Raw genomic sequence first — 72,089 nt, 5'->3', positions numbered from 1 at the left:
CTGTACACGTACTACGTCAAGGCGCTTAACTTACACGTTAAGTACCAGTTGCTAGTGTTGTTACCTTGGTTGCCAAGTACGGCGCTGAAGGCTTTGCTCAGGAGAACTACATCCCTTACCTCTGAAACTGCATACATTCAAATAAAGAGTGACTTGATCTGCAAAAGTTTCTACTGTGTTCTGCATCTGTGGGTTTGAGTAATCGTATACAGTGACACAAACCAGTGCAAAAACCCATGAAAATAATCTTTGTTTATTAAAAGTGCTTTACAGAGAAAGGAAATTAAAATACATAAAAACCAATAAAATATACAGAAAGCTAAGGTAAGATCAGGATATGCTTTCGGATTAAAAATGTGTTTTTACAGGAAGAAGAGACTTAAAAGAAGACACACACTCAGACAACCTAATTTCCTCAGGCAAGTTGTTCCAGAGCCTCGGGACCCTGATGGCAAAAGCTTTGTCCCCATTTGTTTTCATCCTGGACTCAGGAAGAGACAGAAGACCCCTGCCCGAAGATCTCAAACTACGTGAAGGTTCATAAGGGATTACAAGGTCTAAAATATAATCTGGAGCCAGGCCATGAAAAGCCTTAAAAGTGATCAATAAGATCTTCAAATCAATCCTAAAACAAACAGGGAGCCAATGTAAAGAGGCTAAAACAGGTGTGATGTGTTTGTACCTCTTGGTCCTGGTTAAAAGCCCAGCAGCTGAGTTCTGTTCAGTCTGCAGTCGTTTCAAAGTTTTTTTGATTGTCTGTCTCTGGACGAATGAGACCTCCAGAGATTCTCCTGATCACGGCCTCTTTCAGTAACTTGCGGCGAGAAGAGGAGGAAGACTTAACTGCTGGAAAATGGGAGAGCATAGAAATGTGTCTTCAAAACTAGATAAAATGTCAATTTATGATGGTTTAAACGAAGCCTCTGGTGGGCACACAGAATGCTGACGCATGCGCCAGCTCAGTTTTCAACAAATTACCCTTGATGTGTAACATATTCAAACCATATTCAAATTCACAACCAAACTTTAGGTTTAAGTCTATGTCTATTTAAAGGGGGGAAAAGTATCTTGTGTAAAAGTACCCTTAGTACCTTAAAATGTTTTTTGTTTTGTATTACCTTCGCCTCCAGACTGTTCAGAGACACATTGTCCTGTGACACAGCAGAGAAAATACATCATCATGGTCTGTGGCCTTGCTGTCCCTAAACGATAAGACTGGCGTTATTCTAGATTTTTGTTATTGTCAGCAAATCCCATGGAATGACCAAAACTATGTTTAGACAACTCAAAACAAATTGCACCAAAATCTGTTTTCCAACTTCCCTACCCTGTCTGAGGCACTCCGGCCCAAGCCCAGTGATTTCTACTGAAGACCTGAATCTTAAAAAAACAGGTTAAAAAAGGTGAAAAATACAGATTTTTAAAACAGTCTCCTTCCTAAAACAGCTGGTCAGTGTAGTTTTTCAAAAAAGTTTCTTAAAAAGTGCATATGTGGACTATTTTTGTTATGGCCGTGACTAGTGTTTCCAGTCATTATTCCTCTGCCCAGAGTCTCCTTACCTTCCCGTTTGTCCCTCTCTCTGTTTGTGTGTGTGTGTGTGGGCGTGGCTGCTCCTCCCTTCTCCCTCAACTGGCTCTCGGCTCCACTGCTCCCACTCACCTGACGCTCATCTCCCAATCACTCCACTCAGCCTACACACCTGCCTCCCATCAGCTCATCTCCTGCAGTATAGCTACTCCGGCTCTTCATTCACTCATTGCCAGATTGTTGTTTTAACCTCTGTGGTAGTTACTAGTAGGCCAAATCTTCCTCATGCAAACCTTTCTTTCTGTTTTGCTCCTTGTCTGCCTGCAGTCTGCTAACCTGTGTTTTTGTGCTTTAGGATCACTGCTCACCTGCCTGCCCTCTGCTTGCTTCTGTCGGCCAGCCACTGGAGATGTCTCAGCCACGACATCTCCACTGCCAATACCTTCACCGCTGCCTTGCCAGCTCTGGATCTCAAACCCCGGCTTCCATCCACCACCCTTTCATTATTATTTAATAAATCCTTATACATTTATACTCCTTGTCTGAGTACTGCATTTGAGTCCAGCCTTTTGGGTAAACATGACGATTTTCAGCTCCCTTGTGCCTTATTTTCAGAAGTTAGCCTATTTGTTGCCCCTTCAAAAGATTTTTTGGGGTATTTACTAAACTCTGGAAAAAAATTATAATGTAGTAATTATAATTTTTATAATTTTTGTCAAATAAACACTCAATTTGAATCAAAGATTTGTTTTATTTGAAAAAATAACAAGTGAGAACAGAAAAAAAAAAGTTTATGGGCTCTCACAGACACTTTGGTCCAAGTTCTGTTAATTTCTGACCCGGCCTTTGTCATGCTGCTGCCGCACTTTCTTTATCCCCCTGTCTGCTGTATCGAATATAGATAAATTGTTGAATTATTAAATTTTGATGGAGCGTTTCCATAACCAGTGCAGCTTTTCCAGACTTTACGGCACTAGTTTAGCGGCTTGCAAGTCGAGTCAGTGTGTGAGGTACGCACACACAGGGAGAGCAGGGACGAGTCGGAGAAATCATTTCACATGGCGTGCTCTACAAAGATAAAAGTAGACAGCGAAAACAGAGCTTTTAATCAAGAATGGACAGACTCTAAAATGTTCAATCTTCCCACAGGCAGTTCAAAACCAATATGTCTCAGGTTCCGAGATTGTGGCAATTATTAAAAGCGGCAATGTGAAGCACCACTACAATACAAAGCACAGAGTAGCAGGTTAACAAGGGGGACAGATTTTGGTCATTTTGCTAACAAGGGGGATGGCATCCCCCCTCCAATCGCCTACTGGATATATCAGGCTTCGCTCTGCAATGCTTGTTAGTAGAATCAATTCATTTTTGGTTTTAGATTTTTCATTGGATTTGTCCTTTAACAGCAGCTGCAATTGCAATAGAAAAAAAAATCAATATAGTAGATTTGTTTAAAACATTTGTCTAAACATCTTGAGTATTGCAAGCCTGCAACTATCTGAAGGTTTCACTTATGTTTTGAAACAACAGTAGTTCTGGATAGAGTTTTCCAAGCATTATGTTCAAGGAATAAGGTTAGAGTTAGTTAACAAGGCAGGCATGAATGATGAAATGGTAACTTGTAAGTGACAGATGAGCGGTTTCTAAATCAAATAAAGTTCAAAACTCTGAGGATGGTTACAATTGCTGGGCTCTGGGTCATAGGAATGCAGAGAAAACAGTGTCGTCAACTAATTCTACTGTGATCTCACTTTACAACAACAGTTCACCTAATGGCTCTTTTGTTTATGACTCTAACACTTTTGTATCCTACTGACAGAAGCAAGATCCTCAGTGAGGTTAGAAGCCTGATACTCCCTGTGGGTACAATGACGAGCACAGACACTGTATAGGAGATGAGGAAGGGGGGATAACAAGAAAACATCATGATCGAGTGAAAATCAAAAATATGTAGGCAGACAGGAATGGATATTTGGACAACATAGATACAAACTAACATGAGATAAGGCCCAATCTTTGTCACTGCCAAGCAGATGACAACACTGACATCCTTACACCACTGTTAGTCATAACAACTAGTAATGGAAACACTGAGTGGAAATATGTACTACAACATTCTCTGAAGAGTAATCACCCACCAGTGCTAAAGAGAAAAAAAAAACTGTGTTTTTCTTTATCACGGTAAATAAAGCTGACTGCTCCTCAGTATTGTTTTGGGAGAGCACTCGTCTGCATCCCGCCCATGCGGGGCAAGAAACCATGTTGTCGTTCCTTGAAGTCAAGTTGCATTCTCACATCTTCTCCCTTGGGAAAACTGCCTCAAAGAAATACAGCCAAGGCCCATCGTTTCCCCTTTGGAATTTATCAAATGTGCTTTAGTTCATTCTGCAGCAATCAGATTTCACAAAAAAACAAGGGCATATAACTGTAAGATGAATAAATCCTGGCAATAAAGAAGAGAAGACCTGTCATACCATGTCATTTTAGCCATTACTTCTCAAATGCTGGCAGGCACTTGAAATAGTTATATTGTCCGCGTAGGTCTGTGTTTGAACTCATGTAGAGCAGGCTGTGGCGAAGCATAAAAATTAAAATTTGTGAGTGGATTTGATGAGAATCACAGTGTGGTCACTTGAATTGATATTTTCATAACTAAAAGATGTTAAAAAAGGGAGTTGCACATAAAAGAAGCTTCCTACATTTTGCTTATTGTGACTCCAGGCCACAACACGGGCCATGTGTGCCAACATTTCTGCCATGGGGTCCCAGTGCAGTGTCTTGCTCCAGCTCACTTTGATCACCGTTCTGGGTATTCTCTGTGGCAAACATCTGGTCACAAGCCTATTTTGTAGACATTTAGGTTTACCACTATTCCTTTCTGTCTGAAGGATAGCTTCTGTGCAGTTGACACATATAGTGAAGATGTGAACATTTGACAAGACTTTAGTTTTCGTTAGGATAATTTATATGTAGGCTGCATGCTAATAAGTGTATGTACAGTATGACCAACTCACTCCTTCATTTCAGAGTGGACAGCTTATACATACTGCAATTCCTTGAAAAGAAACCAAAAAGGGATGGCCATGTGTCATTAGAATAACAAGAAGTAAATAAGTTTTAGAGTTCATCAAGTGCAAATTGCATTGTGCATACCAGACTGAGAGCAAATCAAGTGACGGAGCAAAGATAAACAGGTGGAGACAAGATCGCCATTATCAAGCAATGACAGAGGTTTCGGTATGCGTTGGGAGGGTAGCGTTGTGATGAGCTCAAATTGTAATGCAGACCTAATCTGAAATGTCAGCTTTTGTTAAAAAATGAACTGCCAAGGCCTAAATTCCTTGTACCTAAACAACGCCTCGAAGGACAAGAAAAAGCCACAGTGATTCATAGGTTTACAGTTATGGGGATGTGATTCAAAAAGGGCTATTGTTTGACTTTTATGCACACCACAATGTGGCAACGGAGCCTGACAAAGCACCTGGCTACAGTTTGGCCATTAAGGCAACGTCATAGCGTTGCTTTTCTTTAGAAACTACAATACATAACACTAATGAACAAAATTAGGCCTGGTTGTTAAAAGTTGTTGATAATTTGTAAATGCTGTTAAAAAGAGAGGGTACCAGACTGAGCTAGCTAACTAGCACTCACACAGACACCCTAAATGTCCCTTAGATTGAACAATGCCTTCCTGTTTTTGTGTTAGACTGATGGTGTGGCAATGTGGAACCAGCCTGCAAGAATTAACAAGCTGTCACTGAAGGAGGAGTTGGAAGACACAAAGCTTAGGGACAGCAGGGGAGCGACGAACTCAAATATTCAGCATGTCATCGACCACTGTTAACTGGGGACCATGTTAAGACTCACTGGACTCTTAAGGCTTTCCCCCCATTAGACTTCAGTGAAACATTGATGTGATGTTACAGCTGAAGTCTGAATTGCTGTCTGGTGAGAGCATGGCTATGTAGGCCCTCTGATCCACCCTTCTGTGTTAATATAAAGCTTCCCACTCATTTGGAATAATACTTAGACACACATGGGAAGCTTTTGAACGTTGCCAACTCAAGAAAACAAGGAAAAGTTTTTTGAATTCCTCCAATGAGGCATCCCTGTCTATAGCACAAACCAACCAGGAAAAAGTCATTGCCACCCCTATAACAACCCTATGTTTAAGGAGTGGTGACAGATTTCCATACAAATGTAGATAATGTTAAAAATGTGATTATTTTATTTATTTATTTTTTTTTTACTCTTGTTGTCTAATTGTCAAGTCATTTACGCTGAGGTTGAATTTCTTTAGTTGCTGGTTTGTTTTCCTTTCCCCCCCAGATGTTCATGTAACGCAATGCTGTCATAACAAAAAATACAGATGTGGCTCAGTTTATTGTGTTTTTTTTTGTTGCTTGTTTTTTCTAAGAATGAAGAACCTAAACGATATTTCCCAGACCACTTGTAAAATAAGTAGCATAGCATAGCATCAATCTCCACTGTAATTGTTTCCCATTTTTGCATATGTGTCAACCTGTCAGCTTTAGAGCCCAGGCCACTTCCTTCCATAGGTGTCACATGATTGATTGCTGGTTTTTGTGTGTTGAGTCACTTGACATAAGAGGAGAGGACACGCTCATATAACTTTTACTAGAAACAGACTGCAACATGAGGCTTTTTGTCCATTTCTGCTGTTTGCTCCCATCCATCATCGGATCTTTCAGAAAGGCCTGCTGAATGTGACAGAACACAAAGAAGCCCACTGACAGATTATTGGCAGCAGATAATAACAAACAATTTTTGGTCTGTAAAAGCTACGTCCCAAGTTGATGAGAAATGAGAGTAAATCGAATTAAATGAGACAGTAAATCTAACTTTTCTAATCTCTCCAAACCAAAGAAAGATTCCACTTTATATGAACTGTAACAGACATGTATTGCCCCATTAAGCATATTATCTCTCTAGTGGAGGCATAACTGTATCTTTTTTCCTACAGAAGTTTGATGCAGAAACCGTAGTGTCATGAGTGCAACGCCTCTGAGATCAGCTTCATGCTAGATTAATTATGAGATGTTTGTTAGGAGTCACAGTACAAATTTAAACTCCTAAACTAAATTCTATCCATCTTGCTAAGTGCAGAAAGAGAACTGGGTTTCAAAGATACAAATAGAGACAAATGATATAATTTGTTCTTCAGGCCAAGTATATGGCACTTTTCAACCCACAGTTTGAGGTCCCTAATGATCCAAATTACTCTATGCATCTATTTGTATTTACTCTAATTGCTATGTTACAACTCGCTTATCTAAAAGCCAAAGTTGCACAAGTAAGAACTGGTATTCTTCCTCTAGCTATTGAGGTTGGCAGGAGCAAAATAGTATGTGTGAGTGGTGTGATTTGGCAGAGGTGGAAAGTGAGTCGCATTTTGTGTATTATATTGTACAAACTATGATGACTTAAGCACGGCCGGATTAACCTGTTAGGGTCTCTGGGGCAAAAATGCAGGCTTTTCTCATTCACTTTTCGTAGTTAAAGCTACGAAAAGTAATGCACTATAATTTGTATATAACCCACATTTATTACTAGGCAGTGAACTCTAGTGGCCTCAGTAATTATAATGGGATCAAAGGAGGAAGTCAAATGAGGAAACATAAAGAGTGTCAAAGTCCATGTAGGGAGGTGGACGGGGTGGGTGGACGTGAGATGGGTCAAATACAGGTCTTTCACCTGGGAGACCCCGGTTTGTGTCCTGTGTGAAACCAAAAGTCAATGTTGACTTATTTAAAGTTATGCTTGCTCATTTTAAGTCATGTGATTTATTTCACATGACTTACGTGTTTACGCCACGTGACTTACTGTGAGTTACTAACGTAACTTACTTATTTTAAGCGTGACCATGAGCTTTTCCTAAACCTAACCAAGTAATTTGGTGCCTAAACGTAATCTAACTATGACCATTTCACAACATTAACTATGTGTTTATTATTACCATGATGACAAATGCCTGTTGCTGGTTGCTGGATATTTTTGGATTATGCACGAAAAACGGTGCATTACTTTTCGTAAAATATCTACGAACCGTTGTATGAGGATATATTGAAAAATTAGCTGCTGGGTCCCTATATTACATGGCTCCAGATTTGCTGTGTGATCATTTGATTAAACGCAAATTAATTTGCGAATAAGCACAGTATCAGCTGAAATAATAAAGACCTAAACTAGATTTTGGCACAGGGCCACAAGATCATGTAATAAACAGCCACCTGTCAGTTGACATTTTTACTTTAATAGTACATATTCCCAAAGTTTCAACTAATTGAATTAGTACAAACTAATCATTACACAGTGAAACCAAGGCTTTCTGCAACCCTAGAGGTCTGGGGCCATGGGGCAAGGCCCTGCTGTGCATGGTTGATCGTGCCTTTGACATAACAGTGTCAATTTTCATGAAATGGCTTGACAAAACCCTGAAATACTGGGGTGTGCACATGATCAAAAATTTTAATGGCGGTTTAATTTTGACATCTTTAAATCAATAAATTGACAATTTAGGAAATAGGCTTGTTCACTTTGCCAAACATTAGATGAGAAGCTTAGCATAAAGACAGGAAACAGGGAAACAGCTAGCCTGACTCTGTCTGATGGTAACAAAATCAGCCCACCAGCACCGCTAAAGCTCACTAAGATGATTTTTGGACTTTTGGACAGAGCCAGGCTAGCTATTTACCTCTGTTTCCAGGGTTTATGCTAAACTAAGCTAACCAGGCTGCTGGCTTCACAATTAATGGACCAACATGAGAGTGGTGTTGATCTTCTCACTTAACTCTCGCCAAGAAAGCAAATAAGCACATTTTCCAAAATGTTTAACTATTGCTTTAAGCTAGCAAACTGTTTTAAAAAGTGTGGAAAAGAAAACAATATTGACAGTTCTATATTATTTATCAATAATCTAAAAATTTTTTGGAGACATAAAGATGCTGATGATCATTAACCAAAGCTGCAAAACTTTGGTTTTCAAGATACAAACAATATACTGTTTACTCTTCTGCACTGAGTATGATTTTGCAGCCCTTGTGTGTCAAACACATTGCACTCCTCTATTTATCTCACTCTGATTTAAAGAGACCACCTGGTGTATGTAATAAAGTGCTGCAAACCCAGATTTGACTTTCTCATATTGTTCACATTAGGGAGGTACTGTGTGTGTGTGTGTGTGTGTGTGTTTTTTAAATGGATGCTGTTTTTATGATGTTATGTCTTTGGCAAAATCAGCAGCAATTACTTATCTGTACGAGTCACATTTTAACAGGCTTTTCAGCCCTCCCTTCACTGCCTTGTAAACCATGTCCTATCCTTTTCAGCATATCATGCGGTTTTGCTGGCATTAATGAGTTACTTCCTTTAGCTTGTTATATAATGATGTCACCCTTATAAACAGTGTTGATTGTTGCAGGTTTGAGAAAGTAGAGATCACAAACTTTTATTTAAAGGAGACCTCCAACACAGTGTCCCATAACAAATATTTTCTGTTGGTTAATTAGTTCAGAGTCATGAGTTCAAACGAAAATGTAGCTCTCTCTTTAAATATATCATCAAATTATTTAGAATTAGGTGGTTAAGAAACATTTTAATAAACAGCCATGGAAACAAAGTAAAAGAAAAACAGCAGCAATGCTGCAGTATGTTAACTTCACAACATGAATCAGCTACATACCTGTATTTAGCCTAACAATCAGACTGAATTGCCATTTTGTTATACTTTATTCATTCAGTCAGACATCATGTTCATGTTAGCTGATTTGTGATTGGGAGTTGGGTATTTTGTTTTCCTGACCAAACAGTGGTAAGCGGCATATCCGTTTCAATGTCATTTTCAGTTGACACAGAAGAGTTGTTATTTCTGTAAGTCGTCTTACAACAACCTGTAGCTACAGCTTTATTAATCTCATCTACACTTGCCAACATTTTTGTGGACATTGTCACTGTTTTGTGTGGATGTAGCCAGGTAGCAAGCAGGTAGCTAGCTGTGTAGGAAGACGGCAACATGATTCTTCACACACATGAATGGGATAAAACAATTCAGTCACATTGCTCTTTTTGACTTTCCAAACCAAATGGATCAAATTCAGAGAAATGTATTCACTGTTCTATAGCCGCTCCTTTTCCAATGATTGTGTATGGGAAAAATGCTTTTTGGACGTGTGTGTTACATGATGCTGCCGGAAGTTGTAATGCCGAATGTAGCCACTACGCCAAAATCATTTTACAGCCCAGCTCTGTTTTGGGGGCTTGATGTAGCTAGGTAGCTTTCTAGCTATGTAGGAAGATAACGTCCCCCATTGTTAATCCTGCCTAGCCTTTGAAACTCTAATTGGTCAACTGAAAGAGCTGCCAAGCCAATGAGCACATCAAACTTCCTCAGGCTTTCGCATTTTTGGGCCCATACAGTATTAGAGTCCTTTTTTGGCTGAGCGGACAGACTTGCTTACTCTCTGAACACACAAATGGCACAAAAAACAAAGAGTAATTTTGGAATGTCTGTGATGCTCAAAAAAAAGAATTTGGCCTTGCACATTCGTTTTTCTTTTAATGGTGTTAGGGGAAACGTCGTTTTTGTGCCAAGGGGCATCATGTGACCTGCAATTCAGACTGTGTCCACTACACCAAAATTGTCTCACAGCCAATCACTGTTCCTGAGAAACTGGTATCTGCAACCGTGCCATTCACAAGGTAACCATGTTGAGATGCTTGACACCTACAGGTACAGGTAAGAAATTTCCAAGCTGTAGAAACATTGTTATTTCATTGTTGTGTTTTTTTCAGTTTTTGTTTTACTTTTAATATTTATAAGTGATGGAAACTCATCTACATTTCCAACATTCGTGTTTTCATTATGAATTTGCTGATTGTTGAACCAGGACCAAGGTCTTTGTGATTGCAAGTTCTAACATTTTGAGTACTGTTCTTCGAAGCCTGATTTCTGATGTTACAGTCAACCTTTCTTTGGCAGAATGTGCACAGGGAGAAAGGTATTTGTTTTTTGAAATCAGAATTTTTCCAAGAACACAGTGCACCTTTTCTCTTGTGAGCTCTTAGCTACATTGTATGCACATCATTATTTGACATGTCATGAAATATTGCTAGATTGCTCAAATATTTTCCCAAGAAGGAGCCCAATGCTGTGCTTGAGAAGAACCTGTTACTTGCGCCTCTATTCTGCTTGTTTTCCAGGAGCATAGTATTTACAACGTTATAGATTTGGTCCTATTTGGAGCAGGCAGCAATGAAAATAGGCCTTGGAGTTCACATGCATGCATTCCTACATGAACTTTTTATCAAGGATGTCAGAAGGTTGTCGGAAGATTACACGGGGGAGGCAAGGTCATGAAATTTTAGTGCAAACACATGGGGAGAGGACTTATGCACTCACTTATGCACTCATCAGAGACACAGAATACTTTATTGCCAGGCTGGTGTTGCACAAGCAGACAATTAATTCCCTGTCTGGTTTGTTGAAGTTCAAGGAGTATCTGAATGTGTGTAATATTTATTGAGCTGACCTCCAGATATAAATGTGGTTTGTCAGACAAAACAAAAGGCCCTTGAACAGTTGAAGTCAACCAGTTCATGTTGTCGGGGTCAGTTTATGTGCATGTTCTACTTGAAAAATAATCAGGCAAACCTCAACAATAATCCAAAGTGGTTAAATCAAGTTTAAAAAAGCAAACATGCAGAACACTTTATTCACATCTTTTTAGTTCTCAGTTAAACACACAATGCAGATGGTTGCTTGGGTTTTGCTATGACCCTTTAGTGGCTGTACTATACCAGGAATCAGACTTTGCATGTGGACAGATAGACAAAGATTGTTCCAAGAAATTGTCATTTGGAGGTTCAAACTGGTTTGAAAAAACAAATACAACAGAATTACATATTGCGCTATGTGCAGTTTTTCTTGCAGCGGTAAGAAATGGAATAAGCTGAAACCGCTCAGATTGTTATTTCATCAGTGGTCTTTAAGGGGCTTTCTACTGGTGTTACAGAGTTGGAGATAATGGCTGTGTTCACCCTTTAGGAGCCTGTTTTTTATTTATGTTGATCAGTAGCATGGCTGTCAATCATGTAGCAGTTCAAGAGCTGTGGTTGTTGCTAGCAAGGAGAACATTTGGAATATTAGTGCCTTGACCCTGATGGTGAGCCCTGCTCTGCCCTGTTCACCATTTTGTGTTGGGTTACTGTGAGTTGTTACAAAGTAAAAATGTGTCTATGCTTTTACTGTATATATGTCCATTTCTTTCCCTGCTAATCTGTTTTGGTGTTCCTTAATTTGAGTGTGAAGTTTCTGGTTTAACATGCAACGGGGTAAGGTAACATGTAGGTGGTTGGTCTTGTTCAACGTTAACACAACACTTCTCTCATAGTGACAAACCCACAGAATTACCATTCAAATCTGCAGGTCCCCTCAGCTCTGTAGAGCGTTAGCATCTTTCAGCTCATTGTTTTGGTTTAATGGCCTGCAACTTAATTGTTTGGTTCAGTCTCATTGCTCTTATCAACCCTGTTTCCAGCAGCGGCAGGCAATTATTTTCAGTGAAAAAACTCATTCCTCTCCTTTCTTTGAGAAGACTCAGAGAAAGCCTGAATAAATAATTCACTGAAGTTTTCAGTGATATGTCGTTTTCTGATTAACTGAACATTTGAGTGCACTAACAGCCGCCTCTTCTGTAGATAATTTCAATTCTAAAATTACAAATGCTATTTATACCATTGCCCCCACTAAGGTAAAGGTAGTTCCCGGTAAGAAAAAAAGCAATGTGGAGAAATGCCACTGTAAAAATTCAAAAAAGTGACGAAAAGCAGTTGGCGAAAAAACAAATCTTCAGGTTCATTATGACATCTGTAAAGAGAGACTTTGCATCTATAATTCAGGTCTGAGAAATGCAGTCCTTTTCTGACATCATTTGTTACTGTTGACTGCGAAGGAAGTCCCTCCTGTGTCAGTGGACACTGAACTTCTATCCACGTTCTTTACCAACAAAATTCAGAAAATTAGACAAGCTGCCAGTTCCTCTATGTCAGCTATAGGGTCTGTATTGTCCTTATGTCCACTTAAAACCAATTCAGTTAGCATGACACCATTTGATCCTATCAACCTTATAACCTTGGCAGAAATTGTGCAACATCTGAAATCCTCTTGCTGCCTTGATATTCTCCACACCTCTCCTCAAAAATATTTTTCACCGCATGGCATCAGATCCTATGCAAGTAGTCAACACTACTCTTTGGCTTTCCCACAGGCCCTTAAAACTGCACTTATTAAGCCACTCTTAAAAAAAAAAATCTAGACCTCAGTAATGAACAATTACAGGCCCATATCAAACCTCCCATTCTTAAGTAAAATAAACGAACACCCCCTTGGCCCTAAACAATTGTTTTGATTTTTTCCAGTCAGAATTTCGACCACACTACAGCACCAAGACTGCTCTTGTTAAGGTCTTGAATAACATCCACTTACATAACATCCACAGTGTCAAAATTTCAGCCTTGGTATCATTAGATTGCAGTGCTGCATTCGACATGGTCGACCACAACATATTGCTAGACAGACTGGAAAACTGGGTTGGACTTTCTGGCACAACGCTAAACTGGTTTGAATCCTATTTGAAAGATAGACTATTTTGTTAGTTTTACATTTGACAAAATTGACATGGAGTTCTCCAAGGCTCCATTCTCAGACTTCTTCTGTTTAACATCTACATGCTTCCACTAGCACAGATTATGGAAAACAACAAAACATCTTACCACAATTATGTAGACGACAGATTTATGTAACAATATCACCAGGTGACTATGGACTATAGAAGCACTAAGTATGCCACTGAACAAATCAATGATTGGATGTGCCACAATTTCCTGCAGTTAAACAAAGATGAAACTGAAATAGTTGTCTTTGGACCCAAAGAAGAATGATTAAAAGTCAGTACTCACCTCCAATCACTAACGTTAAAGACCACAACCCAAGCCAGAAATCTTGTTATAGTCGTGGACTCAGACCTAAATTTTCACATCCACATCAAGACAATTACAAAATCACCTTAAGAATACCAAGAACTAAAGGACTTATGTCTGAGCTGGATTTAGAAAAATCCATCCATGTGTTTATCTTCAGTAGGCTTGACTACTGCAACGCTGTCTATACAGGTTTCTCTAAAAAGTCAATCAGACAGCTGCAGCTGATTCAGAACGCTGCTGCTATAGTCCTCACAAAGACCAGGAGAGTGGATTACATCACTCCAGTTCTCATATCTTTATACTGGCTTCCTGTTTGTCAAAAAATTTATTTGAAAATACTACTGTTGGTTTATATAGCATTGATTGGTTTAGGCCAAAATATATTTCTATTATGGACCATCCAGACCTCTCAGATGGTCTGGGACAGGTCTGCTTATTGTCCCCAGTGTCAAAACTAAACATGGAGAAGCAGCATTCAGTTTTTTTTGCACCACATATCTGGAATAAACTCTCAGAAAACTTGAGATCTGCCCCAACTCTCAGTTCTTTTAAATCAGGGCTTACAACTTTTCTGTTTGTCACTGCCTTTTATTAAATTAAAATTGGGATTATTCATTCATATCTTGCACTGCACTGTAGCTGCACTATATTATTAGTTTTAGCTTCTATTTTATTTTAGTCTATTTAAATCATTTTACTGTGCTATTTATATTGCCTTGTGTTTCTTGCGTATCATGTCTTAATGCCATATATTTGTTATGTAAGGAACTTCGTATTACCTTGTTGTTGAAATAAACTTGCCTTGCCTCCAAAAAATGTATTACAGCTGCTCATTTTCCAATGATTGTATGGGAAAAATGCATTTTGGACCAGTGTGTGTCACATGATGAAGTTGCAATACCCTGTGCGGCCACTACGCCAAAATCACTTCACAGCCCAGCACCGTTTCTGGGGACTTGTACACTACCAGCTGTGCACCAAATGACCATACGTAAACAAGACTCCAAATGAATTCTAATGTTTCTTTGTGTCTGCTGGATGTGTAAATAGGCAACTGTTTGCTAACATGCTAGGCCTAACAACTTTTTAAGGTGTTAATATATCAATGTTGTGTTTACAGCTTGTTTTGCTTCCCCCAAGTGGCCAAAAATATCAATTAATGCTGCTGTGTTTTAACATGCATCATGGTAATGTATCATGCAGCTTGTTGGCCTTGTTCAACATTAACCCAAACACACGCACAATTTTTACAGAATTGTCTTGTGGCCTTGTAGGTAACAGCTATAGATGCATATGAACTTCCTGCCAATGATGTTCTTTTAACCACAGGTTGGAAACATAAAAGCCAGAATGAAATGTTGGCATCTTTGAAGTTCATAATATTTCTAATATCCTGGCCATAGTCAAAGACTCATTTTTTTTTACCCACACATCCAAAAGTCGGCCTGATTCATGCTGCAAAAACACTGTTCAGTGCAGTCAACAGTACAAGGAATTCTGGTGGTGAGCAAAGCTCAGAAAATAGTTTCAGTGATAGAAAGTGAAGATAAAAATGTGGAAAAAATGAAAATGAGCTGCTGATTATGTGCCAGAGTCAGTCAGAGTAATCAAAAATGAAGAATAAATAATGCTGTTTATTCACCTGTATTTTTGTACTGTAAATTATTTTATACAATTTTACCCTTTTTAATATTCAAAATAAGTGATAAATTAGGTTATAAAAATAAAATAATCTGCCCTACAGATGTCATTTCACATCATATGCCTTTTGTGTTTAATCTTTAAAAGGCTATTTTATCATACAGTAACCTTGTCCCTGATGTGTAGTCTTTATTTATTATACTGTTCTGTGCTCAAAAGGGCTTGAGTCATCACTGTAGAAATGATATCTCTTGCACACACTACAATCACCCCAAAGAACCCTTTTTCTCCACATAGCTTCAAGATGCCTAGATAAAATCCTCCACCAAAGATCTGAGGAACATGGCCCACTTGGTTCAAACAGCCATGAAATTGTAGCAGAGCCAGATAAGACCTGATTAGACTTGTCAGGTTTGCTGCTTACCAGCACGTTCAGCAGCACCACCTGCATCTTCTAACTCTCAAACTGTCCAACCACTCATTCCCCTCCCTGGGAAAAGCTGAATGTGCACTTTCTCTCCTCACATCTGTGACCTCTTTTGCCTCTGTGAATGCTGTCTGCTCCCTCTATCTCCATCTCAAACACACACACACACACACACACACACACACACACACAAACATGCACACACATGCAGCCACACGCTTCTTTTTGCAGTTGCTTTCCTGAGTCTGTGTCTCACACACGCAAACATAGTTGCACACGCACACTTCTCTCCTCAACCTCAAAACTTGGTCTTCCCTTCCCCCGCTCTACCACTCTGCGGTTTCAACTTGAACCTGTTACATATAAGTCTCAAGGGCTGTGTTCCAGCTCAAGAGCCATTTTCCAAATGCAGTGGCAAAAGCCTGGAAGTCAAGTCGTCCTGTTCCTGCCTGGAATTAAACATGACGATCATTTGTTAATGAAGTTAGATTTGGAAGCAAAGTTCATCATCTGCCATGTGTTAAGCTTCAATTTTGAATTTATGTGAGTTCTTATGTGTTTGGTCAGGCACAGCATACATGCAATTACAATTCCAGAGCTCCCCTCCCTTGTCTGGAAGAGGGTTTCATAGCCACAGTGTGTTTTCCACAACAGAGATTAATCCAGAATTGACCAAATATAAATCCTTAAATATACTGCTGCTTATCAAATAAATGGTTATAAATATCACCCGTATGCAAACAAATGCAGATGTTTCAACCACAAGTATTGCGGTTTGATTTGGCTCCTTTGAATTTTGCATTATTGCAGTTCTCGGCATGAAAACTCCACTTTAATTAGGGACCAGTCAGATATCCAACATTAAACCTTCATTTCCTAAAGCTCCTTTTGATTTCCCCTTTTGATAACAACTCGATTTTTGATTAAAATTGCCTTATATTCTCATTCCTTTAACAAAAGCAGTATTCATGTATTATTACAACCACTGCTAGGAATTCTGTATTCATTGGGATCTGCATAATACTGCATCTAATTATTAGGTTTTGGACATCAAGCTGATCTCCAATCAGCTTTGTAAGAAAATCAAACCCAGAAAATAAACACTAAGCACAGAAATTAATCAAAAATTTGGCTCATGACTGCTGTTCATGAGCCAAATGTCAAGTCTTGGATGTTGAAGGAACCGCAACAACATCAGTACAGCCTGCATCAAACCTAATCACTGAACATAGTACAGTGGAGGTAACAGCCTGATTAGGCCAGTGAAACAATGCAACTTGCAAACAAATGGAGATGCAAACCTGAAGGCACACTAGTTGCTCTCAGACCTCAGCTGTGCCTTGAAATTGTGTCCATGAGAATTACATACAGAACAGGTAACAAAACACCAGCAACCCCCATAGGACACTCCCCCCATGCGACACGGTCTTAAAGCTTTACCAAGACTACAACATGCATGTAAACTGGATGGGCAAACTCCCATAACGTCTCCGGTATACCGTCCCAGTTACTTCACCTGAATCCAATGAAAGGCAGGAGCCTCCTGCCCAGCACCCTGGCCAAGCTTTCCCAGGGAGAGTCAGGCTGAGCAGAGCGACTATCCGATCATTGGAGCACACAGAGTTCGTGGACACTGCCTCAGACATTCATTTAATATTGAAAAATTGCTTCAGCCATGACAGCTGACAACAACTGGGGCCTTCAGCACCTCAGGGCGAATTTCGTCCACCCCAACACTTTCCTATCTCAGTGATCTCCTGCAGGGAAATGGGCAATCTCTTCCCCAAGCTCTCGGTCAGTGTCTTTGGCCCATTGTGAGTCATGTCACAGATTATGGAACATGCTAGTAAGGGGCCTGGGTTCGTTTCCCAACACAGAAAGTGTATTTGCAGTAAAGCAATAACATGACATTGAATATGCAATCCCATCGGCTATCATCTGACATTTAGCCTCTGGGGGCAACGGCCAATGTTTCGGGGCTTCCGGTGTAACCAGCGGATATCTGGATAACAAATAATGGATATCTTCAGTGCGGCAGTCATTATTTACAGTCCGAATAGCAATCTTGGAAACCACCAACTATCGTCTGACGACAATTTGAATCCAGATAATTAAAAAAAAAGATGATAAAAAGCTAATCTCTAGGGTTCCAAAATTGATGAAAAGCTAAATTGTTGTCAGGAGAAAGCCGATGGCTTCTGAGATTGCATTTCGGACAATGTGTTCCGCCTCTTTTGCTCTACACACGGACTGTACCTGCAAGCAACCAAAGCCCACTCAAACGTGATTAGTCAATACTACTCTGACTACAAAAAGAAACCAGAACGCTTCTGATACCAAAGTCTTGTCCCTTGCCTACACATTCTGCATTCATATGCAGATATCTGTTTATAGAGATTACTGATTATGAGATAGGTTATGAGGTTCAGACAGAGTAACATCACATTACCACATAGAATCCAAATAATGCAGATTTATTGCACATGCAAAGAAAGCTGCATTAAGGGATCTTTGATGACTAGATGGTGGAAAGATTTAGAAACATTCATAGCAAACAACCTTTAGCTTGTTCAGTCATTTTGGGTAACATGCTTGCAAATAATTGTCCACTTTAATCTTCTTCACATAAAAACAGTGGCATCCACTTTCTAATCACCTGTCGAATGTTAAGTCAAATTTTCACAGGCATTTTAAAAACCTGGGTTGGTATGCTAACCCCTAAACATGGCTTGGGCTCTCTGGCTTGCTATATTTTCAAATTACTACACCACTGTCTTGGTACAGAGCTGCCGACTGGGGGTCATTTTAATTATTCTTAATATAAAACATATTGTTTAATATAGCTTTAGATTTAGCCTAAGGGGTTATTACACTTTATTAGAATAGCTCTAGCTTCACTTCCGCTGTAGCTCCTTTGCTGTAAAATGTAATATGATGTAGTCAGAGACTTTTTTCTTCTAAAGAAAGATTAATTCTTTCACTTATTATATTATTATCCAAGACACTTAGAGCTTAAAAGCATTTTTACTTTACTACCTCGCATGTCCTGATCTACATGCAACTCTTTGCAGGTGCAGGTTTTTTACTGTTAACCAAATAAGATTTTATGGTGCATTACTGATAATATTAATGAATCCTATTAATAAGATTGTCTGGAGTGACCACAATGTCAACAACTACATCAGTTAGTGCAAGCATGCTACTGTTCTTTGTGATGTATAATGCCAACAAAACACAAAAGGATTCCATTAGAAACAGTGAAACTTAATAAAAGACCTCACTGATGTACTGTTGAAGTATAACCTTTCAGATGTCTGAAGAGAAAGTGCAGGCCTGGATAGTGATGTCATCTTCCCACTCTGGCTGCTTATGTAAAACACCTTTTTCTTCAGTCTTAGTCAAAGTCACTGCTTACTCTTTTAAAATGTGAACAATGATAATCTAATAAATTAAATAAATCAGAATAAAGATTAGAGGATGAATACTGCTGATTTTTGTTCGTTCCTCAATTTAATATTTGCTCCATGGCTTTGTGGCTGTACTGCATACTGTATTTGTTTCAGTAAAGCAGTAAAGATGAAGTATATGTATACATACTGAATAAAATATCAAATTCCTCAACTTTTGACAAAATGTGTATAAGGATCTCAGTGGATGTTTACAACTATACAGTAAGTTAAACATCACCAATCCTCTGAAAGGTTTTCTTGTTAAACACTGCTCCTTTGCTTCTCCTTACTGGAATAAAGCCATTATTTCAAGAAAAATCATGAAAAAACTTAAAATTCCTTCACTCAGGGAATAATCTGCCATCTATTAGAGTTTTTAGTTATTTGTTGAAGGGTCATACATGAAAGTCTGCAGTTAAATTTAAGGAGGATGTGCTTTTAAGATGCACTATAACATATCAAAATGCAACATTAAGGATTAGTTTACTTTTCTAGGGTCAGCTAGCAGCTTAGTATCAGCACAAAGTAATGCTGAAACTCTGAAATGATGTCATCTACACATAGCTTAAACTTAAGTCAAACTCTTGACTCAGTACCATCTGTAGGTTGGAAGTTCATTTCACAAGGGAGCGTAATCTCATTAGCTACTTCTTGCTACAGAAGTGTACCACACAAAGCTCTGCACAACTGGATTTCACTAACAGCTTAAAACTAATCCTGCAATTGCAGATAGCCTAATTTTGTTCTTCCTCTGGTAATATCCATGAGCTCCCTGAAGTGGGAAACCAGAAGTCAGTAGATCTGTGTCTGTTGGCTGTTAACAGTAAAATGATGTATTTGTACAGGGCAGCTCACAGGTGTAAATGTAAAGTAGGACATTGAATTATATGGAATGATATCAATGACAAAATTACATGTCTCTGATTAACGTTCTTTGTTTTTGTATATCTAACAAACCATGAATACCTGTAATTTTAACTCTTAAAGCAGTGGTGGTCCAAACAAAACTAAGTGGTTGTTTTATTCAGGCCTTGTAACAATCATCTTTAGGTTCACCATTGCCAGCTTTGAGTTTAATCTCAAAAGTTTTTAAATGCAACTTTTAAATGTAAGAACTAATCCTCTGGTAAATGAGAAATCCAGGTATATCTAAATTGTCACTACCATGAATAATGATAGGCTATAGAGAAGAAAACATCAGGAAACTCCTTTGGTTTCAGAAGTAGTCATTTGGGGAAAATAAATTAATATGCTTTTACAACCTGCTGGCCAGTCCCCCTATGATGTGGGCCCAAAGGAAAATTTGAGAGGTGGCATTCTCTGTTCCAGACTGATATTGTTTGTGGACTGCATGCATCCTTGCCAGAGCTCCCCCTTATCCAAGGGCAGCACAATGCTACATAGCAGGGCAAAGCCCCAGAAAATGATGTCATCCACTAAGATCCTAATCCATGACCAGGATGTTGAAGGATCTTCCCCTCCTCCTTCCTTTGCAATAGAATAAAACGAACAAGGGCCATCACCCATCAACCAACTTGAAAAAAAAGAGAGATTAAGTTTTTCTTCCGAACAGGATGAACTGAAATTAACTGCTTTAAGAAACCCTGACTCAAACAAGGATACTTCCAAGGACAGTAAGTAAGGATTGCATTCCATTTGTGCATACAAACAGAGCCATCACTCAAAGTTTGTTCAAACAATACAAGGTTATTGCTCACAAAGATCATCTTCATCTTTACTGCCACGAGCAATACTCAGCAGCAATATTTTATGTTCTGATTGGGTGGCGTAAGTACTTCCGAGTATTGTGGATTGAAAACATGAGTGTAAACTAGGCATTACCAAGAAGCTTGTATGCAATCTGGCATGAGAGACTGGCTTTTTATGGAAGAACAGGGGATTTTGTACACAGATAATGTGGTATTAAAATGTCACTACTACTATGTTTCAAGGATACAACCATGTCAAAAGATCAGGGTTCGGAACAGACTTGCTTGGACATATTACTTCCTGCATTGCACTGGATGTAAATCGTGAGGTGCGGAATTGTTCAGTATAGATGTAATTCCTAAGGATACTTTTTTCAGTTGTTGCGGTCTAAAAGCTATTATCCACATTTTATAATAGATATATTGGTCTTTCATCACAACTTTATGCTGCAGTATGGTACCCTAAAACCCTAAAGCTGGTACCGTTGAGCCATTCCTCATAATTGACGTTAATCGATTTGTCAGTTCATGCCTATTATTGTTTACAATGTCAGTAAAGTGAATAAAATATACATGTTTAGGTTACCTGAGACAACATAACTATGTCAACATAAGAGGTTCTGTCATCTTTGCCGCAACAGCATACGGAAAGTTACATAATTTAGCTTTAACTGACACATCTGAATTCTAATATGAATGAGTAAAACCTTGTTTCCCTCTGTGATCATTAAATCACCTTATCTTATTAACACCCAGTACAGTTTTTGACCCTGACCTGAACACAATCCAATTGCTTGACTCCGTCCTCACAGCACACTTGACACATCTTAATTTCAGATGCTTTGTATGCAGAGATGGGGTACTGTCCAGCAGTTTCCTGCCTTAGAGTGAGAGGGCTAAGAATACAGGAAGGTGAGACTAAGATAACAAAGCCATTAGGAATGATTAATGGTAGGAGGCGTTTGTGAGGCATCTGAGGCGCAAACCCATATACACAAGCTCGAAACAGGGTGAAGACGCTTTATAATTCTGTGAACCTGTTGCTGGGCTGGAAACTCTTTAATAACAATTATCAGTAAATCTGGAGTATGTGTGTATGAAAACAACAACTCCCTTTCCTAGAGTTACTATTTTCAGCATGACATTTTCCAAAACATTTTTATTAGATGCCTTGGTGTACTGACATCTACTTATGGAACATATGACATCTACTTATAAGACATGTCTACCCACATGTACTTCCAGTCTCTGTCTACGTTTGGGGCTTCAGTGTCTCAGTCTGTTTGTCATGTGTTTGTGCACGTAAAGAGAGGATGTATGCAAATTAGAGATTATGCCCAAGTTATGTGGGGTTGTGGGGTTGTGGGGTTAACCTCTGATTAATTGCACAGCTCCAGCTGGTTGTGGTGAGGGCACGCTACTGTAATTTTGCAGCTGCTTGATTTCAGCATATGATACATGCAGTCCAATTGGCCTTCCGGACGCATACCAAAGCATTAAAGATAGTGTTCGTTTCTCAGGGCTCTTTGCTGTCAACAAAATAATACGGGGAGTTATTAATAATGTGTTTTCCTCTCAATTGGTAGCATGTACAAACAATAAAAAATAACTCTCTGCTCTGGAGGTTGTTAATGTTTTGCTCCTGTTGTGTCTTTTCAAATTGTTTTTCCCTGTTGCATGTTAAGACTTGCTTTTAATGTTATCATTTTAAAGATGGGCTAAAGAGTGTGTGTATGTGTTTGTGTCTAGGAGTGAGTGGAAGGAAATATTTTCTAATGGCGCAACAAAGTATCAATGACTCATTAAGCAATAGGCCTTAATCCTGAGTCTACACAAGGTCTTGTGGATTTACCCCCATTCATTTCTCTTGTTTTCATACTGTCAGTATTTCGGCAGAATTGCCAGAAGACTTTGCCTCTACTACTATGTCAAACTGTGTAAGAGGCAACTCTCTTGAGGGAATTAATCCTGTACCCAGGAACAGTGTTGGATTGTGTTCAATGAACACGCTCATGTTTTTGGTGAACGTTAATCTGAACGTATCTGTTTGCAAGTAATGAACGTGAACTCTCGAGAACACTCTTTTGGCATGGATGTGGGTCACAGAATCTGATGGGTCACAGATTTTTGAAATGACACATCGAGCTGAAGCATCCGATATCTGCAAGTGAATGATGATCACAAGAAATCATTAACAAAGGATAAGACCATAGACTGTGTAAAAGAAGCTAACAGCCGCTAAGTTTCACTTTTTGCTATTGTGAACTGAACTTTGAGCTAGTTCTTGTGTGAACTTGCACAAAACTGACCAGGAATTTATTTTGTCACCTAGACTAAAGCCATAGACACATAAAAACACATAGACAACTTAGATTTACTCCTATGTAAGTGCATCTGCATAACTTTGCCCCAAGTCAGACATGTTTGCCCTGATAGAAGATGTTTTTAATCACCTACAGATTCTATAAAGTTGGAACTTGTGGTTTGCATAAAACACAACAGATGGAGTTGTCTGTTTCAAGTAGTTTGATAATAGACAGATATAGAGTAGTGTCGCAAGCCTGACTGACTGAACTGAATTTGTTGCCTAATGACCATGGCGCCCTGACAGTAGCACTGTGGTAAAAATGTCAAGTTAGATATCACATCATAAATCAACATACAAGTTTTACTCCAACATTCTTCTTTAAGAGCCCCAAAATGTCCATCCAACCAGAGGGAGCTGAGACACTCTTGTATAGCAAGAAAAATGGAAACTTTAGGAAAGACGCACCATTTAAAATGAGGATAAAATGTGATGCAAAACTGTTTCATAATCCTGAACTTTATGCAGACCAGGATGTCATGGAGAGAGCTTTGTGTGACTCATCCAAGGTGACCAAAGAGGAGGGTTAAGGGATAAAACCACCAGAAGGTTTTGATACCTTGCTCATGGACTTGTGCGTTTGTCTTGAGATAATTAAAAGTGAGCGGGTGGGCAGGGAGCCACTGCAGGCAAGGAGACTGGCTGTCAGGAGGCAGGAGACTGGCCAAGGATCCCGACCTGCCACACGACAACAGCTCCGTGACGTGGCAAGGCCCCTCCGTGCTGAGAGGTGCACAGTAATGGAAACCTCAGGCTGGTCTCTTCCCTTTCCTTCCTCGCTCAATCTCTCCATCTAATTCTCTCCCACAAATAGACTCACACAAAGTCACATGTAGATGTTCATACAAACATGTCCAAACCTGGATTCAATCACACATCATCCCTCATGTGTACTTGAGGTATGCAGTCTGGACACTGAGGAAGGATTAAGTGTTGAAAAGTTATAAAAATCCAAAATAGAAAAGTTTTTTGACTTAAGTAAGGCTAATCTTAAGTGTAGGATTCAGTATCATTCAAATTTTATCAATTCAGATTCCAATGCTGCTCATCACTCCCGATGAATATTGATTCTGCTTTGGATTTTTGGCATTTTAATGAAATGGAAAACAAAATACACCTTCATTTTCAGCAGATTTAGGCAGCCAGAAATGAAAGGTATATTGTGATACTTTTTGATAACTGAGTGCTCTCATTCTTGAAGGCTTCTCCTTGCTCTACTGTGGCTTTGATTGTACCTCATTTATATGTTACTTTGGACAAAAGTGTCCACCAAATGAATATGAAATGTAAAAAGGGTAAAACAAATAAAAATATAAGTATTCTTGCAGTGCACAAGTTTAATGTGTGCCTTTTGTTTTTACTTGAGATGGACACCTATTGTAAACACTACACAGGTGTGTTGATACATGCAAAACCATACCTTCATTGTTTGAAAATTGGAACTGGTTCCAATTTAGTTCTTGAAACTTATCCCTGTTTAGTGTGGATTATGTTTTGGTTAGACTTGATGGGTCACATAACATGCATTGCATCTGCATTTTACATACATATCAGGGTCAATTTACTAGTCACAGACAGTGTTACTATGACAGTGAAAACAGTTGTACATGTATAATGTCTTATGTGGCTCTGGCAGGAGCTTACTTTTGTCTTTCTGAGAACATTGCTCAAGTGATCTTGGGTTGGCCTCGGGACTAATGTTTAGCAGTCAGGGAGACAAAAGATGAAATTTGAGTTGCATTATGGGAAGTGTCATACATACTAGGGAATAAAAGTAAAGATATCTTGGCCTCTGCTTCTTTGATTTTGAATATAATTTGTTATATTCAGTATATAATAACAACCTGCTCAAATTTATACTGCCATACTAAATTGCTGAAGTACTCTTTAGATAAAAACAATGTCTGCAACGCACAACTGGACAGATGGGAGGAGCTTATTCCAAAGCAAATGACAGATCTTTTTTTTTTTTTACCTGAGAATTCAAAAATATACAGAAAGGTGAATGACCTGCCTGGTTTTACCAAGGGTCTTGTTTGAGATTCTTTGATTTTTATCAGCCACGGGTGCATATTAAAACTATTTTTGTATTATACAGTATAATTATAGTATTGTGTAGAAAGAATGAGCTCTATTTTTATTTTTTATTTTATTTTCCTGTTGTGACACTTAAATATCCCACAGAATTTAGAAGTCACAGGTGAAGGAATTGATTTCATGGTATCTCATGTGATGATAACAACCATTCAGAGATTAGCGCATCTGAAAAGGGGGCCTTGCCACAACTTGTCTTCAGTGAGACATCGTGGATCTGTTTTACAAATTCATCAAGGAGGACGTGGAAGGAACAGGGCTCTTTTTTGCAACACCCCCCTCTCTCCTCTTATTCCCATTGGTATTCCCCTGTAGAGATTCTTGCCACCCAGAGCTTGATGCAGAACTGTAAATGAGGTCCCCCTGACATTTCCAAAGAATCAGGGTGTGCCGAATGGTAGTGGCATGCGAAGTGAGTATAAAGCAGTGCCTGAACTTTTGAACCTGTCACCTCGTCTTTCTTCCCTGCAACTGCATGTGGACTCTGCCTGCCTTTGTGTTACAAGCTGAAGATGGAATCAGGGACGTTGGACTTTGTGTGAACTTTTCTCATTAACCTAATTCCCCCTTAATACACACACAATGCACACACACGTACATTTTACTACCTCCTTTATCCAACACATGACATATAACTAATTCCAAATTGAATGTATTATATATGAATTAGTAATTCATGCTCTGGAAATACTTAATTTGTCTGCATGAATTAATTAATTTATTTCTTTGCATTAATCAATTAGGGAGGGGCACAGTGTTACCTATTGACTGGCAGCTGTGTTTTAGTATAGTGATGTCTCCAAAATAATGATTTCATATCCTAATGAATATCATTAGGTTATTACATTTATCCCATGTCTCCTTAATAAGGGATAAATGTGTTAGCACAATACTTATATATATTCAATACATGAATATACATGAATAGGTTTTGACATTGTTATGTTTGACATCCCTTCAATGCACTTTACGGCCGTGAAAGTTTGCTATATAACTTGTCACAAGAAATCTCTAGGGTTAAAACGGTGTATGGGTGCAGGCGATGGCTTAACACCAGACATTAGTGGTCTCTCAGCTGGGTGTCAGCTTGGTGCTCAGATGTACTGCTCTCTGGCTGTTTTAAAGGTCCAGTTTGTAACATTTAGGTGGAGCTATTGGCAGAAATGTTTTCATTTGTGTATAATCACCTGCAAATACGATTCGTTGTGTTTTCGTTTCCTTAGAATAAGCCCTTTATATCTACAGAGGGAGCAGGTCCCCTTCCAGGAGGCCGCCATGTTGCACCACCATGTTTCAGTAGCCCAGAACGGACAAACCAAACACTGGCTCTAGATAGGGCCTTTCTCGTTTTTTGCGAGTTTCACAGCCACCGTAGTTTCACCTACACGCTCGGAAGGGGAGGGTGAGCCGAGTTGTATTCTGATGGTTGCAATCTGCAACTTCATGTTAAAATGCCCAACTTCACAGCATGTTTAACAGCCAGGTACACCCATTTGTGGTCACAGGTTTCAATTATATTAAGGCTTAAAGTTGTGCATAATTAAGGACATGGCCACTTTGAGTGACAGGTGGGTACCGTCACAGGTGGATGGGTTCAGCAACCAGGCTTCATTCAGCCCGCCTCAGCACCACCCACGCTCCACGTCTTTGTCCATTTTTGGATTATCCGGGAGCCAGCAGGGTCAGGCACTGCCAAGATGGCAACAGCCGGAGCCACCACACTGAGCTTCACACTGGCTCTCCAGAAACCTATGGGTGATATCATGGAGACTACGTCCATATTTAATACAGTCTATGGTATACACCTGTACTTACCTACCCTGACATGTCAAAATGGCTTATATGAAAAAGGTGTAACACTAACACAATGAAATAAGACTCAAAGTCAGTGAACTGATAATCTAAAGCTAGCTAACGTTAGCCACCATACTGGCTGTACCTATGAGTTTAGCTTTCTAAGAGGAAGACTGTGCTATTCTTCTTTCAAAAGTTACTTAGTCACACTTTAAATCTATTATTAAAATGTACTTGCAACATTTTCAAACTCTCACTCACTCACTCACTTTCTCACACACACACACACACACACACACACACACACAAGTTTGTTTCCCTATCCCCGTGGGGGACAGTCATTGCCATAATGCTTTTCCTAGCCCCTTACCCTAACCGTCACAACTAAATGCCTAACCTTAACCCTTACCCTGACCTTAACCTAATTGTAACCGCTACCATAAAACCAAGCCTTAACCCTCAAAAATCAGTCTCTACCCATTGGGACCTATATTTTTGTCCCCACAGTGACACAAGTCCCCATGGGGTGCATTCTGGCTAAAGTCCTCATCGGGATATAAGAACATGAAACATACACACACACACACACACACACACACACACACACACACATGGACACATATCAATGCCAGTGCGTCACTAAGTACTTCATTATCAAAGATAGAAGCAGCAAAAGATAATTATTATGATTAAATAAATTACAGGCACAACTGAAATGAAAAAAAATGAAAGAATGAAAAAATAAAACATGAAGAGAGTGTACACTGTATTGAGATGTGTAACAAATATATGCAATTCAATGACTACTTTGTCTGTGTCAGCCAGAAAAAAAGATATGGGGTAAGGAGCATTGTGGAGGGGTAAACAGAGGGAAGATATTGGACTGGGGGTTGTGGAACAGTTAAACTGCTGGGCTTGGGTTTCAAATCTTGCCTGAACACCTGGGTCTGCATATTGCTTGGTGGAAGCAGCTGGGGAAATTTTTGGCCTGGAGTCCAAAACCTGGCTCTTACTTGGCTGTGCTTTCCAGCCTGCTTCTATCTCGCTGGAAAGTCCTTTTCAGCTGGTGGAAATTGAGAGGGCTCCTAGAGCCCCACAAGCCTCAATAAATAGTCTCAAATGTCTTTGCAGAATGGGGGATGTCTCAATTAAGCATTTGTGACACACTAGTTGCCTTATGTAGTGTGTCAGTCAGAGAGTAATTACTTCCGTCAAGACCTGGTACCACAAACAAAAGAGAAGACATTGGTCTTACAAGGTAATCAGAATTCGTTATTGTGCTTATTACCCCCGTAATACACAAAACAGTGTCCGTGGAGTTTGGTTTTCAGTCATGTCTGGAATCAGCTTGCACCATTTGTGACCTCGGCATTCCTTACATTACTCCGTCATTTGGTCACATAGTGTTACCCACGCAAACCTTAGGTGAAAACATCTTTATCCTTCATCTAGCAACCTGTTGTATCTTCAGTGGTGTTTTGTGATCACACAGGTGTCTTCCATTTGTCTGGAAAAATGGTTGCGAAATCAACGTTTAAATCCAATTTTTCCACAGCCACTGCCAATGGCTTGTGCAGCAGACTTAATATAGGTTCCAGTGAAGAATAGCAGAGGAAATTGTGTAAATGTTATACTTTAAATTCACCCTAGGCAAACATTTCATCATCATTCTGGGCAGAAAGCACATATCTGTGAGATCACGAAAACACCAATGAAGATAAAATCTGCTGCTGGATAACACGTCATAAAATAGTTTTGAACACTATGTGACAGAATCAAAGAGCAGAAAATGGGGCAAGGAATCAGACAACAACTTTTGCCTCACTTAATTTGTGTGAATTTGGATTTGGAGCCTATGTTATCTGCCACAAAGAGCCAATGTACCAACTGTACAGAGTTGGTTTAAGTTAGCTAGGAATTTACAACCCTGTGTACAAAGAGTGAGCCTGTATATTTGTTTGTGTGACCGCTTAGAGAGTGACTGATTTCAAAATGTACCTGGAACTGCAGATTTTCAGAAATCAGAATCAGAAAAACTTTAATGATGCCCGAGGAGAAACTCTTTTTGTCTCTGTTCATTAAACTGAGTCATATAAGCTTTAGGATAAGTGGATTTCCTTTGTGTTAACGCATTTCAACTCGCATGGATGTAACTAGCCTTAATCTTTGCTTTCTAGAGCGATTTTGCATCTGTTGGGATCCACTTGTGTCTTTCATTTGACTTTGTATGCAATCGCTCTGCCTCCAAAATTTGCTTTGTATTCAGTCTTGAGTACTATGACTGCCAGGACTTAATGTGCCAGAGGTACACCCTTCATAAAGATTATCCTATCAAGTATACAGTAGTTTACTTTGGCTGTATTGCATTGCATGTACAGTACTTTATATCAAGATTCAGGCAGGCAACAGAGAAGAGAGAAAATTAAATTCCGGCCCCCCCTCCTTGCCTCCTTGGTTAACCATAAATCAATTAGGCTATTTGCTGGGTACAGAAGAACCAGGGCCAGCAATGGGGGTAGGGATTTCTACCCCCATTGCCAACCACCTCACAAATTGGTTTCAAGGCAGGCACTGGGATTGAGTTCCCAGTCCCAAACAGTTGCAGCCAGTAGTGACTGGGTTGCTTGGGTTAGACAGATGGGATAACTGGGCGGGTCAGTGGAAGCAGGACCAGCTCAGTCTGCTGCTGCTGCTGCTGCTGAAGCCATCTGGAAAAGTAAAATGGGCTTCCAAGGCCTGACAATGAGGTGAACTGAAGTGCTTTCCCCTCTGGGCCTGCCGGGCCAAGCAGTGATTTGTACCAGAGCAAATAGGCGCTTGGTGAGAGGAGCTGCTCTCTCTCCAAGCAGCCATCCTGAAATTTCTTTAGCGTTTGCCATTCCTCCTCATCTCTTTCTTCACTCTGCACCATCCATCCCTTTCTTCCTTTTCTATCTGGCTGCATCTGGCTTCCTCTCTGAGGTGCCTTTACTCTGCTTTTCTTGACTGCTCCTTCCTCTTTGTTTGTCTCTGAGAGTCTTTCCTTTCAGCTGCCAAACTAAATATACTCACAGTGGAAGAAGTCAAATTCTCTCTCAAAAAGGCTCATCAACTTTTTCTTGTGTTCTGAATTGCATTTCGAAGGTCAGATAGCTGCTGAATGTGGCAAATCCATCTAAGGCCAGGGGACCTGGGGGCTGGACAAAGGCACTGCAGGAGACCTCAGATGACAAGGTAGCTGGACTGGAGGCCAGCGAGAGAGAAACTGGCAGAGGTAGCCAGGTAACCAGGAGGCTGCAGCTCAGGTGGATCATGAGGCTGCTGTGGCTCAGGAGGATCAGGGGGCTGTGGTTCAGGAGGATCAGGAGGCTACTGTAGCTCAAGAACTGGTGATTGCTGCAGCTCAGGCTCAGGGGTTGCTGGACAGGAGATGGTTGCTGCGGCCCAACCCGGACAGGAGATGGTTGCAATGGCCCGACCAGGACAGGAAATGGTTGCGGCGGCCCAGGCTCAGCGGATTGCTGCTGCACAGGAACTGGGGACAGCTTATGCTCAGGAACAGGATTCAGCTGCTTCAGGAGAAAGCTGCAGAACTGGTGACTGTGGCGGACCAGCAGAGGCAGATGTCTCTGTGATGCTGGGCAGCTTAGTCTCTGAGACCCTGGGCAGTGGTGAGGATGAAGAGCTGGGCAGTGGTGAGGATTAGGAGCTGGGCAGGAGAGAGGCAGGAGAGAGGCACGATGTCGGCGGGAGCCACGCTGTCTTCTGGAAGGCTTCTCAGAGGGTGGCTCAGGGCAGGAACCGGGGGCTGGCGGCTAGCATGCTGGAGGCTAGTAGATGAGGGGTTAGCTGACTGATTGCTAGCAGGCTGGGATTCAGGTGGGGTAGGTTTGGTTATTAGCAAAAATATCAAAGATGTTTATGAATATTAATACAATTATTAATATTATCAATAATATTAATTTGAATTAATTATTACGGGGGAACCACCCTGGGATCAGGGACCAATAACCAAACATGAAAACAGTCTCAAAGGTGGCTACCCACCTAAAAATGGTGATATTTAAAGTACTATCTCACATTAATAAAAGGTGGAGCTGTCAGTGAGCACCATGAGTTTCCCACAGCGCTGGAGTTAAGTCTTAGATTAGGTTAAGGTTAGGTGTAGCAAAGGTAATTGGTTGGGTTAAGGTAAGGGAAATCACAATCAATGGGGAAACAGATTTCAAGACAACACAGAGGTTTTTTCCTGGCAACAAGCCGACACGCGACTATCAGGAAGTATCACTCAGCCACGGCTCGGCAAGGCTGTCCAGTGAAATACAAATAGGGAATTTTGGACTAAAAAGATGGTAGCTTTCGAAGATACCTGCTTGATTTGGCTAACTCAGACTACTAAATCCTCATATTAGCTTCGGTTGAACTTTGGAATGCATTTTTAGATGAAAGGAAGATTGATTTTGTTTCCTACTTCTTAATGGGTGGATATAGTCCAAAAACGGATGTGGACACAGTTCTTTTTATACTGCATTGAGTGTCTGTATACACAGAGATGTTTACACATTTGTCAGTCCACACAATCCGCACTTATAGACCACAGGGTCATTAATATTGGATGACAGATGACAAAATTTACGTAAAGCAGACACTTGGACTTGTGTACTCCACTTTGAGTAAATATCCAAGTTTCACAAATAGACCTAATTAGGAGCTTCTCTTACTAAAACGATAAGATCTCATGTAATACTCCCCGGCTAGATTAATGCAGCTGGCAGTGTTTCATGGCAGTTTAGTTAGACAAACCTCTGTTCCTGCTCCAACTTAATTAGAGGGAGTCAGAATTTTCTGATTAAAATAAAGCCTTTGCCAGGATTGCCGGTCTTACATCATGAAAGTATTATGCAGCAGATAAGTCTTTGGAGGGATTCGGATGGATTTAAAAGTATGAAATCCAAACTCAGTTTCACATCTTTGGCAAGACATTGATAATTAGAATGTATCTCTTTATCTTATGTTACTGTCTTCAGTGCTTCTGTTCCCATTCCAATCAAGTGGCTTCAACAACCACAAACCAAATAATATAATGTTGCTTTACCATAGCATACCATGTAATGTGCCATAGCCTGTTAGATTAGCAATATTAAATATGCTAAGTAGATTTAATTGTATTGACCTAAATGATGAATGAGAAGGGGGACTGCTCCTTTATTATTAAGTATTATTGTAATGTTTTTTTTAACAATTTAAAAATTTGCTTATTGTAAAAGAAAAAAATGTGACTGACTATTGAAAATTACTCAGATGTAGGTTCATGCACAACAATAATTTTAAGGTATTTCTATAGAATATGTGAGCTGTTAACATTACACACACACACACAACACAAAGTACATTGAATTTGCATAATATAGTTGCATTGCATTTGTTGGTTTCATACACAGCTAGTACCACATTAGCATTTCCCATGATGCCACACACAAGCATCCTTTCAGCGACAATGACAACAAGCAATACCTCAAACTGAATGCAGCCAAGTGAGACTAATACAGGAATACAATAGCACACCATCAACAGTAACAACTTTATAAAAGAAAGCACTGTGATTGGCTGCGCTAAATAGTAAGTGTTCTCCTATTTTATTATCGGAAATCACCCGCTGAGCATGAACATGTTCCACCAAGAAAAACAAAACAAATCAGAATAAAAGAAGACAAAAAACAAACTCACAAAAAAACCCTGTCACAATAACAGTCATTTTTGGATGTGTTCCCAAAAACTGTTAACAGCCTCCCAGTTTTCACACACTTAAGCCCCAGCCAGCCAGGCCCCGTCACTCGCCATCTTGTCCAGAAGCCTGTGCTTCTGGTTTCCAAAATAAGTCATCAACAGGAGCCTCTCTGTGGTACGAGACAAAGGGAGGCTGATAGGAGCCCAGAGCTCTCACATTATGGCCCCCAAACAGCTGAAGACAACCGCAACAGGCTGAAGCTCTGCTGGACTATAGCATTTGAATAGGGATACTGGACTCTTAAAGCGCTTCTAACCATGAAAAAGCCTTTAAATGCTTAGGCCAAAATATGTACAGTACATTTTGTTCCCATTTTGTTCTCATGCTTTCTTTTGTACCCCCCCCTCCAAAAAAAAAAAAACCACACACTCCTCCTGCTCGTGTCATTGGATAAAGTAAACTGGTATTACTGGTATACTCTATCTGAGGTCACTCATTTAACTATTACAGTGTTCTTTGTATGGCTGTCTTTATCACAAACATCCTGTGTGTTTTATCTACAAATACTGCCATACGTAACTTGCTGTCGATTGTTCAAAAAGGACACAGTCTACAGTTATATGTGGCAATGCCCACTCATCTTACAGTGTCCATAACTTTGAAAACCATACAAAGCTACTACTTCACTCATCTGAGATCTGATATTCACTGAATATCATATAGCTTTCCTGTTACGGCAGGGGGATAGTAACACATTAAGTCTGAAATTATTCTTATAAAAGGTATCAAACTACATGAAATGGATCGACACAATCAAAACTGAATCATCAAAACATCCATATCAAAGTCCCAGAGATGATTGTAATTCAACCAGTGGCGGAATGTAAGTACATTTACTCAAACACAGGACTTTCACCCAAGAGACTGGGGTTTGTGTAATGTGTGAAACCAAAAGTTAACCTTGAGTTATTTAAAGCTTTAAGTTATGTTACAAGTCATGTCATGTGAGGCTAAAGGGTGTGCGTCTGTATACAACGCCGAGGGTGACAAAACGTCTGTATTTGACGCCCTGGAAATGCGAACGGGTTACAATCTTCCATTAGAGCTTCCTACTACAAGTATTGTAAAAGTAAAAATGTGGGAATGAAATGGGAATTAATACATTTAGGGAAGTATATCTTATAATCTGGAGTCCACCTATATCCTGCTGATATAATACTTTCTGAGTGATATGACAATGTCAAACATTCAGTAGATGCTATACAGCTACAGTATGAATTGCTTATCCTTGCATGACTGTATGACTGTACAATGTAATGTTACAGTGAGGGAGTCTAAATAAAGTTACAGTAGAGTGCAAAAAATCAATGCAGTGCAACATAAATTTCATGTCAGTGCTCTACTAAGCAGTGGGGAAAATGTTGTGACATCCATAAACTTAGGTCTATGTTTAGTGTCACTGAAATTCTCAGCAGATGCATATTTAGGGAAATACTTGTGATAAATACAGTCTAAGTCTAAGTCCATCACAAGAATTCATTTCCACAGTATTATCACCCACCTGCTCGCTTCATCACTACAGCACTACTAAGCACTGGATATGGCTTTAATCAATAAATGTTCCACTCCTCATTCTGATACGTTCATCTGCCAGAGAAAAGTCAAACCAATTGCTATGTGACTCTTTGGAGACTTGTTCATTTTATGTTTTAATGGGAAGGAACCAGGTTGTTGTCAGGATATTTCAGCTTCTGCAAAAGTAATTCACTGGCTACACAAATGGCAGATGTCCCCAGCAACCTTTGAAAATACATTGTGAAAAAGTAAATACATATTGTAATGCCAGATTAATAGCTTGTTATGATTAGCTAACCAATTATCAACACAAACAACCAGTGACTCCTTTACGTGTGTTTGTGCCACCAGGGTCTCCTGCTTAGCGGAGGCTGCTTCCTCTGCTTCTATAGCAACCAGTAAGCAAAGCTATCTCTTGTTTCAGAGCTCCATTGTTTTGTTTCCCATTTTAATCGAGAGACCTTGTGTGACCTGCTCAATATATTTTAAAATAACACCATTAATGCCAGGCGAATTGTGAAGCAGTCATTTTGCTACCCCTTCTGTATTGCTGATTAGAACATTGAACTTAATCACACTTTCACAAGAAAAGTTAAACTGCAAAACACAACACTAGATTACAGATACCATCATATATGTATACATTCGAACTATACATTGAACCATTTCCCTTCCTTAATTTAATCATATGTCATGATCTCAGATACAGTTGTGTCTTTAGCTGTTTCACTGCTGAAAATTAATTCTGTTCCTCTGCTCAGCTGGAAAGTTGGAATGGAAACCACCTGTGTTTGTCTAACATTCCTCTTGCTCAACGATGAACTTTGTGGTTGGTTTGTGAGCTGATTACCTTGTGCTGTAAAGGATTATCTTGTCTGTTTATGAAATTATGAAATTGTTAAACAGCTTCACACCGCTCATTTTCCACTGATGTAAGCATCTCCGTCTTCTCTGCTCATCAAATTTCCTCCAGCTTCTTGCCCAAGTAGGACAAGAGCCGATCTGTTGCACATATGTACACTCTGAACATGTAAATTATGTCTACTTGACAATTAGCAAGAAAATTATTTTTAGTGAATGACATTGTCTATTTTAAAGTGTCACACATCATAGACAGCCTACATTAGGTTTGGAAATCACATCATTTTAACCGCATTTTGTTTAATACACAAATGGAACATGAATAAACCACAATGTTTATCATTTTAAAGCAAGTTTAAAAAAGTATGTAACACTAACTCTTGTGCAATAAGCTGAGAATGACATAAAAGGGGGACATAACCATCCAAGAGGAAACATTTTTTTTAATAAAACAGAACACAAGTTAAGATTTATAACACTCAGAGTTTGCATGTCCTGACCCACAATAAAAACCCAGTCACTTGGATTCCAAATCTTTGAGTGCAGTGCAACTAAGAGACCTTGCTCCGAGGACCACAGGGGCTTAATGGATTTCTAAAGGATCAGCAATTTGCTGATACAAGGTAGAGCCAAGTTGTGTAAAGCCTGTTAGGTAATGAGAAGGATTTTAAGTTCACTGCTAAATGTGATTGGAGGCCAGAGCAGTGAAGCCAGGACAGGAGTAAGATGGGAACACTGTGGAGTCTTGGTAATCTTCCTGCGGAAATTTGGACGAGTTGAGATACAACTTCTTCACTTCAGCAAGAATACTGAATTTCAACAGTTGAAAGGAGAGGAGAAAAGAGCGTGGATGTATTTATTTGCCATCTAAGCGCCATAGTTCTAGAAATGGCAATGGCAGTTAGGTGGTCACCACTTTCGTCCTGTTTAAAATATCTTAGCAGCTGTTGGATAGTTTGTCATGAAATTTTTTGCAGACATTCATGGTGCCCAGAGGATGAATCCTACTGACTTTTGTGATCCCCTGACCTTTTTCTCTGCTGCCATATTCAGGTTGATATTTTTGTTTTTTTAGTGAAATGTCTGACAACTATTGGATGGATTGCCCAGCAGGTCAAAATTTTCATTTAAGTAAAAAATGTTGACATCTACCAGATGGATTTTAGATACATTTTTTTTTGCCATTTTTGTTGTTATTTGACAGATAACAGCGACGAAGGAGACAAGAAAGGGAGAGGGGTATAACATACTGTAAGCCTACAATAAAGGTCCCAAGCCTTGTTAAACAGGGAACATTGCAGTTATGTGGTACAGTATATGCTTTGACCACTAGCTACCAAGAAGCACCCTACCAGATGGATTGGCACAACATTTGCCACATTTATCATTCCCAGAGGATGCATCCTAAAGACCTTAGTAACTCGCACACTTTTCCTTTATCATCACCTGCAGATTGATATTTTTGGTTTTGTGTGAAATGTCTCCACAACTACTGTCAGTTGGTATAAACGTGTCTGTGGGGGACCCACAGTGTGAATTGTAATCACCTTGTCCCTGACTTTGCATCTAGTGCCACCATCAGGTCAAGCTTTCTTGTGTAATACTTTTTTTATGACCAAAAACTTGCAAAACTAACATTCCTTCCTTAGTGTTTAGTGCCAATTAGCAAATGTAAGATGATGAAAATGGTAAACATTGCCTGATAAATATCAGCATGTTAGCGTTGTCATTGTGAGGATGTTAGCATGCTGTCATTAGCATTTAGTTCAAAGCAATATTGCGCCTAAATTCAGTCTCAGAGCCGCTAACATGGCTGGAGACTCTTATGTTTGTTATTTCTCAACGAGAACAAGACCACTTGCATTTATAGTGTGTTAATAACATAATACAATATAATCTGAAATACATTTCCAGATATAGAAATAAAATCTGTCTAAAAAAAGGCCAGTTCAGCATGATCAGTTCTAGGAAATATATGTTATTGTTGTCATGTAGAAATGTTCATTCAAACACTGTTGTGTAACTTGTGATTAATTATGTTAAAATCATGTTATCTTAAAAACATTTTAAAAATAATTCCTATTGTGGAAGTCTAATTCACTAACAATACTTATAGTATTAAACTGTATACCTAACCCAGTGTACTCAATATAATGGTCAACTGTGGAGGCATTCATACAATGCAGCCCAGTCTTCAGCTGCTTTTACACTATGTTGGGTTTGCAGGTGGAAGATATCACTTAAAGTAAATTTATATGCTCAACACATCTCAAGAGCAGAGGTCTTTGGTCAATCACTGTTTGTTTAAATTACCATTTCCATATATAAACTAGGAGATCTCTTTCCCATCAGAAAATACAGCCTGTTGATTAGGTTTCAAGGCAATAAGCCGGACGTATAATTGTACCGTTATATTGTTTATATGATGATTTAAACAAACCTAAGGAGGCTCTGTAGACTTGATTTGATTAACTACAGGGTGGAGGAGTTTGTAATTCAGTTTGCCCCCCCTCTCACATTTAGCACTATATCTTTCTTGATTACTCATTCACAGTCGCCATTTATGGCCATTGTTAGCTTGTGTAACACCTAACAACCTGACTCAAGTGACTTGGGGTCAAACTCCCAAGGCATTCCCAAAAAGAAGTAATGGGGTGATTTCGGTTTTCGATCTAGCAAGTGAATGACATCTGAAATGAGAAACAGCAGGTGCTATTTTCCTATTTTCAAGGAAACACAGAAGCAAGGCTTTTGTTGCACCCTGTGTAATGGCCATCGGCACAACAAGGCAGCTGGAAAGATTTCAGAGAGACTGTATCAGATCCCTGCTGGTTTCCTGTTCTCCCATCCTTTGTGAATGTTAAAGTATTTCTGATTCTGATTCTGACAGCTCCTGCTAGAGACACTGTTGAAGCTATACTGTAGCTGCCTTACTGCACTGCTGTTTCAGATATATGTGACTTGTATTGAACCTTCAGTATTAAGTTGACACCTTAAGTGAGAGCAATGCATGTTAAGTCATATGATTTAGTACATAATCAAATGTTGAGGAAATCAACAATCTTGCAGAGTGGTACACAGAGAACAACCTACTGCTCAATGTCACCGAGGAGTTGATCGTTGATTTTAGGAAAAAGGAGGCAAAGACACACACCCCTGTCTACATCAGTGGAGCTGAGGTGGAGCAGGTGAATAGTTTTAGGTTCCTGGGAATCAGCATCACAGAGAACCTGACATGGTCCTCTCACATCTCCACCCTGGTCAAGAAAGCTCAGAAACGGCTGTATTTCTTAAGGAAACTTAAGAAGGCAATATTCCTGTGCCAAGTTCCCACTTTTACAGAGGAGCACTAGAAAGCATCCTGACTGGAAACATCACAAACTGGCATGGGATGTGCACGGCCCAGGACCAGAGGGCTCTGCAGCGGGTGATTAAAACTGCTCAGAAGATCATTGGTACCAACCTACCTAGCATCAATGATATCAGAGAGGTGAGGTGCCTGTGCAGAGCCCAAAGGATATTAAAAGACAGTACCCACCCCAGCCACAGCCTGTTCACCCTGCTGCCTGCTACATTTCTTTTCTGATGGTATAACTTCACTAATTTTATGCCTTTGTTGGCCTTCCAACATCCATGCATGTTTATTTCTGTCTTACTTATATTTCTGAAAAATGGGCACTCAGACAATGTTCCTCACTACTGCAGTATTGCTGGGGCTGTTTCATAATGTAAGGTGGATTTAGAGATGTGCATCAAGCGGTTACAAAATAGCTAATAAGCCTACGCACATTAGTGGTATAGTCGTAGAAAAGGTTTCAGTCTTAGTCATCTGGACACTGTTTTCAGAATCAAGACGTTTCGGCTCCCATCCGGAAGTCATTCTCAATTGTGGAAATGGTCTGAGAACTCAGAAATGTAAGTTAATCTGTCTTGCTTAAGCCCTGCCCTCAGGGAAGAGTCTTCCTGAGTGTCTGCTGTTTACCCTGCCTAGTTTCACCTGAAACTGACCTTCTTTTGTTTCCATGATGGCCCAGTAATCAGGCCTATTGTTTTCTGGCTGCACCTCCCTCATCACTGTTAAGTACCTGATTAGCATATGATTAGCTTGACCATGGTGATAATACACTGTGGTAGATCGTTGGCAAGTTGAATCTCAGACCACCATTTCTGTTTAAACAGAATAATAGGTCAATAATAGGCCAGATGACTACTACTGAAACCTTTTCTACGATGGAACACTCCTGGACGAATGAGGGACTACACCGTCTTATTAGTGGTATAGCTACAACATAGTGGACTTGTGCCTCCTCGAAAATGTGTCATTTGTGTCATCAACATTGGGGCTAGGATGGCTGCAGATACACCACATGGAGTCCATAAGAACTGTGATTGTCAGCCTGGGCTGCTTGTGTGTTCTCCTACAAGTAGATATTGTTGATAGTGAAGACAACATTGAGAAAACTAAAGAAAAAATAGTTCCCTCCTTTTCAGTAACACTAGAAAAGACATCTCCACTGTAAACCTTGACTCTGACATTCAAATTAAATCCTACGCTGCCCGTATCTCTGGCGGGACTCATGTTAACCTGTTGTGTCAACTAGAAATCCAACTCCCATAATGCAACTCGATACCATATTTTTGTTACATCCTCACTGCCTGGTAAATACTGACATCTTTCAAGCTCCACATCTCCAGACAACCACACCAGTTGTCTGTTAAAAAGACAATTATTTTCAATCCCAAACAGAACCTGACCCTGACGACATCATCCAGAGTCAAAGAAGACATTATACAACAGGTTGAGTAGTACTCCCCATTACTTGCAAACTGATAAGAATGAGTAACATTGGTGGAGTGCCCCTTTTTAAGTTTTTTTGTTTTTCAATTGTATAACTTTGCTGTTACCTTTGCTGTATTTTGATCTCTGTCCTACTTACAGTGGACCCTTTGGTTCCTACAATAGTTCTGGCCTTTGTGCTTCCTGGTCTGTGTGTCGCCTGCCTCTCTGGTCATCTGGTAAACTGGCCCTGGCTGTAACTCACCTGTCCTCCAAAAAATAAACAGCCTCTGACGGTAACCAGGTGAGGAGATATGCCTTACGCAGCAACTCTACCTTACCCTCAGGACTAAGCACTTGTGTTGTAAAGAGCTCTATGTTTGTGTACATTATACACGATGGCAGATAGAGCCATGAAGTACACAGGCAGGTCTTGTAGTAGAGGATTTTGCGTGTCTTCTTCATCTCCCACATCTTTTGTGCTTCAGGGCCTCTCTGATTAATCAGCTGGGAAGTAAGAAAAAGTCCATCCTTTATCCCCATCTTCACCATCATTGCTGTCACTAAAACCCCTTTACAAGCTAGCTGCTCATGTTCACCTGTACACCTACCCTCCTGTGAGTAGTCAAGATAAGTGAACTTCCTTGCAGAACAAGAATATGTAAGAAGCTTCCTGGTAAACTGTGCCTGGGGCTCACACTTGGAGATTCTCAGAAAGGGATGATGCTTTTAGACATCTGATCTGTTTTCCCAGTTCTTGACGTAGATACTTGAACTTGGGTTCACCAAATATTGGTGAGATGACAGTTTAAGCAGATACCACATTCATTTATGGATGGCTGCACTTTGTGATTACTGGGGGGAGCAGTGGGAGGGCTAGGTAGGACAGTTATTTTCAGACCCATAAAGTCTGGAGTGCAGGTCTGTGGAATAATCCACCACCCCAAAGGCCTCGCTACCTCCAGCGCAATAACAGCCTGTCTCCAACCTTAAAAATAGCTGGACGCTGGAACTCTCATTATAACCATCCATCCCTGCAGTGGAAAACGTCTGACAGAGGGAGGGAAAATAACGTTTGTTTATAAACTAGGCACATGTGCCCTGCCAATGTTCTTTTACTGAGTGATTTCAGTATATTACATGTCCAAGTAGTGATAAGTGTAGGATGCTATATAACACAGTGGGAAAAATGATAAGGATTTGAATTTTTAGTGGTGATGAGTGATTTTTTTTGTGACTTCTCTTTTTGTTGATTTTCACAAATGTAGAGTACATTTTACTTGTGTAACAACTTAAAAACCCAGGGAACATTACCGGTGATAAAGAAGAAGTGGCATTCACCTACATCATTAGTTTGCAAATTTCAAATTGTGCAATTTCTTTTATTGCACAAGAGCTACAAAAAGTAATTCACAACCTTTCGCCTGCAGACACTGAAGTGTGTTGTTGACATTATTGGGATGAAACCACGTCTTTTCTCACATCAAATAGATCACAGTAGATCAGCCTCCACGCAAAGCTGTTGAGAGCTGTTCTAATCTGCTTAACTTTTAAGGGTCAAAAAAGAAAAAAGGCCAAATAGAGTGTGAGAGGGAGGTGGAACCCATACGGGGAGTTGCTGTGTGTAGGTGTTTGTCTGTGTGTGTGTGTGTGTGTATGTAGGGAAGGTGGGTTGCTGAGAGGCGGCCCTAGGCTGAGTTCTGCTAAATTCACACCAGCTGTAGTGATGTCAGTAGGCAGTGTTTCGAATATTCCAGCTCAGAATGCTCCGACCAGGCTTGTGTGTAAATCTGTGTATTCAGGTGCGTTATGTGAAGTCATCTCAAGCGAAGAGGCCAAACTTGGGGTCTGCAGGGAAGCTGGTGTTCCCAGGCCAAAACCTTCCTTCTTCCTTTACCATCCCCGTTCACCCATCATTTCTCGTACTGTCAGCCTCTCCAATACTCTCTTCCTCTGTCTGAGCTGTTCCTCCTGCAGGTCAAACTCTTCCACTCTCCCACAGTCCTCCTCTTGTCTGTCAATAACAGCAATTTGTTTCCAGCTCTAATGGTAACCTCTTCAATAGCAGCACAGGAAAATGAAGACGTGATATCTCTTGCCCCCAGTCTCCTACTCTGTTTTAGAACTTAAAACATTATACAAATACGTCATCAATTATATGATTGTCCAGTCTGTTGAGCTGTCTGATTTAGATGTGATTGATACTGCTCTCTAGTCTTACTGCCTTGATTTTGCTTGACACAACATCCAAGATGCGAAGGTGCACACACCAAAAAGTGGCGTCATCAGGCTTCTTCCACAAGGTATCACTGCGCGTGGCTGTGCACCTCCCAACTTTGGAACTAGGCACTGATTTGCTGTGAAAACGACTTTGTGAGCTTTATTGTAACAAAATATGTAAGCCCATTGTAACTGTCTCTTGTATCTTTTAACAGAAGAAATAACATGTTCAATCAATATAACGTAGTTTTCTGTATTTATTCAAAAGTTCAGGTGACAGTGTTTTTGTACTTTACAGTCTGTACAAATAAAAGGTGTGGTTTCTCCTCACAACACAGGTTGATCTGCAGCTAGTCGTCCTTAAATGATTTAAATGGAGACAGCAGCACAATCCTTAAAAGCACAGTGAAACTGAAGTTGTCTTTAGCATTTATAATGTGACATATTTCTGAGTGACACCAAATGAGTGGGTTGAGTTTAGTTACAAGGGATTTAAATCAAATTCTTCAGATTTGACTGGATCACTCAAAAGCAGATGGCGTAACAAATACTGCGACCTCCATCACCCTTGTTTTTGTTAGATCAGGAGGAGGAGGAAGAATTTACCCCCCCCCCAACCATGCTCTTCAGAAATGTAATAGTGTTTTTGCAGATCAACACCAAAAGACATGTCTCTACTCATGACATCGTCAATGCAAATTGTATTATCTTTTCCCTCTGTGTGAATGGTATCCTTGAACTTTGTGTGTGTGTCTGTAGTCTTCGTAGAGAGGATGTCATGTGGCTCCAGTCCTTCCAGTGTTTGGTGACACCTGAAGTTGCTCGACGTTTTCCTGGATCCATATTCTTCAGATATGTTTGCACTCTATTTAACTAATCTCTGTAATGTAATTTTACTTTCATTACTTCTGTCTACACTGTACACATGAACCATATTTTAAGAGGGTTCCCAGCTCTGTTGCTCTTCTTGAGGTTTCTTCCTTTTTTTCCCTGTCAAAGGGTTTTTTTGGGGAGTTTTTCCTTATTCGAATCGAGGTTCTAAGGATAGAGGGTGTCAAATGCGACTTGGGGCTACATAAATACAATTACTTGAAAATTGAATTGAAAACTTACAGGATTCATGTCATTGAGTTTAACAGTAAGTAGTAGTAATATAGTAGCAGTAAAATTCCTTGGTAACAGGATTTTGCCCTCCACTAACAACATCAGAAACATCTTGTATGGATGAGAATCTAGTAGTGTACCCCACTGCTCTGGTTGTTGCGGTTAGTCGCACCATCTGTATCTAAAGAGGATGGAGTTTTATAATGTAATTTCATGAACAATACAGATGCTCAGTTTCTCAGTTTATTGCAAGTGGACCTATCCATGTAGTTCTACACAGTAGGAGTCCTAGTTGAACCATGATTCAATTATTTTCTTGGTCTTTTTCACATTTGTTTTATTTAAAAAGCAATAGCAGCTATATAGTACATTTGGCTCACAGAAGTGTCCAGAGCCTTCTTTAGTGAAGGAAATGCTTAATAGGCTGTCCTTTTTCCGCCCACACTGGGAAACTGCTGAAATCACAGGCAAATCTCTGGTTAATTTAGTCATAGGACAGGAGCAGGAAGTGATTGTGTGGACGGGATGTTTACTTTACTAAAAGTTTGTTACTCTAACCTTGTGAATTGAGGTGCAGGAGTCCCACATGAGCAGAATAGGTGTGTGTATGTGTGTGGGTGTGTGAATGTGCAGAGGTGGAGAGGTGAGGGGCACACAAAGGTTGTGCACCACTGTAACAGATGAAAAGAAAATACCTCAGAGTATCGGGTTACAGTAAATCTAATTAGAGGATTACTGTTGTGATAAGGATTGAAAAGCTTGTTTAGCTGTTCGTATTCTAGTTCAGCTTCAATTACACACTGGGTTGGTCTTGATGTAATGCAATATAATTATCTTGTAATTATACCTTTTGAAGATGTTTAGCAATGCAATATGCCATTTTGCAACTGCAAGTTAAGGCCACAGTGTTAGAGGGAGCTAGATGAGTGCCAAATCAAAATGGTAACTTCAAACAATTCTGCTGCGTATATTACAACCAATATAAAGTGGATGGAGGCTTGCTACCAGTAACTGGGTTAAAATTGAACTGAAATTAAAATACGTTTTTGCTACGGAATCAGTATTTACACTATATCCTTTGTGTTTGTTTTGACTTCTGTACTTATTTGGTCAAAATTGCAATTACAAAAAATAAAGAAGAAATTGAAAAGTACAAAAAAAGTACATTTTTCTGTAGGGCTGCTACATGAGTGTTCTCCAGGGGACGTACATTTTTGGTTCCACAATGTCAATTTATTCGATAGATGTCGATAATTTCATTTGTGCAATATCTGTGTAGGCGGGCACAAAAAATTGTTTGGAATATCACTTAAATCCTAAGTGATTTAAGTGATAGAGGCCAATGTTGTTAGCCACTGCTTATCTCCATCTGTGGATTTAGCACCCTCTACATTTCTCGGTGATTACATTACTCCTTGTCGTGATTCAAATAACATACAGGTAACGTACAGAGGGCTGAGATAACAGGATGACCCACTGTGCAAGTTTTGACAGTCTGGTCATTTATTGCCACATCTGAATGAAAGACATTTAACACTCGCTAGACCCCCTCCTCTTTGTAATGCAGGACGAGCATGCAGGAGCAGCACAACACCAAAAAATGCATTTTTTTGTCTGCTCCAACATACATATCAGCTCTGTAAATCACTTGTCCTGTGTTCCCCTTTGAGAAATAATCAGAAATTAAAAAGGAAGAAATTTATGTTTTATATTTTTTGGTTTCATGATGGCGCCCCCTAGTTTTGCATTAATGCAACGGAATACTGTTGTACCAGTTTACGTAGATGGAGACTTTATTTCGATACAGTCAATCAAATCTTGCATAAAGCAGTAACGTCAGTGTTCTGTCATAGGCAGAGCAGACGGTCACACTGAGCCAGCAGCCTGCTACACAACACAAGAGCTACTGACTCTGAACAACAACCACATTAGCTTTCCTGCTAAAGTCTCCTTCTTGTCTAATTTACAAACATGAACACACGTCTTGTCCTGCACCATAGCTTGTTGAACGAGCGACCAAACAAACATTCACCAGGGAAAAGTGGACTGCTAATGTCAGTTTGCAGGCTAGATAGCTAATTAGCTGCTCAGCTGCAGCACATTAAACAGCATGTAAACGTACCTGCAAAATCACTTCGGTCCGGTTACATGCTGATGTGGTCCTTACTCTTCAATACTACTAACGACAGGCCGTCTGCCCGTGACATGTAGCTACAGCTTGTTTATTTTGTCTCTTGTTCCCTACGGTGTAACACCGGCACTGTGAATCAAACACAGAGACAAACACACCCCTCGAAAAGGAGCATTTCTGATATTTCCCCAAAGAAGAATCTTAAAGAAAGATTTTTGTAATAAAAAACTGTTAACAATAGCTAAATCAGCTAAATCTCTCATGGTTGACTTAGCGAACGCTGTGTGGACTTTTTCAGTAGCACACTACATAACAGAAGTTGACAGCGCGTCTCCTAGCAACACTGGCTCTCTGACGTCTGTCAACCGCTACCATAACTGCCACCCAAAGGCATGAAGCTTGCGGCTTGTCTACACAGGAGGAATTTCTGCTGCGTCTTTTAGTTGTCCATCTCAAGCATGTCTGACAGAACAGATACAGCTGTCTGTACAGGCTGTACATCGGCTCGCATTCACTCACGCTATACATGTATTTTTATGCATCAAGTCTATTTTCTTCTGTTTTACAAGTGTAACTACAGGGATTGTGTATTGGGCTTAGAGCGCTGCCAAAATGTGGGTGACCTACACTCAATAATGTGCCTGAATGCTTCCTGTGTAGACTATGACAGACGCAGATGAAGCTGCTGCTGCTGCTGCTCTGCTAACATGCTGCTCTGCTAACATGCTGCTTTGTTAAATGCTGTTTTAAAAAATATCCCCAAAAACAATTTTATCCTCTTTTGAAAAATGGAACAATATGCACAATAGCTGTAGTATCATTAGTTTTTATTTCCTTACACAGAAAGTAAGGAAATGTGTTTTGCCTTGATTCCTATTATCATTTGGCCAACACAGGGTTAAAGAAGCAAAACCAGCAGGATCCTCAAATGCTCAGATGTTCCAATCCATAATTTGGCTTTTAGAAACAATGATATCATCCAGCAATTACACTGTGTCCATGTGATAAAACATCTCATCGTTTGACTTATTTTGATAAGACTCAAAAGTCACCCAGGGATGTCCTGTGTTAGCGGAGGTGTGTTTGGATACACACACTCAGCCCATCCTGTGACGTATTTTCTGAATAGATCTCTGTGGAGACAGGATGACAGAAAGACCATATTATTCCTGTTCCTTATGACTCAAGTCCAGCTGAGGTCAGGATTAGAACTGCTGACCTACTGCACATAATCTCACGAGATAAAATAGATACCAACAGACCACCCTTCTCTCTTTAAATGTCAGTTGAAGTCTGTTTATTGTAGAGAGGCGTTAATGGTGATCTCAGAAGTCTATCGATATTGGCAAGGGAAATGTGGCTACATGATGTTGTCAAATTGAATACTGGGAAATTAGATCCCAGTTTTTCCTGGGAATTTTTGCAAATTTTCCAGGGACTTCATTTCCCAGAGCCTGCAGGAACCTGGAATTTTTAGCCCGCATGTTCTTGTGAAAGAGCTTCTCCAAACCTCTTTAATGCTACCAAATAACTGCCAGGTCAAATACTAAAGTCCAACCTTGAAATGCAATTAAAGTAACATTAGTATGTAACTCAGTAATCAATCACTGTTTATAATACTGTAATGTTCAGCCCTGATTCTGACTATCTTCAGTACAGTAGTCAGTTCAGCTGGTTCAAACTGTTACATTCACTTACGCATACAACTAGGACTATTCAAACACTGTTTATATAGTTATTAGCCCACATTGTCATTTATGTAGCTTTCTTTGTCTTTCAGTTAGCTTTTAACCAGAAAGTAAATTATTGTGTATCACTGCAAAACTGGCAATGGTGATCTTAGTCACCTGTGAGGGAAGCTACACTGCTAAAAGCTACTGATTTGGATAGTGATGATGATTCATTCAAATCAGTTCAGTTTGGTGTTGAAGATTCATTTGTGCTGAACACCTGTAGTCAGTACTATGCTCCCAAGCTCTCAACTATGCACTAAAACTGCTAAGGGGATATGGTGAAAAACAGAGGATTAAACTCTTCTGTATGGTTTGCATCATTTCATCATCCGTCACAAAGATTGTGTACTTTAAAGGGGGATTGGTATTTTACAAAAAATACACCACATAATCTCACATGAAGAATAAAATCAGAAACGTCAGAAAATTAGAATGCATTTTCTGAATAATTATCCACAGTTCTGTGTTTCAAAATCAAACATAATTTATGGGGAGAAATCCTGGCTTTATCAGGAAAATATAACCTGCAATAGCTGATTTTGTTGGCCACTTGGGGACAGCGGAAACAAGTAGTGAACACAGCATTGACATGTCATCACTGTTTAAGTTGTTATGGCAAACTTGTTTGCAAATTGTTGCTTATTTACACGTCCAGCAGTTACAGTTTTAGCTCTGTTTTTGGTCTCCACCAACTCTCGAGGGAAATATCTGACTCTTTAGCTGCTAAATGCTCCACTATGTTCAGCAGCTAGTTGCTAACTGTGTCTATCTGCTGTTTGTTGCCAGGCAGTTGGTGTACAGTAGGTTTTTAGAGCTTTTTAGCCGAAAACAGCTGCCTGCTGCGGCCAAAGATTATGCTATGAGAGCGGTGAGAGTGAACCAAAACAGTGTTATGGACCGAACAGCTAAACAATGAGCTGAAACTCACTATAAAGCCTTGCAAAGCCGAGGGGAGCTGCAGATTCAGCTGATAATTCCCCATTGGTTCATCACTATGAGCGACCCCTTTCACATTGTTTTCACATCATCATTTGACACATTTTTATTGTAAAAATACCGGTTAGAACTGATTTAAGGGGAAAACATTCACACCTTGTGATGACATTTAACTGTGTGTGATTTCAGAGTAACCTTGGAATCATTTCCTTCACACTGTATGTGTGTCTACGCATGCAAGATTATGTGAAAGTCTTAGATGCACATTGTGATACTATTACATTGCTGGTGTAATCACAATCTCAGAAACTGACAGATTCATTAATGTTCACAGCACCTCATGATGGACAGTTTTTGGCTTCAGAGGGCCACGCTCACCCCCAAGAGGCATATCTGTGTACATGCCTAGTGAGCTTTGCGGTGTGGAAACCTCGTCGCCACCGAGGCTCCTTGGCACAACCTCTGCATTCTTTTCTTGACCATCACCCTTGGATTCCTCAGGGGCACTGCCATTAAATAGTATACCGCTGTCCATCTTGCCAGTTTACTGACTTAAATTCCTGCATGGTTTCCACCCTCCGCCCTATGGTCAAAAGCAACATCCTTTTGCCAGTCCTTGAGTTGAATGACTCTTCCCAGTGGTTATGAGGCAGTTTATCCGCTCTGGCACCACTGCCAGTAATGCCAGCGTCCATGTTACTCCTGGTATTATATTACCATTGTCTGCAGACAGCGCCTTTAAACATTAGCAGAGCCCTTTTTTATTGGGTGTGTTGAGTTACGACTGATGTAGCAGTGAGACGGAGCAACTGTGCTGGTGTAGGGATTAGCTCACACAAAGGATGAAACTTTGTACTGCCTTGCACACTGTTATCACACCAACCCATCTTTTTTGGGATTGAAAAAAAAAAAAAATCTGTCTGCTTTTTGTTCGAGGCTACAAAAACAAGCCAGCTGACGTGGTGCCAAAGAAATTGTTACATGTCACTAATTGTCAAGAAAAACTGGATGCTGGACATGTCTATTTAATACGGACAGTATCCAAAACAAACACTGCCACTGCTGACACAGAGATATGTGGTGTCTACACTGAAGTGCCAACCTGACAAATACACCAACCCTTCCCTGCTTTAGAATACCAAGCTTAAGTTTCTTTTTCAGCTCTTTCAATGCATAGCTCAGTCCTCATATCCAAATGTAGTTTTATTGCACCCCTTTAAAGTAATATTATAAAACAATCCAGCCCTTTTCAGCCTTGTCTTTATACTTGTCATTTCAAGCATCTCATATGCGGATAAAATCCAGATGACACTTAGCTACATGTATGTTTTCCAGGCTACATGCAAATCATGACCAGCCCTACTCCAGTCCAGACGGTGGTGGTAATGTACCTGAAGCTGTTTGGTAACTGCCAAAAACGCCAGAATACGAGTAACATTAACACTTTGAAACATGGATGAATTGTATTCATGAACTACAAGCAAGATTAAAGTTTTATTGTCTTCATGTGCTGTCATTTACGTGCCTCTCTCACCCATACAGATCGACGTTCTCTCACCCACGCAGATCATTCACTGGTTACGTGATCATAATATGCTGGTTCAGATCTCAAAGATCAGATAGCTGTCCAGTCTGCCCAAGACTCGTAAGTAATTAACTTTCTCTGTCTATTTCTCAAAGTCTTTATAAATTAAGTGGGCTGGTGGTCTTGGCCATATTTCCTGACTAAGTAGTTAAATAAAAAATGAGTTTATGTCTGTCTTGTGAATATTTAACTCCCCTGAACAATCACTAAAATTTGGATGGCAGAGACATAATTTCACAATTACCTCATTTCAAGTCTGGGCATTCAGGCCTTACAGTATCAAAGCTCAGTGAAGTCCCAGCTGGGTCTTGGAGAGTCAAAGTCAGCGTGAGCAAAGAGATGACAGTCCAGATCTCTGTTGACCCAAACCCACTGGTGGACCACCCGCCAACACAGAGACTTTCAAAATGACGTGACAGGCGCTGTCTAAACCCTCCGCCAAGCACCACATCAGGGATTTGAGGGGAGGTGTAACACCCATGCAGTCATCCACATCTCCCAATTGCTTCCAACGTCTCATTAATGTGTTAAGTGTCAGTGATATGAAAATGGTGATTGCCTAAAGTGAAATTAAGTTGCACTGCTAACATGCATTTGCTCTTACACGAGACAGGCGGGGGCATGCATTTTTAATCTCTGCAGCTTCCAAGACTCCGATGTCAGTTCCAAAAAAATAACACAGAACAAGCAGGGGCCGCATGACAAAGCCTCTAGCTTAATAGAAGACGTGTCAGCGTGGAGACAGCACAGAGCCTGCTTAACTTTTTTTATCCGTCAAAATCTTGAGCTCGAGGTGAGTAGAGGTTGGAGGGATTCTAGTGTCTCATTTCTGTTAAGCACTTTACTCACTCAACTCACTCAACCTCACCTCTTCATTCAGCCTTCAGCTGTTGAGATGTGTTTCATTTGCCCAGAGTGGAAACCAAAACAAAACCAGCAACACGTGTTGAGGCTGATACACAAAACTGCAGTTTCCATGGTTTCACATGTAAAATAATATAAATCAGAAGTTGGTGCTGCTGACATTATTCCACCAACTATGGGCTTTGAATAGCATATACATAAATATTTACTGTTGCCACCGCAACCCTTACCGGGATCACCTGCTCAAAAATGGATAGTTGAATGGATAGAAAATTAGTATGCCTATTCTACAGCTTCATTACATGCTGTAACTTGCTAGAAATACCAACAAAGCAAATACATTCAGTTTGATTTTTCTATTAATTTTATACAATCAGAGCAACCCATGCAGTCATCTCAGAGACAGGCAAAATGTAAAGATGACAAACCCTTTCTCCTAATTCCTTCAGTTAGAGAAAAGAGTCACAGCAAATAAACCACAGTAAAGACTTGACGAAATGTAATAGGCAGCCACAGGAAAAAAAAACACACCTATTACTCAGAGGCAGTGACTTTGCACTTCATTCAAGAACTACATGTGTTACCAAGTGTTTATGAGTCCCAGTGAGTGGCCTTGTGGGACATGGGAGTGGAGGACAAGGGCACAACAAAAGGGAGCAGTCTGCTTTAATACATGTGTGCTGGGATAGACGGGCAAGTTACAAGTCTAAGACTGGCCAGTGTGTCGCGTTGAAAATGAACTGGCAGCATAAATAGGCCAGACCAGTGATTACTGTATGGGCATCAAACAAGTTAACACAGTTTATTCAAAAACCATCGACTCCTTCAAACCATTGCTCTTTTGTGGAACAGTTTTTACTGCTGCAGAGGAGATTAAATGAATGGCTATGATAGCTTCCTCTATGTTGTTCACCAGAGTCCAAAAAGAACTGATGAAGAGAGGATCTTCTGATTGCAGCAATTCCATTGGAATTATTTGATTTTGCTGCGAAATTTCATCATTTTATATCCTGTTGTGTCCAATGCTTAGCTTACTGTAGCCTAGAACACACATATTTCTGGTCTAATAATGCCTATATGATTATTACACAGGCTATGGGCCGACTGTCATCACTGGTGAACTGGATAGTCAAGGTTAATATCCATCATGAACACAAATTCTCCTCAGAATTCATTAAAATGTCTGATAGTATTCCAGTCTGCACACTCCCGCCCGCGAGGTGCATTATGCATGCAGCTGTCACTTTCTGCGCATGTGCACGGTGAACAGCACGCGTACCATGTACTAAGGCTGAGTACTTACTGCAGCGGCCTGGGTTTGAGTCCAGCCCGGGGCCCTTTCCCCTCTTTCCTGTCTCTCTTCAGCTGTTCTTATCCAATAAAGGCAAAAAGCCCCCCAAAAAAATTTAAAAAAAGGAAAACCACAAACACACGTAAGACTTTTTTGGTTTTCTATATTGAATGAATGGATTATACACGGACCATAGGGGCTGTAGTAAGACTGATACTTCATATATAACAAGTTTGTCCATCAGAAATAAACGTCAATAAATCCACATATAAATCATAGAAAAGACACTCCTTATAACTCCAGAATTTGCCTGAGAATATTTATGTTTTCTTCTTACGTTATCAAAGCTGTCTGTACATACATGGGTACGCTGCAAACAAAAACTGCAAATTCGGCATACTTTGAATGTGACAGTCAGTGATTCTTGTTTTAATTTAGAGATGTAATTGTTTTGCAGGATTGTTCCCAACTGATATTGGGGAGGTGTATGGATATTTTAAGTTATTATGATCTGCTAATTGATGTTTTTAGGTAGTTTTATATATTTTAAAGGACTCTGTAATGGGGTTTTTGTTTCAATGGGATCAAATTTGTATTGTTGGCATTTTGTTTTTTTGGTTCATTTCAAATATTATTTGTAATTCTCACCTGAGCCATCACTATTTTCCTTTTATAATGTTGTCTGGGGTCAGCTGTTTTAAAAGATATAGTTATCAGTGAGTAGTGAATAGGCTTGAAATTCAGTTGTCTCTGTCAGCAGGTTGTGATAATTTCACTTTAAAGAGCGAAACCTTTGACGTCACTACCATGAGTAACAAACCCAAAATCCGCCATTATTTTAGTCTAAACCCAGTCCATAGTGTCTGTGCAGCATAGGGGGGATACATACTTCTACTTCTTAATTATTATTCTATATTGCACACTGATGTTTGTACTGTAGGAGACGAGTTCTGATTCACTCTGGTCCAGATCCAGAACCAACTGTAGTGAAAAACTCCCTGTAACAGGAAGAAACACAAAACACTTACAGTCAGTATAGAGTTGGTGGATTTTACAATCCTTGTTCTGTACAAGAAAATGTTTGTGGGCTCACCATATGGATGAACAGGTAAATTCAAACAACATGAGTCAGTTTGACTTCAGGTTGTGACAGAGTTGTCCTCATACCCATCTTTGGTAGAAAAGGATGTAGACTATTCGCTGACGCCCAGTTGTCTCTGAGACCGCTGAGCCAGAGGTCAGCAGGGGCCTAACATGTAGTGTTCTAACAGAAGAAAAATCAGCGTACTGTACAGTTATGTATCTATAATGTGTCTGAGAACCTGAGAGAGGACAGAAGGTGACAGTCTGACTTCAGTGTGTGATTATCTTATCTCTGTTCCCTCCAGAACCTCAATGGCAGATGATGCTCAACAGACCAACCATCAGCCTGAGAAGGAACACACTTAACAACAGATACACATACACAAAACACCAATACATACAGACCAAATGTTTCCTTTGTTTGTGAACTCAGGTGAGTTATTTGTTACCTGTCTGGAGGATAGCAGCAGCTCCCTGAACAGGTCGACTGGATCGTTCAGCTTCTCCAGTTGATGTACAGCGTGAAATGAAAACGCTTCAGATGCAACATCAGCACGATACTGTAGACAGGAAATAAACAGAAGAAGAAGAAAAAAAGAGCTAGATCCAGAAGATTGTTGGTGTTTTTGCTTAATGAATGACTTGAACAGTTAATTGATAATCAAAATTGTTGATGACTGTCAGTTAATGGACTACACCTTTCAGCACTAGTTGCAATCAGCTGAATTTAACACTGAACATACATTCTTCTCAAAGTTACATTATGTGGTAATTCAGTGCAAAATAAGCAAGTTTTAAGAGTTTGCAAACAGATTTTCACATTGTGTGGGACATTTCCTAACAAAGTTGCTCCTGATGATTCAACCGGGAGAATCATGTCCAGAACCAGGGGCGCCTGAAACAACTCCTCCCGCTTCACAAACCTCTATAGCAATGACTAAGAATTTGCAATATCTCACAATAATATTACATTGTGAGAAAATAAAGCAATCCACAGAAACAAATGAACAAGCAGCAATTATGGAGAAGTAGTACTTGGTGCTCTGCATCCCCCAAATGGAATCCCACATAACCATGTACTGTATTTCTTTAATTAAGGCCCTTACGGTGTGTTTAGGATTCCTTTCTCATGACACAATTGAGTTTTCAAAACAGTATCTAATTAAAGAGTTATTACATTTCCATTATCATTATCATCATTATAATAACAAGCTAATGATCAGGTCTCGTGAGTGTATCTCTGACTCTCACACACGCAGATACACCTACACAGACATAGACCAGGGGCAATCTGTGGAAACATGCCCCCGACTAGCTTGATCTCATGTGTGAACAGAGGTTTGGCTCCCCTCTGTTTGGGCTTGTATCACATGAAGTCCCAAAGAGAAATGGTTCGAACATGACCTCATCAGGCAGAACAAAAGACAAAGTGAAGCAGAAGAGATCGAGTGGGGCTGGGAGGAGCACAGCTGCCTCAAGGGAGCCATGGCTAAAGCATCTGCCGATGTTTTAGAGATTAGGATTTAGGAAGTAAATGTCTAATTGGGAGGGGAAGGGAGGAAGGAAGGAAGGGAGGTAATTGGGTGGGAGGGAAATACACAGTGGAGGGAAGGTAGCATTAGCAATATGAAGAGATAAAAATTAAAGCAGGTCAAGATAAACTTCAGCTGAGGATTAGTTGACGCTCAATAAATTGCTTCATGTTCTCTCTCTCTCTCTCTCGCTCTCTCTCTCTAAATATATATATATATATATATATATATATATATATATATATATATATATATATATATATATGGAGAGAGAGCTCTGAAAATAGCTCTTTTCTAGTTTATATGTGTGTAAAAACTATTCGAAAGGACTAAAGATCACAACTTTGGCAGCACTAAGGTCACTTCAGAAATTCCGGACTGCATCACCAATAATAGCTGTAATACACATTGTTATTTTTTGGTCTGAAATGAAGTGGAGTGATTCTTGCAGGACAAAACGAGACCAAGCCCCATTTATAGTATTGTGCTGTGCAGCTATTTTGGTAAGTTGAAACTGCAGGTCGTGAGATGCCATTGGGCCCAGAAAGGGCTGCAAATTTGCTGAGAATCACACACATATACACACTTTTACTGTAATGTAAATAGTCTAACATGTAAATTCAATTTACACAACATCATCATCTACCCACAGCAGTATATGTGTGGTATTTTGTCTGTGAACCTCCAGGACAACAACACTGAGGCTGGTTTGGTCCCTCCTCTCCTCTTCTTCATGCACAACTGTGTTTGGCACAGCTTTTATTAAGTAGTTAATGAGAAGTAAATGGTTAATCACCACACCACATTCAAGTTTACCCATCCCTTTTAGCATGTTTTTTAGCACCCTTTCAGCACACAACAGGTATGGTTGGATACTCCCTAATTTTCATTACTTGTGTTCCATTGGTCATAATCTTTTCATTAAAATAGGGATCTCAATAACTGATTCAGAACCCAGCAAATTGAGTAACTTGATGTTAGCCACTACATTTAATTTTTACCCCAGTTTTGTGAGTTGACAGATTTCATTTTCAAGCCCTCAGTACAATATGTTTTAATAAACTGTCCTCCCAAGAAGCACAGCAGCATCAGTCGCTTCAGCCATTGCCCCAAAACGACATGTGTTTACGCTCAAGTAACAGTGTTTGCTGCAGATCTGATGGTGCTGACTGAGACTCAACAAGAAAAAGGATTGTACAGCCTTCTGCGGCACAATCCACTGTCGCACCAGTCTCACTTGTAGTTTATAGATGTATGTCTCCCGACAGCCTGCAACCACATTCAAAAGAAAGTTCTAGCTAATGATACTGTCTACAGCAGGCAAGAGAAAATATTCAAGACCTTTGTAAATTAAATTTAGGCTTCAGGGAACTGAATTCAATGCTTTTTAAGACTTTTCGAGATCTGCAGATACCGTGGCAGGCAGGGGTTCCTGTCTCTTCCTGAATATGCAGGTTTGACAGGTTTGGCAAGATGTCATCTAATGGGGTCTGGCTTAGTCTCCATAGTCCATAAGACTTTCCTTTTCAAACCTCCTCATACTTAATCCATTCTGCCTTAAGGCCATGGCATTGCTTTAAATACAGATACATGTGCTACATACAAGAGTGCTTTAACAATAATGCTGGGGTCATGGAAAGGTTGTATATACAAGTACATCTATTTTTTGCATCTTCCTTTGGCACACCAGTTGATGCATTTAATATTTCAAATACCATATAGCATGATAGACTTTGGTAATTATTTGTGGTAATTGATATATAAAGTGGCTAAAAAAACGTATCTTGGCAGTCAGCATGCAAGTATTCACTTACGGTTCATGTGTTTGTTTTGATTACAGTTTCCAGATGTTGTGGTTTCTGTCCCTGCACTGCACTAGATAGTTGAGTTGTTGATATTAAAATCAAAGCTATTAAGGTTCTCCTTTACAGGCCAGAAAACAAATGGTGTGCCGTATTTCCCAGATGGCCGTGGACACAGTGAAGAAAGATATTTCTTTTTTGTGCATCATTGCAGATTTTTTACAATCATTAGCGTTTTACGATTAGGGGTTACCAGCTTTATAAATCATTAAAGTGTTGTGGACATTGATACAGGATTACACAGTATTTCTTACACTTTTTCTTGAAGTCTGAAAGTGTATACATATTCTCTTTTCCATCAGTTGCCAAGTGAGCAGGCTGGTGTTTGCAGTTCAAAACTTGTACAAAATCTTAGTCATATATTTCCAAATTTACTTATTAATATGAATTTGAAATGGCAATTTAAGGGCAAATGTGCATATTATAAAAGCAGAAAATGTAATGCGTTTGAGTTCAAACAAGAACAGTTCTTGAGTTTTTGTTTAAAGTATCCACATTCCTTGGCTTCTCGCTATTCTCTATACTCTCCTACAATAATGCTGGCTAATATAAATATGGCAGTGTCACTTTTAGCTTTATTGTCGACTCACACATTGTAAACAATGCGGACAATGCTAAAAGTATATTTTTAATAAAATAAAATAAAAAATAAATACATACATATATATAAATATATAGATATATATTTTTATATATATATATATATATATATATATATATATACATATATATATATATATATATATATATATATATATATATATATATATATATATATATATATGTTGTATTTATAAGGCCACTGTATTTTACTTATCTTATCTTTGACTGATGTTCAATCTATTAACTGCAAATAAAAATATTGCCCAAAAAAAGCACTGGCTGCTGCTGGTTAAGCGCACGATAATAACTGAAGGAGACTGTATCAACAGTTTCTTAAGCTCAGATCTTCTCTTGTCTGGACTATTGTGGCAGGACAGTAAGAGGACAATATTCAGAGAGATTTTGGTAAGAAACTCTTCAAGAAATATTAAAAGCAAGGGGAACAAATATAGGATTTTGAAAAGTGAGGGGGACATGTCCCCTTCTTCCTCAGTGTAAAGTACGCCCTTGCATAGTGGTGATGGGAACAGAACAGTTTGGAAATCCCCAAGCATGTACTTTCCTTGTTTACACTTAAATGTACCTAAAATGGACCTATTTTCAAGAGACAAAGAACAATGTCTGTGTTCACTGTCATGCTGAGTAATGCTGACCAGTTCGGTCAGCAGATTTTTTAGACAATAGTGGAGTTCAGTCACTTGCAAGATATAAACTGTGTCTGGCATTGATGGATGAATTGTACTTGGTAGAAGGAGAAATGCTATAAAATTATGCTACATTATAATTTAAATATAGTTTAAACGGTATGCACAAACATACTGAATAGTGGGCACACACTATGCACACTCGTTGCTGATCTGCAGGGCCTGTTGCAGATGTCTTCATGATAAACAGTGATTTCTGTTTTAGAGATCCTGAATGATGATGTTCTGGTGATATGTTAACCCCAGAATAAATATAAATTTAAATAAAACATATTTTGGCGTGTGTCGTGAAAAAAATGATATGGCCTGAATATGACTGAATAGGACGGTATTTTCATAACTTAATTGAACTCTTGTAAGAGTTATTATGTTACTAATGTGTGCTTCCCAGGTTAGCATCAGAATACTTGAGACAGTGGAGGTTTCAGTGGATACAAGGCTAAAATGGCCTTGGTTATGGGAATAAAACTGTACAAGGAATGAAAATGCAGGGAATAATAAACATTAGGTTTTTCATTTTTAGTTGGCAATCTTCAGTTTCCCTGGCTGACATTAAAACCATCCCTGAAAGATTTTATCAGCTGTAGTTAATAAAGTAATTGTGGTAAATGTGCTCTACACTGTCTGTATCCAGAGAGCCTAGAAAAAGACACACATTGTGTTTTCCGTAGTGAAGGATGAAAACCGCTGTGTGTTTTTGCTAAATAAAAAGACAAAGAGTGGTGTGTCTTTCTCTTGGAAAGCAATCAAACGTGCTAACACTTTTTATAAAAAATATGAACTTTAAACATAGTTAAGTAAATAACTCATTTTGATATACTATTATGTACAATATACATTTAAATGTATTATTTGAATACTCATTGAGTCTAAATTGGCACAATATCTAGTTTTGGAGAATACATCTAATTATACTTTAAGTGAACTAGTTTACTGTAAAAATTCACTTCTACGGGAAATTCAGAACAATTCAGAATGAACAATAACCTAATGGAAAAAAAACATTCAGTCATTATGTTACTTACTAATTAACTGTTTAAGTATCACCTTGATTTACTTGTCAATACTTAATATGTAACTAACATTATATAACTAAATGCTACAAATATGTACCAGGTAACAGGTGCTTTTCTGGTTTGGTTTGGTACCACCTGTGAACCAAATAATTACTGTCAACTTAGCCTTAGCTCTGATTAACATAAATATGACATAACATACATTGTAAAGTGTGAGATCCACCCAGACACCATTGAGAGTGGGACAGGTGCTGTCTACTATGTTGGTGTCCCATTTTGGAAATCAGATCTTCAGCCTTTGGTCTGGAACACTTCATGTACTGATCGATGTACAATTAAAAGCTCCAGAACTACTAAAGCTACTAAAGGATCACATGGTAAGATTGTTTAGTTAGCTCAGCTCAGCTCTCAATCTCAACTTTTAAGCCAACATAGACAAAAAGTCCTTAAAATGTTCAGAAACATGGAAATTTGAACATCTACAATTCAATCACAGCTGGGTAAAAAAAAACCCAGAAGAGCAACTAAATAGACCTTGTGGTGAGATTTTTTTTTTGTCAACTATTGTTTCCAAGTTCAAGAAGGAGCTTTGAATCTCAACTTCATGTACTGTGTTTATCCTTGAGGCAGAAGTATGAATCTAGGGGCTCATTGCACAGTGTGACTGTTTTAACAGCAATGTCAAACATTTAGAATATATCAGACCAAAAAGACAAAGGATAGACTTGTACTTTGCTTACAGTGATCAATATGTCATGACCTAAAAAATACCAAGGCACACTGCTTTGCAAAAATGAAAAAGCCTTTAATAAATGGGCTAAGTGTCTAGGCATTTCACAGTCTTCTTCAGGGCATGTAAAAACAAATGGCAGCTCACATATATACCAAGGCTGGTGTCAGCAGCTAGGCAATCAGAGTATCACTAGATAATTGTCTCAGGTACAGTCAAGTAGGTGGGTGTGTCTATTCTACTGTTTTTCGTAAGCAAACTGACAGAAACACATTGCTTTGGGAAGATAGTTTTCATTCCCCAACACTTAAAAAGAAAAGAACATCCAGTATAGACAATTTCAACGTCTTAAGAGGATCTGTCATCAAGAGCCAGATTTTGAAGCCAAGACTAAAGAAAAGCAAACACGGTTTCTAAATAGAGGCAGAAAAAAACATTACTTTTAAAAAGGCCTATACTAAAGCTAAGAAACTGAGAAGACAGGCCCTCCTGCAACAGAAACAAAATGAACCAGAAAACAACTAAATATATACTTTGTGACCCAGTACAACCCTAGAGCAAATAAAACAAAGCAAATCATCAAGAACAATTGGAAAATCATACAAAGTGATCCACTTCTCAAAGATGTGTTTCCATCTGCACCAGCTGTCAGTTTCAGAAGAGCACCTACTATAGGAGACAGTTAGGCCATAGCTATCTACCGGGAGACAAAAAGGGCACTTGGCTCGATTGCAGACCACCAGGCTTTTTCAAGTGTGGTAGATGTAACCACTGTGACACAATGCAACAACTTCAAGGATATACACTCAAATAAAACCTTTATTATAAAAGGATTCATTAACTGCAATACCACTCATGTAGGAAACGACCTACAATGCCCATGTGGTTATTTCTATGCGGGGAGAACAAAAAGAAAACTGAAAGAGAGAATTGCTGAGCACAAATATGCCATCAGCACAGGAAATGAAGACTACCCGATGAACACGCATTATAAACAGCACCATGGATGTAACCCAGACTGACTCAAAGCAGTCGGTATAGAGGCCACAGAATTGGGGAGGGGAGTCCCATGATATGTCCTTGGATCCAGAGAGCACCTGTTTTTTGACACCTGCATTTGTGAAGCAGCACTCCGCAGCCAATCTACTGGCATTTTGCTATTTGGAATACATAGTTTGACCATGGAAACTAACATGATCTGTAATAGTTACAACACAACACTTCAAATTAGAGATGACGGGATTCAGTATTGTTTCAACCACATTTCATAGAGCGTATGGAAACTGTACTGTGTCAAAACTTGGCTGGGATGGTAAAGACTTTTCTTGAATACATTTCAATTAAAAATAACTTGTTTACATTTTGTAATAGATAAGTCTAATTTAAATGAGCTCTGAAAAAGAAATAAACGTGGCCAAAAGCAAACAATCCTTAGTTCACATTTTGTTTAGTTATAACTGAAGCTCAGTTAAGGTTTTACTACTATGGATCAGCTGGATTCAGGCCAAAGGCACCATTCTGTACACTGTGTAATACTATTTCAGTGTACTTGAGCTCCCCTAAACTCCTGCACTCAGACATTGGAAGGAATGAGAAAATGACACCTAGGAAAACATTCCACAAGGGGACCCTGCTCATGCTCAGGCTGGTGTCCCCAGCATTCCCTGCATGTCCGATGAAGCTGTACGAGCATATTAGCATTCTACTGACATAGGAAGGTAACGGGACACGAGGGAATGCCTGTGGAGCAGCAACCAGAGCTGGTAAACATTTATTTCCAGGCATGCTGCTGCCAGAGATGGGCCTACATATATGTCTTTGGAGCCTCACTGAGGCAGTTGTGGTAAGGAAAACTGACAAATTGTGATACTTTTAAAGTCTACTTGAAGAGTATACAGTGGAGGAATGTTTTTTATAGTAGTAGTAATATTGTGAAAGAAATAGTTTGACATTTTGGAAAATGGGCTTATTTCCTTTCTTTCCAAGACTTAGATGTGAAGGTTGATACTACTCTCAAGTGAGGTGCCTTTAGACCCAGCTGGTTGCTCAGCCCGTTCTCATTCTCAGGGTGTCAGATACCGGCGTTTTGTCATGCCCCTCGCCGTTGTATACAGACGCACATGGTACCTTTTAGCGTCTGTATGGGACGCACAGGGCTGCCAGAAAGCCTTAAGGAAGTCAGGTGACATAGTATAACGAGCGACATAAAGAGCGAGAAAGTCTGTGGAGGTGGTGGGGTGGATTTGTCAAACAAACATAGGACTTTCACCCAGGAGCCTGGGGTTTGTGGCCCATGTGAAACCAAAAGTTAATGCTGAGTTATTAAAAGTTTTAAATTACATTACAAATCACGTCACATGACTTCCTACTACCTCACCAAGTAGTTTCTGAAGGCGTCTCCTACAGATGCTAAAGTTAATTCTGAAGTTAGTAGTTAGTTATTAGTAGTTTCTAATAATAAAAATGTCAAACTATTCCTTTAAGAATAAATAGCTTGTGAGTGCAGCTTAATAGCTCAGCAGTGTTTTGATAGTGTACAATATAAGCTTACGCTGTCTTTTGTATGATTATGTTATCAACATACACAGATTGTGCCACTGCAAGCTATAAATTTAAAAAGATACAGCAATAATACTTACGGATTTAAAAAAGGTTATATGTCAATTTGTCCATTTAGCATTTTTGGTAGTCATTTAGTTTATTGAATTATAAATATTCTTACACAACTATGTCTGTTCTGAGATATTGGAGTCAATTATGCCCCCCAGGGGTTTTTTCTCTTGGTGTCTATTTAAAGCAACGTCTTCAGCCTCTCAGACTGCATGACAATAAGCTCAGAGAGCTAGATTACCATGTGTATTTTGGCAAATTCATATTTGTGTACTTAGCTGTGTTATAAAAAAAATGTTCTCTGGCACAGAAAAAAAAACACGCATTTATATTTAGACACACAAGAATATGTTTAATGCACAGTGCTGCAAAGTTCACCTGGTCCTCTCTGTAAATGTATCATATTTTCCTCTCACATTTGGACCACAGTGGAGTAACTTTTAATAGGATAAGAAGGGATGCACTCCAAAATTCCTGTGTGGTGAAGTTTGAGAGACAGCTTGCACTGAATGTCAGACAGCTTCTGAGCTTGATGTAGAGGGGCCGTGATCCCGGGGCCCCACGTGTGACAGCTTTCTCATCAATCATTCCTGCATATTCTTTAAGTAAACTTTTGACTCATAATCTCCCTGGCCTGCTGTTGCTATCTCTTTGTGTTGAAACATGTTTGTTTTCCTCTTTTTAGGCACTTTGTCATGCCTGGTTATGAAGTTACAGACCCACCAGTGATGGAAGGCGGTCCTGGTTTTACGCAGCTGTGCTATTGTTCTTCTAAGGCTTAAGGTTTAAGTGGGTGGCCCTGCCTTTAGTTTCAGCAATAGAAATCAACATACACATAATTTACAATACTGTACATTTGGCTACAACAGGGTAAATTTACAACATGAGAAAGATATTTTGACCTTCAATTCTGACCCAATAACATCTCTGCAAGAAATGAAATCAATGGGACATTTTTCCCTTTACTGATGACCTCATGCCTGAGAGATGCCTGACATCATTATGGGGGCTCTCTCTTTTAGAGAAATCCCCACAGGTTTCTGATCAGGACTTGCCAGGTTTCGATAAAGGAGGATCCATCCCCACCCCAAGTCTCCATAGAGATTGAGCTGACTAATAAAAATAGCTTGGCTGCTTTGTTTACCCCAAGTGGGATGTTACTTTACTGTATTTTCCCATCTCTCCATCACTCTCTCAGTCCCTATGTTTAAGCCGTGGATATGACTGGACTTATTTCTTACCAACTTTTACGTAAATTCTTTGTTAAGAGACTTTTTTGCTGCTAAGAACATCATTTGCTAGGAGCTTTTAAATGATTTGCCTCCATCCACCTTATGTGTTTATGTACAGTATGTGTGCACATGCACATTACATGAGGGATCAGAGTCTAATGGTTAGACAAAGGGCTTCAGGCAGCAGAGAAATCAAAGCCAGATGGGTGCTTTCAGTGCCTGTCTATACTTTCAGAGTGAATGGGAAAGGGCCATAAACGTCAGGTTGAGGAGACAAATAATAGGTGACAGGTGAAGTTCATGGAGGTACAATGATCCTTTTCTTGTGGTAAAATGAAAAAGTACACATGAATAGAGGTAGCTTCCCATTTTTAGCCCTTTTCCCCTTTTATCACACTGTGAAATAGTTTATGGTGACGTGAATATCCCCAATAGTATGCCCCACATATACAGAGAGATAGGTGAAACAGTAATACCTTGACAGATGGAAGAAACAAGTTATTTTTCCAAACATGCATTTATTTTAAAGTTTCCAATTTCTGATTCACAAGTTGACAAAATGCAAAAAAATAAATAAATCATCGTATGGCTTCACACTGTCTCCTGATGTTCACGGAGAGACGATCATGTAGCACTCTTTAAGAAATGATGGGCATTGAGAATATAATATATAGAGAGAAAGTGCAACAAGTGTGAGGATAGAAAACTGTCCATTGGACTGAACACACATTAATGGAGAGAGCTCATTTTTGTGTTATTGTTAAATGTTTAAATCAGGATTTACTTTTAAAAAAAAAAAGAAATTGGCTTACACTAACAGTATTGCATCAGTGTCAGGAGCATGGCGTGAGAGACAACCATAACCCATCAGATACGTTATATAACACCAACAGTGTCATGTTTTTGATAAATGTATCACTTGTCAGTTGGTGATGTTGTGGTTACAAAAAATACTGGTGATTTAATGATGATCATAATCTCTCTGGAACTTGTTTCACAGGTAGCATGCTAAACCTGGCTCTGTGACTGCAGTGCGTGACAGAACCATGTACTGTAGTTCTGACAGTAGTGACCATGTCATTATTAATCATCCTCTTCACTTAACAAAAAAGATCTCATAGCAACAAAAAGAAAATATGACATAATGGAAAGAGACCTAATTTGACCTTTGATGTAACCTGATGATCAAGCGTGAACTTGAAAGATAAACTTTCAATGTAACAAGAAAGCATCTCGTTCTATAGAAAAAAAAGATGACAGTATAAGAAGGAATCCAGGACGTGTATTTATCAAGTACCTCAGAATCAACTAAGAAACTTTGAGAAAATTATGATTAAGAGTACTCGTACGTATACTAAAATGTGTTATTTTGGGCTATATAAACATAAATTGACTTCACTTGGCTATGTATATATATATTAACTTAGAGTAGGACTTACAGTTATTGATGAACTTCATGAACACATTTTTTTCAAAACAATACATCAACCCATTTGACAGGCACATCTTTATACAGTAATGCGATGCAGTAGAAACAACATTAAACTCAGAAAATAGTGTCACTTTTTTCTTGTATGACTGTGTGGTTCCACATAGGTAAAGGCTGAAATATGTTACATAAACTAAACAAAAAACACACACAAATAATATTTCAATGCTGCATTAAGGGCTGTTTAGCCAGCACCTATTGGTTTTACTGTATAATAATCCCTAAGTATGTTCTCCCTGGCCATTTGGCCACATTATCAAGGCTCATGCTCAAGAAAAACATCAAGAATGTTTTTTTCTGATCATGTTTAGTGGGAGAAATTATTGAATATGCTTGGGTTTGGAGTGGCACTGCATTGCTGGAACACTCACCTTTCATAAACTGTGCACAAAATCACTCCCTCATTCCCTCAGTAAGCAGTGAATTGAGATTTTGGACACTTATTAATCATCATCATCATCATCATCATCATTTGCATCATCACTGAGAGGTGTCAAGTGGCACAACGGTAATTTCTGCATCTCTAAAATGCATTGCATTGAAAGATTGTTAGCAATGCAATGCTGTTCCATTGTGTGCATTTTTCATATATTGTAAACAAAAGTTCCCCTGTGGAGTTTTTGACCTCTAGTAGCACTATGGAGCTGTTTGTCTATGAGTCAGTTCCTGTTTTGTTTATCTCATGCTCACACACACGTGCAGGTGGGTCACGCGATACACATTCATGCCAGTGGTATCACACTCTTCCACTGATCTACAGGTGGCGGTAACACGCCAAGATATGCAGCAATGTGCCAGCAAAGACAGGGAAGAAGACGACTGCTAGCAAACAAATATGGATGTAAACAATGCTGGATTTAAAACGCTTAAAAAATTGTCTTTACAAATATTTTATGAGGAAGGAAATGCATTCAACACATTTGTTAGACGTCAAGGATACACACAGTAGGTTTTGGTGAGTAACACTGAATGTTATGTTACTTATATTTGTTTAGTTTACCCATGGAACAATTTAATTTGAGAAGTGAGCAAAGTTATCTTATTTTGGGAAACTTTACAACTAGCTGTTTAGCTAATTACTAAAATTGTGGAATTCTGGTGGAATTCCAAACAAATGTTTTGTGTTAAGTTACAACATAACATAACATAACAACAGGTGCTGAGCTGCACTTGCTTCCCTGCTCTGTCTTCACTGCTCTCCATCACAATCACCTGATCGTGTTTTCATTAGTGTATAATAACCTGAAAATAAGAATTCTTGTGTTTTCATTACCTTAGAATGAGCTGTTTTTATCTACAGAGGGAGCGGGTCCCCTTCTACAAAGGTCGCCATGTTGCACCGCCATGTTTCTACAGCAGCCCAGAACGGACAAACCAAACACTAGCTCTAGATGGAGCAGTTCGTGTTTTTCAGAAGTTTCGCTGCCACCATAGTTTCTCCTACACCCTTGGAAAGGGAGGGTGAGGCGAGCAGTACTCAAATGTTTGCAAACTACAATTTCACCACTAGATGCCATTAAATCCTACACACTGGATCTTTAAGTTGGTATGGTGTTGACCTCAGATTTCAGTTTAAGAAGTAGTAAACCAAAGAACCAGTTTTAACTAATGTGACGGCCCTCTGGCTCTGCCACGGCCTGTGGGTTTGTCTTGCCCCGGGCTGCTGCTGTCATGGAACAGCTGTACCACTCCTAGTGTCTCTGTTGTCTGTTTGTCCCCTGTTGGTTTCCCTCCTGTATTTGTCTGTGTATGTGTGGGCTGGCGGGGTGTGGCCTCCGGTGAACCTCCACTCAGAATCTGACACAACTGCTACTCATCTACTGCTACTCACCTGTTCTCCATCCATGCAGTGTATCTACATGGCTCTTCTCATGGGTCTTTGTCAGGTCGTCCGTTTACACTAGTGTTACAATGGCCTCTGAGCTTGCATTTTAGAAAGGTTTTCTGCATTTTTTCTGAGTCCACGACTAATCCTCTGACTCCTTGTGTTCAGCTTCACTCCTCAAACCGACACCTGCCTCCAATTTACTCACTGGTTCTTCAGAAGCTTTTCACCACGGGTTCACCTCGGCTCCACTTCAGTCAGCTGTCCTCGTACCGCCTGCCTGATCTCACCACGCTACATTCACCCGTCTGCCTGTGCTCGCGGACTGTCTGCCTCAGCCTGGGAATCATCCTTGCTTCACGGAGCTTCCCTCCACACACACCTGGTTACTCTTTCAACTTGTTCGTACAATAAACCAAAGATTGACCACTTTACTCCCTGTTTTCGAGTCGTGCTTTTGGGTCCAGAATCACTGTGTATTATGTCTCTCTTCAGGTCCTGGTTGGCAGAGTTTGTATTAGTGCAACTGGCCGGTCCATCCAGAATGCATTTAGGATCAGCCAAGTCCATTCTTGTGTCTCTCACTCCATCACCGGCTCTCCTCCTTGCATCACATGGTTTGGTTTAGTTGTATTAATCTGTATTTACACCATACAGCGCTGCACTTTCACACATCCACTCACTAACACTACTGATCAATTGATTGTCCATTTCATACACTTAGTTAATGTTTTCTGTTGAAATTTTTGTAAATATTTGTTCTTCCCAGTACAACTGTGTGCATTTCCCTCCTTTTGTAATGGCCTAAGAGCAGAGTTGTGACAACTAGTACTGGCTGGAGAGGGCGTGCACGTGGGTAGTGACAGGATGATTGAGTGGAGTGGGTGACTGTAAATGACTCACTAGAAATAAATCTTGCAATAGATGTGACAATTTAAGCACATGAGGTGTTTTGTCAGATGTTAGCAACACATTACTAGAAGGGCTAGCAGAGTTTGCGTCGGCAGTTTTCAAGTATTTGTAGTTTTGACAGATCTACACACTGCCGAGGTTTCATTATACTATGATTTCTGATTATGAGGCCAAATTGTAGCATATTGTCATGCTTTAGGTTCCAGGAGCCCTGAATATCTCCAGATTGCTCTCTTGGGCTGCTGAAATCCAGCCTTGGTAATGTTGACTTAATACGTGCATAGTCCAATAAAGAGCCCTTAGTACTGATTGAGATTAATGCAGCTGAATTTGTGTAATTTATAATCAGTGCAATCAAACTGTTGAGCCCCTATTACAGTCTGAAACTTAGGTTCTTCAATTACATACAGTAGTCACAACCAAATGACTATATTTGGGAATGTGTTACCTGGGTGCACAATACAAACTTAAGTAACAAAGGCGTCTATAATTAGATTTTGACGTAGAATCACTCCACAACATTAGGTAATAATGTGGCCTTTTGAGGTCCCTGGAAGTCTAGGGCCCCAGGGCAGTTGCCGGCCTTACTAGTTAGTAATCCGGCCTTGGTCATAACATTGGGGAAATCTAGAATATTTTCTCTGACTATTTCCACATATTGGAGGCAGCTGACAAGCCAATTCTTTCAGTGTTTTACGTAACGTATAACCTCGACCCTAGGATGTATCCATCAGATTTGACTTTGTGTAAGAAACTGCAATATTTGTTTGGCAAACTCAAATGACTCAGCTCATATTTACATCTGATCCACACCATTGTAACGTAATGGAATACCCCAGCAAATTGACAGCGCCCAATATTGTTCTATTTTCCTGCAAGCCATGCCAGAAAAAGAGTTTTGACTAGAATCCAATCAGTCATTCAAAGTGAGTGAGCCAAGAACCTGTCCACACTGGAACAACAGTCTTTCCTTGGGAGTGCAGGACCTTGTCATACTGTTTACATGCTGTGTCTCTGGCTTGCTAAGTCAGGTTTTCAGCACACCCCATGTGTGCTAGCTTGTAGACCAAACATTTTGTTTTGCAAATGAAGAAATTAAGATTTTGTTTGGTTGACTTGGTATTGTGAGTGCATTCCTTAGACTTTTGTGTTTTTATCTGCCTCTAAATACTGTTTTCTCACAAAAATGTTGATGCTACTATCCATTATTGTTGCTTGGCCCTCATAATGCATTTGGAATATCTGTGTGGCTTAGAGTGAAAAACAGAAGAAAAGCTAGTACTTTTTTGTCTTTGTCCATGAGGAAAAGTGTGGATGTGCTCATGCAGTGGAAAACATAGCTGAAATGCAGAATTCCTCACGCTCATCATTCTATATTAGGCAACTGCACAGCAGGGTACATTAACAATACGGCAGAGTGAGTCAACCATTTTTCCAGATCAATGTGAGCTTGTGACACGTTCAGAAGTATGTGATGAACAGAAAATGTTTTGTCTAATGTTCTCCATTTATTCCTGCTGGAAGACTGAGTTTCTCTTCAAACACCCTGAAACTTTCATTCAGATACTCTTTCATCTATTGACCGGACAGGACAGTGGTGGTCAAGCTTAGTATTTCAAATACATTTTTTTTTTTCCGTTTTCCCTTGTGAATCTAATTTAAGGCATACTGTGGGCCACAAGTGTCATCACCTGCAAAGCAGAACCTGACTGTTATTTTAGTCTCCTCACTTGTGACCTAGAGGAGTTATTTATAGAATAAAAACTAACTGACTCTTTGCGTCGTTTAGCCTAATTTGTGTCAGTGAAACATCAATAGCTAAACTTGACCAAATACTAGTTCATACCAAAGCCTGAGCGGGTTCACCAGCAACAGACTGGTGTGCACTTCTGGCCTTAAGAATAAAAGTGGCAAATTTTAAATTGGTACAGAAGTGTAATTTCAGAAATGCTATAATTTTGGAATACAAAACAAAACCTGCAGGTCCTTGAAGTCATATACTCTACAATGGTAATATATACTGTTCTGATCTGTTCTGTTCAGGATGTCATCAACTCAGAAGTCACCAGGACCTCCTTTCTTTTTTCGTTTTTAAAACTTAATTTTTTTTGCCCCCAATAAAAGGAGTGATGTTTTTATTTTATTATTGTTTACAAAATAAAAACATCACTCCTATATGTAACATATCACAATTTATGTAAAGCAAGTTTCATATGGTATCCGAGTCAATTCTAGTTCTTTTTTAAGTAGATTGGCAGTTAGGACCTTAATCTTAGGATGGGCAATATGAAGTATGAAACTCAACGTTTCTGCTCTCTGGATTTGTATTTGAAGGTCTGTTTTGCCCCCACTGCTGTCAGCTAATAAGGTGTGTTCAGACAGAACACAAAAGTATAAATGCATAAATGCAACATTTTTGCTCAAGTTCAACCATTTTAAACATGTGATATCTTGTCTTTGTTTCGATTTGCACCGCCCAATGGCATCTGTCGCCCAATGTCAAGTGTCCACTCACAATTTTGCATTGACCTGATCTCCATGCTATTCATTTTTTGCATTCATCCTGAACTCACCTTAACACTAATATCCTGTGCTTGGTTAGTTAACAATAAAAGCATCACTTTATGTTTCTCCTTTCCCCTTTAAGCCTTCAGAAATCTGGTAAAACTTGTGCTGGATTTTTATTCTGGATCCGTTGGTGCCATCATATGCACAATGGTTCTTTACCATTTTGGCAGTTCCCTGTTTCTCCATGTGAAATATGAATGTATGAATACTATTGTAGCTTTAACGGTAACATCATGTGCATACTCTCTGTGATTTTATGAATCTTGACCTTCATTTTGAATGATGATAACTTATTTTTGCAAGCATTCGGCTGTTCCACTGAGCAGTTAACCAAGTGATACATATGTTATCAATTCATTATTACTTCTTTCAACAGCTGTTGAGTTGTAGTCTCTGACTACAGATGTTCTGTCAACAGCTGTACTAGGGGACTGGACATATGCACGTGTTTGGAGAGGATATACACTGCCGTTGTGGGAATTCGTTGTAAGCAGAGTGAGTCAGGAGCCCTCTGCCACAAACAGGATAAGGTGCTCTTACTTATTCTCAGCTCTAAGGCAGCTAGCACAGCTAACACAGAGGCAACATTTCACAGCAAGCAGAGGTAGAATATTTTATCTAATCATATCTGGAATTAAGGTTCTTCACATCCACCATTTTTGTGCAGCTTTGTGTGAGACCATGAAAGTGAAATCAGGTAATTACAGGTTTAAATGGATAAATGCATATTTCCCTCCTAGGGAGCTCATAGTTTGTGTTCTTGGGAGGTCAGTTTTAAGCTGTAACTCTCAGTAATGTGACAGTAAGAAAGCTCTGTTTTGCATCACTGTCTTGGGAGCAACTGGGGTCATTCTGTGGGCTCTCAATGCTGTCCAGATCTCCACTTGAACTTACAGTGTGAATAGATGACATACCAGAATAACAGGGCTTTTCCACATATGGTCCTCCCATCTTTTTTCCCCAACAGAGCCAAAGCAGACAGTGGTTTGAATTTGTCAGCTCACACGGCAAATTCTCAAAGTTTGCATCAAGATTTGTACAACCTTTATACAAAAATGATTATATATTACATATTTAAATACCATTTTTCAACATTTAAACAAAATAATATTCTTTTGGCAGAAATTTGGTTTATAACTTGTCAGCAATTTTACACCTGAAAAAACAGTTTATTATATATCAGTATTTATCAATTACATCATACACATATTGTAATTTTTTTGTATATGCTGGATTGTAATAAACAAATGATTTTCTGAACACCACATCACCTGAAAATTAAATTTCCTGTTTGACCTCCTATTAAAACTTTATTTATTGTATGTTTGCATTTTTACACTTACAGTATATAGACTTTTAATATTACATAGCACATTTGTGTCAAAAATTTCGCGTATTAGAATAAGATCTGGATGTCTACAAAATCTAGACATGGCTTTTTTAAAATCACAAGAGAAACCATGTTTTAATTTAAAGGGACACTGCATCAGTTTTACACATAAAGATCAGTGTACTCATCATGCTACCCTGATGATGCCATAAGGGTTATCTCAGATGGGGCTTGGAGTTAAAAATTTAAGCCTGCATTACATACTGGGGATGTGAAACTTGAAAGACATGTGTCTAATAAGCAGGGAGGCTTGTTGAAAGACACTATCAAGTTGCATTATGGGAAATGTAGGATTCAGTGTTTTTGGCGCTTGGCTCATACTAGGGAGTAAAAGTCAGGTTATCTCAGCCTCTGCTGCTTCAATTTTTGACCACCATACTTAATTATTGTAGTACCTCCTTAATGAGATTCTATATGTGATATTTATGTAGAACACAGGTGTCATTGCAAATGTTTGTCACTAAGGTGACAAGAATACAAACAGGTTTTAATTATTTATACTGATCAACTTGAACAGAACAGAACACATGAGGTCCCATTTGCAATGATGTGAGTGCACACAGCCAGTTTTGTCTGGAAGTACTGAGTCATGGGAAGTCTACCCTGACTCATCTTCATGATTATCTTATATAATATGAAAGAAAAATGCTTATTATGCTGAATATACCATCAATCATTTTTCTGTTACAGTCATTCCATAACAGCTGACATTTCCTCTTTGAAATTTATGCATGGTTGTAAT

This window comes from Siniperca chuatsi, linkage group LG12 (genome assembly GCF_020085105.1).
Source record: "Siniperca chuatsi isolate FFG_IHB_CAS linkage group LG12, ASM2008510v1, whole genome shotgun sequence".
In the NCBI taxonomy this organism is placed as follows: domain Eukaryota; kingdom Metazoa; phylum Chordata; class Actinopteri; order Centrarchiformes; family Sinipercidae; genus Siniperca; species Siniperca chuatsi.
This window is presented reverse-complemented; position numbering follows the sequence as displayed.